We start from the raw sequence: 72,089 nt of genomic DNA, 5'->3' as shown, positions 1-72,089 counted from the left end.
AATTGAAGTAATTTAAGATAGCCTCTTGTGTTCAGCGTAATTTTGAAAAATAATTGTACCTAAATATCTGAAAATAAACTCAGGTAGGAAACGCCTTGAATAATTTTACTGCGTTCCCAATTCTTGTGGGAAATTCGTGGCCCTATATCGAATAAGATCTAAATAACAAACTCCCCCATGGCAATTGCTGAGTATTTGCGGGAGTACTCGAGATTAACTGTCCGGACATCGTGCTGCCTTAATAACATCAGCTTCATTAATTATACATGTCTGCACTTATTATTAATTAGAACGCTTTACAGATCACCCCTTAGACCTTATTCTTTTAACGGCCGCTTTGCACGCCATTATTTAACCGGTCCAACGTAACCGGTCGCTATTCCCTTCGTAAATATATAACTGAAAGGTTCGAAAAAACTTATAGAGCTACGTTTAATTTTACAACCTTTGCGGCAATTTGACACTTTGGTCCAATTGTGTCGATAATATATACGGACGCAGGAGATCGTATCGATCCTTGTAAAATGTTGATGCGCTGATAGTAGGCCTTATATTGACCCAAAAATTATCATTTTTAAATAAACCTGTCAAGTTGAACATGAAATGGTTTTAGACTAGTGTACATCTATTTAGAATGATTTATAAAATATCATATTGTATATACACAAAAAATATTATTTTAATTTTCTATTTTGTTATTAAATTTATTCATGGACTTTTATTGTGCAAATGCAAATACATATTTTTGAAACAAAAGCTATTTTAATGGTAAACAAAAAACTATGGCATATATAAACATTGTATTAAAAATCTATACGTTTTAAATGTAAAAACATCTTTTTTACAATTAAAATCTTTTGGTATAACTGCTGACAGACAGTAAAGTAGTCAGAAATATTTAAAACATTGTTCATTTTTAGAAGTATTTACCAATTAATTATTATCCTTCAGGAAAGTCTGTGATTATGAAATGGATTATTACATATATATATAGTCTACTATACCTATCTTGAGGATAAATCTGATTCCGAAATAGCTTGAGGGCCTTTATCAAGATTGTCATTTAATTACCTTAGAATATCTATCGGTATGTGACGTTAAACTGACAAATCCTCTCTGATTAATGGAAGTAGAAACTTAACGGCACCGAATTGTGGATTTATTAAATACTGCATGTCTGGCTCAAGCAGACTAATTAGTTTGTTATGTTTACAATGAAAGAGTACTGGATTTCGTAGACCAGTTAGGTAAATCTCTTTAATTTTCCAAATTAGTCTTTTAAATAGGCTTAATAAACTAACTCTTTAATCCAGTTTCTGATTAATTATCAACCAAGTGGCTGCCACTTTAGCACCCTTGACATAATTTTAACTAATTTGTCTATTTTTACTATAAGCAAACTATTTTCTACTTTATAAACTGGCCAGATGTTTAAGGGTTATAAACAACTCCACGTGTTTAATAATTTAGTTAGTAACAATGTATGTTATTTAAATGTTGGGTGAGCTAAGATTTTATAATGCTCTCAGCATTACTAAAAACTATTCTACTGATTATTGTCGTGATTTTAATTATTAAATTGAGTGAAAAGAATTCCTTGAATGTCTTTAGGACACTTTTTCAGTCAATCATCAATCAATAATTTGTTAGTAATTAATAAAATCAGCAATAAGGCATTGATGTAAACATCAATCTCAGTTAGTCAGAGATATTTTTATCGATTTTTACTATTTGCTGACAATTTTTATTATGGGTTAACCTATTGTCTATTTAGAGTTAATTGTACAATCGACAGAACTAAATTGTAGATTTAGACTTTTGTATTAATTTCTCTTTATCGTAGTCATCCAAATTTAATAAGTAATTTTCCTGTTCATTAGCTCCTAGTGGTAGTGACTTGTTAATTCGATCTGTTGTCTACAGGTGAATGAATCTGAATGTAATCCAATAATCGAACGTTTACGATATTTCCAACAATGGATCGTCTGGTTATTGTTTCATAATCGGTTATTCATCTGATGCGTAAAATACTAGTTATAATGCCATTTCCTCATATTGTGAAAGAATGGATTTTTAATTTAATTGACGACAAATTAATAACTTACATTTCCTACAGTTTTCATTAAAATATAATTAATTAATAATGATTGATTGAAGTAAAAGACTTCAGTTCAATTTTTATTTCATTAAGATTGTTCTAAGCCAACAACTTTTCTTTGTAATCGATATTCATTATCGTCGATGTTGTTGTCATGTTTTAATAAACAATTTTCCCGTTCATTAGATCATTTTGAACAATGATGACTTAATTTGAAAGGTTGTCCAGGTGGTTGGAGCACATCGGGAAGCGAATCGCTTATGGTATTTGAACAATGGATCGTTCGTTATCATTTTGGGACTGATGATTTGCTTGAATTCATTATAAGGGTTGTTATTAGTTTAAGGGATTGTCGTGCTGAATTAATATACCCATATTGATTGGTTGCGTCTGTCTGTTCAAATCTATAGTAACCGTTTTATTGAAACTATATTTTAACAAAAGACATGTCTGAATAGAGTAATTATTATAATTTGCGTTAGCATTTAATCACCTGTATCCAGCATGAGATGAATAAATAATAAGATCTATTACAGAGTAGCATTAAATTTGGTTAAAACAATTAGCTAACACCCCCAGCCACCATTTACCTCCTTCCATTAATGACTTACAATGATTATTTTTTTTTTAATTTATGAACAGCACGTTGCAACGTGCCTTTGGTTAAATTACTTTACTACTTCAGTATCCTTTTATGTTGTAGTTATTTAAATGCTTTTAAATGTATTATCTGAAATATAGGTGCTATGTCAGTTTTATGTTTGAATAAAAAGAGAACAAGCTAAAAATTATCAATATAATATGTTGACACATTAATAATTATTTAATAGTGACAATTAAAAAAATATATTATTAAAAGAAATATATTGGCTTTAATAAAAAATAAAAAACACAAAATTAAAAAGAAACTTGTTGAGAAATTTTAATGAAATTTTCAGAATAAGTACAACTTAGTAAGATATACAAAGGATTAAAATGTTAACAACAAAAAAACTACAACTTTTTTTTATTACATCTGTTTTTTTATTCTACCGAATATATAGGATTTTTGTTAGTTATAGTGTTAGGTATTAAGTAGACAACACGTTAAAAACACAGGGCGTTATGGTTTGGGATACAATAGCTATTGGGAGTAAATAACAATTTTCCTCCAAAATAATTTGCATTCAGCTTCCATCATAATACCATACCCTTAAGGTCTGAATAATTCAACATTCACCAGACAGTTCCTCCAAGAAGCCAATGTAGTGGTACTCCCATCGGTGGACAATTCGTTTCCTTACCCCATCTCATCGTTGGATGAGATAACGTAGGCGGAAATTGATCACCTTATTCAAATTATGCCTAACCGAATATGAGTTAGTTCGAAATGGAGGTGGAGCCACACATTATTAAATAAGTTAAACAATTTTCATTGTAATATAACCAAATTGTAATCATTTGAATATCTTGTACTTATTGTGAATATTTCATTAAAATTGCCTAATCAATTTTAAATGTTATTTTATATTAAAATTTGTATATATTTTGTGTTAAAAATAAATAATGCATTGATTATTAATTAATAGCTGTAATTTTTGAGATAAATTAAATATTAATAGAAATGTATTTAGTGTTAAAATTAAATAATGTACTTAACGTAAATTACTTTTAAATTTCCGAAGATTTAACGAGATTTAGTAGATCCAAATCCAAGATCCGCAGTTCCCGGATTTAATAAGCAATTTTCCGGTCGTTACTCGACCGCTGATCACCCACTTGTTAATTCGGACACTTACTAAGAGGATGGCCAAGTTATACCTTTCAATTGTAAGTAGTTTATCCACTAATTTTCTCGGTATGGTAAAATGTAATTATGAAAATAATCTGATTTTTCCTTAAACTAAAAAGCACTAATGTACAAAATCCGTTTTCCTATTAAATATTTATGTATATTATGTTGACAACGAGATATTGTCAGGTTTAGTGAAAATTATTATGTACCTATCAAACGAAATACCAAAATGTAGTATTGATGTGTTTCCCCTTCAACGAATACATACGACCATAAGGGGCTAAAACAAACAACGATCGAATTTAAAGAGAATTTTGTTTTATTGGGACTATGTGATTGTCAATAGATATATACAATATTTTGTTTGACGAGCCAATTAATGTCCAACAAAGTCCGTTACGTCGTATTGATTTGCTGTATCAATAGATGAATTTTAAACGTATATTTCAATTGGTTGTTTTTTTAAAAAGCTTTTGTGGCAGTTGTAGAATAGTTACTAAAAATGCAACTCAAAACAAATTGAATTTGTAAAAGGACAAGACCTTTGGCGAAGCAATTGCTATGACGAACAAATAAATATTATCGTAGACTTTTCCAGGCCCACAATAGAATTGAATTCCGTTTGAAATGTATACTTGTGTGCTAGGGTTCTCTAAAAATAATAAACGGCAAAAGTTCAATTCTGGTACAAGATGCAAAATTACGGGCTACTCATTCAATTCTTATAAGAAAATTTCTCTGTTTCACTTCAATAGAACTTTGAGCTCGGCTAAATGTTAATTCTAATATCTCTTTTTGTCAGCATTAACGTTTTCCATTGGTGCTTTTCATGAAAAAAATAAAATTTATTTCATTTAACGGGCAAGCAACATATTTTTAATTTTATATTCTATTTTGTATTATTACTTTTTGTTTACTTTAGTGTCGCTAAACGTGCATATTACGACGAAAAACTTTTATAAATATGAATTAAAATTTTCATGTTTTATTGCACGATAAAAGTTTAGAAAATTAGTTGAGTTTTGGGTTTAATCATCCGTTAAATCTGTACAACTCCATGCAACAAGTAACTTCTGGGCAAAGTTGAAAACTCCACGGTCCAATTAACTCAGGGCAAAAAATCAAAACAATCGTCAATGCGGCCAATAAACATTCATCTCTGTCGAAACATATTTGAGCCTTTGGCGATGCGTTCAAAAAGTTTTGTAAAATTACAGTCTAACGTCATTTTTAATAAATTACTAAGCAGACGAATAATTTAATACGGGAATATCACAAAATTAGTGTTACAGAAACTAATTTAACATAAATATCACATTTAATGAGAAGTAATAATGAATAATAAAAAAGTGTCGTGTTAATTTGGGGTCTCTGATTCAAGTTAATATATAACTTTAACAGTATAAGTATAACCCTTAAATTTTCTAAAGAACTATTTACAAAATATATGCTCGTAACTTTTCACTTGGCCTAGATAGATTGTGATGTATGTACACTTAATATTTATGACACGCGGGACCATAAAAAAGAGCGCGTATGACTTAACCATTCATCCGTCCTGAGGCAGAACGTCCGGGCCAAGCTTCCCTAGCGTACTCATCGATCTTGCGCCTGCTAGGCCCCTCGACTATATTTATAGCTGCATTCAAAGACCCTCAGCCACCACCTGTTTGCCCGCCGTAGGAGACTTGGACCTGTCGTTGTCTTGACTTGTGAGTGCCCATCGCTAGATAGTCGCAAGGATCTGCGGCCAAAATCGCTTAATTATTTAACACATACACATCTCTCCTAAATAATTTTGATCGTCTATCCAAAAACAAATATCTACATCTGTTCAATTTATATAACAGGGAATATTTATGTTTATAAAATATGGTGGATGCGTAATTGCATAATTTACATTAACATGATTTACCATCAAATCCTGTTTAATAATCTGTTATATTTAAATTAAAACATAACAGATTATTAAACAATATTATTATTGACTAATTTTCAGTGATAATCCTTTTCCAAAGCTTTTGTTATTTAAAACTATGTATTTAGTTCCAAATGGATTTTTGCTTTGATTAGAGATTTTGTTTCAATTCTGAGCTAAATAAATTTTGAGTAAACAAAAATAAACTTTAAGAATTTTACTAAATACAAAAAGTAGAAAAAATGTTTTTAATTCAAAAATATAAAAAAATAAAAAATTGAACCAATGTTTATTTTTTAATATACTTACTATTTATAAAAGCTATTTATTCATTGGATAAAATTGTATTACATATTATAACATTTTGTTTATTTTGAAAAAAGCTCTTACATGTTTATTTTAAATTTATTATAATATTAATTTAAATTAATTCATTGATATGTAAATATATATGTAAAAAGTTGCAAATATGTAAATTTAAATTAAATCAAAAATACTTTATTTTGATTTTGTATTTCACATATTCACAAATTCAATATCGATATATTTTTTTGTATTCATTCTAGACAAAAGTAAAAATTTAATTACGAAAAATGTATTTTTAATAAAAAGAAAAAACAAAAGTTTTAAATTTTTATTAATTTGACTAGTTCAATTATTATATTTTATTGTGTTTCAACAAAGTACTTACTTATTTAATTTAGACTTATTAAAATATTGATTTTAATTGTTTCATCAATATGTAAATATACATATCAAAGCTTATAAATATGTAAATTTAAATTTTCAACGCCGATTAAATTACATAATTGCATTTTAAAAATAATTTGTCCATGTTTCTATTTTACATATTCATAAATCCAATATCTTCATTTAGTTATGGTAATAAATAGCAAAACCTTTTGTTATTTAAAATTATGTATCCAATTCTAAACACATTTGTTTTATTTGGACATTTTGTTTCAATCCTGAGATACACGACATTTTGAGATAAAAGAATTTAGGTACAATAATAAAGACTTTAAATTCTCATGTACTCAACTATTGAAAAAATGCTTTTTAATTTAATTTATTCATTTGATAAAATTATATTGCATACTATTAAATTTTATTTTGATTATGTTGATTCAATAAAGTACTTAAATATTTAATTTGAAAGTATTAAAATTTAATAAATAAATTTTAATTATTTTATGAATATGTAAATATACATATCAAAGCTGCAAATATTTACATTTAAATTATCTATGTTGATTAAAATTAAAAATCCTCGATAAATTTTTGTATCTTAACTCAATTTGGTTGGGACGAGAAATTACGATTATTTAAAACTATGTAAATAATTCTAAATAAATTTTTGTTTTGGTTAGATATTTTTTTCAAACCTAAGGTAAAGGAAAATTTTGAGGAGCAAACCGAAGCTAAGAATCTAAGCACGAAAAATGTTTTAATGAAAACATATAAAATAATTTACTTTTTTAGAACATAATTTATTAGTTTCAGAAATTAACTAGTTAAAAAAGCCGTTTAATTTAATTTATTCATTCGAATACATTACATATTATTATATTTCATTTTGTTTCAATCAATCACACATTATTTATTTTAAATTTGAAATATTAATTTTAATTATTTCATTTATATGTAAAGATAAAAATCAAAAACTGAAAATGTGCAAATTTAGTTATTAGTACTGGTTAAAATTACATAATTGAAGTTTTAAATATAATTTATCTTGTTTGATGTTTTACTTATTCACAAATCCAATGACAAAATTTTTTGTATCATTTATTAAGGCGAGAAATTCCAAAAAGTCAATCCCCACACGCCACTGGTGCAACTTGTATATTAAAGCGGGCAGATAAGCGTTCTCTTCCTTCCAGCTGCGACTTGATGTGCATCATTACCGATTGGCACGCGAGCTCCGGAAAATGCGACTACCAATGAAAGAATGCAAAACGACACGAATCCGTCGGTTTTTTGTTCGACTAGACTTCCACACTATTGAAAATTCTTGCAAAGTGGCTTTGGAAGAGGTTACATTTTTTCTATGAGACGTCAATCGTAATTTTTGGTTATTATGATGTTGAAATTATTTAAGCAAATATGAACAAAAATTTGATTATATCAAATAAAATTTTAAGTTATAATTTATGTACTATATTTATATATTATTAGTTAATTTTGGCGGGTTGTTACTACTTACTTATCAAAAGAAATTGTCTGCATACACTTGCCATCAACATAACTAATGGAAAACTTTCCCGCATATAAATTTTTGTTTCTTTTAATTTTTTAGTACTTAAATAACTTCCTACGCAAACATTTCTCAGTAAACTCTTCAATAATCCGAATGTATGAAAAGTTTTCCAAATGTAGGTATTTACACGCCTGTCGTGAACCGAACCACTTTGCCGAATGGATTTTCGTTCGGAGAAAGTGGGAAAATTGAAGTGTACAATCGAAACACAGGAAATTAAAATTTAAATTGGAGATGCCTATGTTCTGAATTTATTGATATTCTTTCAGGCAATCATCAACAATAGAAACGTGGAAAATGGGTCAGTTTTAATCTGATTCAGTTATGTTCACTGTACGGGATGTAGACGAAAGGATTGCGCTTTGCAATATAAACAATTTAAAGTTTGTACACTGCAGAAATTTATCTTGGCTAATTTTTCTGAAATGTGTTTTCCATTAGTATTTATAAGTTGAAATGAACTGTATTCCCTATAGACGTTTAATCGTATTGTTGTGTGGAGTAACTTTTTAATGTTTTACAGGTTGTTTTCAATTTTATATATAGTTAAATTATTAATTAAAAATTAGGAAACTCAAATCACATACTTTCATAAATTATTTAAAACCGACTAGTGGAACCGAACGGATTTTCATTAGTACAAAGATTAATACCATTTACGTGGTAAATCCTGAAATTCTACAGACTAAGCAACGTCATTTTGTTCCATTTTCAACGTGTATACTTGTAATTAGTCCAATTTGACTACGAGTAATCCATGTTTCTGGAATGACATGGATTTAAATTTATATTTACACACCTGAAATGTTTCGCTTAATAAATTAGTGGAGAATTTAGAATTCTTATTTAATTTAAAGCAAATTATAATTTATTGCACCGACGCCTTTTACCCAGACATTCACTTGATTTATTTTATTTTACCTGTGGAAAATATATTGTTTTACCAGTGTTGTCAGTTTTCGTGTATCAGCTAGCAATTACAGTTGTTAGATAAGAGATAAATTGCGTACCGGTCCATTTTGACAAGGGTATATCTCAATATCGTTATATTGATTATTAGTTAAAAAGAATTGCATTGCCATGTTAACCCTAATAAGTGACTTGCGGGCTAGCAAGGAACACAAGCTTTACATTAAATTTATCGGTCGTGTGCACTTTTCACCGAAACGATGCTGAAAGTTCCAGATAAATATAATTATCGCCGTAGATACAACGAACTGTAAGTGCTTTGAATCGTTGTTATTGCACTATGCTTTATCAGTTTTTGATAGTTTGTTTTCTGATATTTATTTATGTAAATACAACTATTATACATGCATTTATATATTTTAATTGTCTTTATGTAATTTAATGTTTTAAGCGTTTTTAAATGGAATTTCTGAAATGTATTTATTTTCATTTACATATGAATATTATTGAGTTTTAGCAAATACGTAATTTTTTAAAATGGTCTCGTTGAATACGTTTAAATTCAATGTAATTGAAAAATAAATTGATATATCTATAAAAATTAATTTACCGATGCAATACTGATATTTATTTAATTAAATAATCTGATTACCTTACATTAAAGTTATTATTTAACAGTAATTTTAGGTTGGGTTAGTTTCATGTTGTTAAATTAATAAAAAGTATTTTATTTTAATTTATACAATTACAATTTATGAAACAGTTTCAGTTATATTGTCAATAAAAATAAAACCCCTATTTTTCTACAGTCTAATTGTAAGTCAGTTTTCTTGTTAATAAACCAAGATTAAATTCTATATTAAAACGCTCGCCAAAAATCCCTTTATTATCCGCCAGGTGAATATAAACGCTCCAATTTTAATTAGTTCCCTCTTAATTTCAGCAAATTTGGCGTGTTCGAGTAAACAACACAGAATTCCAGATACTTTCTCGTTTACGTTCGATATTAGATGTTCTGTAGTATTCGTCCATCTCGCATTATTCGCAATAAACTGTAATTACGTTCTTGACAAAGCTTAAACACTAAATCTTTTTAATGAAAATTGCGGGGGGTAACGATGCGGGTTGCGAACATAACAACCCCGTATACTATCTAACTTAACACGACAGGTGTTCTTCAAACTCTCTTTGCACACCCACGATTTAATTTTAATCTCGCATGGATCAAACGTTTTGGGGATAATATTTTACATCATCAAAGTAATATTTCTAGCAATCTTGATGATTTATTCATTAGAAACTGAAATATATGTATACATACACCCAGCTTAATTAATTACCTACCTTCAGCAGACACTTTGTTTAACGAAAGCTGTATTTTTGTACTTTGTTTATAAAGATTTGATATGATGTTTACACTAGTCATATTAGTCACTTTGACGAGCCCATTTAATATGCTTCATAATTGTTGTATGGTAGTGTCGATAAATCAATGCCGCCTGTTTTAAAGAAACCGTAAGTTGTATTTTTTGACTCATTTTCTACTAAAATTTAATTTATTAATTCATAACATTTTTTTTATCGGCGATAATAATTGATCAATGATTATCCCCTTTTGTTCGACTTGGTTAGTAACAGCGAACTTTCACAAGACAATAAATTTTAATTTTATTTCAGCTTCTGTAACAGTGATCCACCTTGATTTATCACCGAACAATGTGTTGAAATAGGCCTTAAACCTAACTGACAATAAATTTATACGTTTAAATAAAGGGGGACAATACTATGCTGTCGAGTAACCGTTTTATTAGGAATATAAAATCGTTGAAAACCTATTTAACGTGGGGCACGATGGTTTATTAGATCAGGGTGTTGGCTATAATTGGATGGATTTTCCAACATAATGGCTACGGAAATTACTGTTATGTAGCCGTCGATGTCAAATGCTCACCTAAACTTTAGACACAATAACAAAAGCGATTATGACGAGGTTGTTGTTGAGACAAGCAAAAATTTCTATTACGTTCAAGAAAATTTCGCGTTTTTGTAAATGGCTTTACGTCTTACACAGAATGTTCTAAAATCGATTTACGATTTACCGGTTGCAGTTTGCTGAATAACAAAGGAAAATTGTTTTTTTATAATAAATCCTTAGTTCGTTTATAATATAATTTCCAGCAATTTAGAACCAATTACAGACTTGAATTGTAATATTTGTGCAAATTTCTTTTATTTCTGGTGCAAATTATTTAATTTTTCCTTTCAAAATCCTCCCAAGTGATAAATATTGATTCAAGAAAACAGGAAGAAAACAAACAGGAAACAACAGGCGTAGACAAATAATATTTCAGATTATTTGAGTTTAACTTTGACAATTTGATAATTTTTATTGTTTTTTTTTTTTTTTTTTAATTTGGAAATGTGGTACAAGAAGAAATAATTTATGTTTGTGGTTTATAATAAAGCTAATATAATTTATAAACTAATAAATGCATTGAAAATGAACGTCAAAGTCGTCCTCACAGAAGTACCAACAGAAACCGACATGCTATGAATTTGTTTGTAAAAGTTGGTTAAATGAATTTCTTATAAATTAAATGAGAATAACAAAATTAGGTGTTTGATAATTGTTATTTCCTAGCACATAATGTACATGAGCCTCTTATTTATCGTACGAAAAACTAATTGAAAGACGTGCTCTTTTAGTCAATAAAAAAAGCTTTATCACGATGCGTTAAAGACTCAAACGAAGCTTCAAAAGCTACTTTATTTACCATATTGTTCAGATAATGTTACATTCCAGTATTATTAAAAACAGTTTAATTCTGAAGAAGAGAAGGTGTTTGTGAAATTAATGATGGTAAAAATTGTTGATTATTCAAACAACTTTTATTTACCAAAATAATTAAAGTTAAACCTTAAAAATGTAAATTACTTTTTCCAATATCTGATATTTATGTTTAGTAGTAGTATGAACGTTTTTTTTCTCCATCGGTTGCTCTAAAATCCGCATGCTTTGATCACGTGTAATCCAAAGATATGGGTATTATTTTCCGTACCTTGGAAAACGAAATTAGTTCAGAATCAATATGTTCTATTCATATGTATTCTGTTCACTTTGTTTCCCGTTAAATTCAATTCAACGTTTCTATGGCCTTTAGGTTGATGTACGTTTCCCCCTATGTCTACTTTTAGGATGTGAGGTTAGCGAGACTATCTAATCAGGGCAAAAGTGACTTGCACGAACTGGATCTCAACTTCCAAATAAGTTTATTAATTTCAGCGTCTCCGAAAGCACTGTCGCTTAAATAAATTTCAAACACACCTTTAATTATTTTCGGGCCAGAATTAAAAGCAAATTTTAGCTAAGCAATATTATGACGGTCGCTTCAAAGGGTTTGCAAGCTATTAGTTATTCTTTCAATTAAAATTGTTTTGACATAATGTTCTAATTTTGAAGCCAGACTTTTTTATTAAACCAATTAAGTCAGTTTACTTAATATTGAATTACAATATAAATCCATTTAAAACTTTTTTTAATTATGTACTGTTCAATAGTTACAGAGTATGATTTTTTACGTACGCGCAGCTTTATATTTAATTCGGAAACTTTTTAATCTTTGATTTATTTTGTTTTTAAGTTGGGGTTTACATAAAACAGGAAAGTTTTCTAATAAATCTGGGATGCCTACCTATATCGTTGACTATAAAACACGCTTCTTTTAGGTCTTTTGCATTTTTATTCTGTCCATATTCATTGAGATAATCAGAAAATAACTGGGGGAAAAGAGAAATGGAAGTTTAATTCATTCTCCGCGTTCCTTTGAAACAAGAAAAAATATCTTATGGCGAAAAATAAACAGTGAATTCGAGGGATATTAGAAATTTTTTCTCATATTACAGATTTTTTGCTTGTCTAACGATTTTCTTTCCTCTTGGGAGCTTTTATGAGTTATTAATTAGTTAATGACTTGGAAGGATAAAGAAGTAAAGTTGAAAAGAAAAATTGCTAATAATAAAAATAGTAGAAAACTAATGAAGCTTTATTTTCTTAATTAATACTTATGTGAAGGAATTTCAAATAGAATCTTGCCTTATTTTTGTTATTCATCTACGATGTACCGTACTCTTATTAAATGTATCAAAAGCCGTAAGACGGAAAGTAAAAAACAACTATGCGGAAAATATTGAATCTTTAAAAATAAAGAAATATAGTCCCAAAAGCTTTCGGTCCATTTTCCTAAAAGGTTCCCATTATTAAGAGAGGAGAAAAGAAAATACTGTTATATGCCGTGATAAAATTTTAGGAGGAAGGCAACAGGTTTCCAGCCCGTTCAACAAGTAACCTTGACAGGGGCATTCGCGGTCCCTTCTACATTTTACGGTCTCCAGATACCGCCTGAGACCATTATTTAAACTATTATGTTATACTCACGTTAAGTCTTTTATTTCTCGCCCGGATTTTACCTTATAAGGGTGAAAATCTTTTAAAATACCATAAATATTTAAGGCCCACGTAGTATTTTAGCAATCTGATTAATTTATGTTAATTATAATTGTTAGTTTAAATCATTAATGTTGTAACTTATATGAATATTATTTAATTTTATTTTTTACAGAATGTTGGGCGGTGTGGCCGGCAGGCACATGTCTAATAGGCGGCGTGGATCGTCGCCCGCAATCCGGGCGGGAGACGACGGAGCGCCGTCGGCAAGATACGCCCGTCGACGTCGTGCAGTCACCACCTCCGACCACAAGTCCTGCGCCCTCATCCAAACGAGACTTAAACTGGGCGACATTATGTAAGTTCCAAAAATCACCAGAAAATCCACAATTAATTTATTCTTAATACAATTATGTTATTTCGAGAAAATTGAATATTAAGGGGTAGATAAAATTTAATTTAAATGATGAGTCTTTATTTACATAAATATACATGATATTAAATAATAATTAATATCTTTGATTTAAAAATTTAATTTATTTTTTTTTTTAATTTTTAATTAATTACTATTTTTCTTAATAAGTACTTTGAATTAAAAATTTAATTTAATCATTACTGTTTTTCTTAATAAGTATTTTAATCAATAAAATACATATTGAAAAAAATAAATTATGATTTCATTAAACACTGATAATGTAATTTATTAATTAATTTTACTTCACTTTTATTTAATGACTTCAAACAAAAATAAATAATTAATTAATATATACTCTTAACATTTATAACAATATTTGATTTAATTATTGTGTCATATACAAGACAAACCTAAAAGTTGTACAAAAGTACGTCTCATAATTTAAACAAATTTTCAAAATATCAAGTTTTATACTCCTAGTAACACCGATCACAATACAAGATAAATGATCGCTACATCATAACACTTTGGATGACATATGATGTTATTACTGGTAAACATGGTCAATACGGTGGAAAATCTTTACGTGACTTTCGTAAAATATAATAAATCTCCCTTCTAAATCGCTCTTTCTAAAGTATTTTTAAAGAATGTAACTATCCAAGCGAAATATTAGTCAAAAACGAAGTCATTGCACATATTTAAATTAATATGTTTAAAATATATCAATAATTATAATATATATATATATATATATATATATATATATATATATATATATATATATATATATATATATATATATATATATATATATATATATATATAATATTTTTGTTACAATCTGAAATAAGATAAGTTCTTTTTACGAATTAAATTATTCACTTAATGACCCCTGATGTATAAACTTTGCGATTTTAATGATTTAGGGAGAATTACAATTTTAAAATTTATGACAATAGAGGGATGTCCAAAGGACAACTTGACATTTTAGGGAACGTGCTGAATATTGAAAAGTAAAGTATTGATTACAAATTTGCTGTATACTACAATGTTAAATAAAAACTAAAATATAAATATATGTATATCAAGTCATGTTATTTAAAATATACAAAAACAATAAATAAAGGATTTTATAATCGTAAAAAGAAATCTTTACATTATATGACCTATTCCATAAGAAGTAACTGCCAATAAAAGAGTAAAATAGCTTTCATATCAGTTGATCCTTCCACACTTAAACGAAGTTTTATAGACGCCGTGACATTTAGGCAAAAATATAAATAAACGTATTGAAAATACGTATTTTAAGTATATAAATAGGGTTATACATCTTAATTTTATGAAATGATTATATAATGAACTTCGCGTAATTTTACTTTAATGTTAAGAAATTATGCCCAAGTATTTGAACAGTTATTTAAGACGTATTTTCATATTAGTTTACTCATTATCTCAAGAACGTAAATTATTACTAAGTTTATAATGAATGTGTATGTGAATTGTTCTACTAGGGGCATTCCAAACTTAGTTACTTAGCGGTATATTACCTTAAATCATTTAAGTTTGACATTAAGCAAACACAACTGTATTAAATTATGATACTACAAAAATTTTAAAGTTTAAACTCACTCGATCACTAAATATATCACGCGACAATAAATTTAACCCTTTAATTGTAAGTAATAGGGGGAATGAGAATGTCTAACCAAATTTTTATTAGTTCGAGGTAATCACGCAACCGTTTTGATTTATTTGATGTGTAATCGATGCCTCGCTCACGCTAGGTGTATATTTTAAGTGGTCTGTTTTGATATTTCGAACACATCATTAACGGGTGATATGCTAATGCGTTTCTCCTGTTTTACATACAAGATTACTGAACGGAATTGTGCGTAATAAATCTTCTTTTTACTAGATAATATATTTTTGATATTGAGTTACTAATGTCTCCCTATTACTTCAAAAACAAATTACTTGATTATCAAAGTATATTGGGATGATTTAATTAAAACTCATGTTATTTTATAAATTTTTCCTGTATTATATTAATGGTTTTTATATTTAAATTTTAAAGATAATTATAGGAAATCCGCAGCACTAATTGAAATTTATTGTAAGCAATTAAGCTGAATTAAATTGGAACTGAAACATGCACTTCAACCTTAAATTATTCTGATTGGTGGTAGTTTCATGTGGTGAAAACTTATAATTGTCAACTTTGCATAAAAAGATATAGTGTTCAACCGGAATACAATATTATTACGGTTAAAATTTCCGTCTTCCGCAATAGAGTATTTTGAGCTTTGGCCAAGTGGGGCCAGTAATTCCATCGTATGCTTCCTGTAATAACGTGGGAAATATACATAAACAAATAAACCGTACAATTAAAGGCAAACATTTCGGCTCATCATAATTTCTCTACATGCTATTAATGTTTTAACAAGGTTGTGTAGATTTTCTTATGGTTTATTGTTTACTGAGAATACAAACTCGTAATCTTGTTCTACAGGGAATTAGATAGTGAAGAATTATATGTCTTACAATTACGTTCATACTTAAAATCAGGTGACAATAGGCACTTGAAATAATAATCTGTGTAACTAACAAGGTATATATTACAATATTTATACATAATATCACCATTACTCGTCTTCGTGTAATAATAAAAAAATAGAAGCTGAAGTTAATCTAGCACAGTATATCATCGTCTTATAGACATCAAAATGAAGAGTTTTGTATTCTATTGTACTTATAAAATTCATATCAGTGGTTGACTTTTCCTTAAAAATAAAATATATTCAATATTCGGAATACGCTGCAAAAGTTAAAAGAGAATTTTCTAGCAAAAAATGCAGTCTAAAATGCGAAATTATATAGGCATGACCTGCTGTGAATATATCATTCGGTTTCAATCAATTGTGGCTGTCAAATTCAAATTTTAAAGATATTCCTTGAACAGTTTTTTACAAGCCAGTAAGCAAACGAAAAACATATTTTACCTTTACGATAAATAATTCTTTCTTTAAAGAAGATTTAAAATTCAACTTTTTTAACTACTTAACGTCACAACTTATTTATATAAAATTAAACTCCGAAACATTTACATTAAAAGGCGTTGTTTTTACATAATATAGTATATTATTGAAAATAATAATTTTTCCTTTTTTTGTTGAAAATGCCATCATCTACAAATTTATAGAAAACACTGAAATACAAATATATATGATACTTGCTGAAACAGTATATACAGCGCCAACTGTCATCGGCTCACGGAACTACTAGTATCGATTTGCAGGATTTTCAGCAGGACTTTGTTCGTCCCAGAATTGGACACTAGAGTGAGCCACGAGTCATTTAGAATGACTGAAAATGGCGCCGAATACACGAATTATTTTTAGATATATATTAAGCTTCAGTTAAATAAAATTTGGGAATTTACTTTACCAAATATTTTATTTATTAAATATTAAAGTATTTCATATAATATATATCTATCAAATAATTTTCAGCGAATTTGAATTAGAGTCGTTTATAAAGATTTCCTTTTTAGACGTGCACAAATATTTTGTTTATTAAACATTAAATTATTTCATATAATATATATCAATCAAATAATTTTCTGCGAATTTGAATTAATATATACCGACTCGTTTATAAAGACTTTCTATTTATACGTGCAGAAATATAAACGCATCGTTTTATTTTTCAGAATTTAAAAAAGATTATTAAAAGTTCTGATACAATAAGAGAATCAGAATTATTTGTACTTTCAATACTTCTACATTTTCTTATTTCGACTGAAACTTGTTGTTTCGTAAACTTAAAGTTGAAAGCCACAAAAAACGATCTTGGGTAGAAGTTGTAGCACGATGTCTACCACAAGGTGGTCTTCTGGTGTGGTTATCAGTTTCAAGTAGGATTCTAATATTCAGGAGATGGCATATGGTATATACTTTTAGTTATACTACGGTAACTTTAATCTTCAAAATTGATAATTTATTTCTAACGAAATTAAAATAATTTAACTTGTTTTACTAGAATTGATATAATCGACTTAAAACATTAAAAAAATTAAATCCCTTGTAAAAGTCTCTTCACATGATTGTTTATTTTAAACATAATAGGAGGTGCGTTAATTTCTTGGAGCAGTGTATTATTGGCTATTTCAGTTTTCTATCATAATTCAAAATCAAGAAAATAAATATGGTATAATATTAAAAAAATATATTAATCTATAATCTATGATTTCATATGCTCATTTAAATGACTAAAATAATAAATAATGCATACAAATTAAAACAGCAAATTTGTATTTTTATAAGTTATTTCTGAGTTAAAAAATCAGTTTATTGTATTAATTTTACACCCTAAGAACGGCAAAAATAAATTCTGTAATTTTATTTATAAAAAAAGAAATAGTAAAACTTAGGTAGGCGTAAGTATTCGAAAACTCTCCTCTCCTCACAGAAGTTATACCTTGTCTATCATTCTATCCTTTCGAGTAAAGCGTAAATAAACGTTATAAATGATGAAATCTCCTAACCCTTTACCAACAGGACTATTGTCGAAAAAAACCTAAAAAGAACTACGCGGATTTTGTTCCGTATTTGATAAATTTTTAAAATTATTAATTTGGATGGTTTAATTATTTAACTACATGAGACATGAGAGAGTTTTTGATACTGAAGAATCCGCAATGATCGAGAATTTCGTTGATGTCGGTATTTAAAGTTATCTCATTGGTTAGAGGCACGCTTCAGCTCCCCTACCGTTGAAACAAGAGGCCGACCCTAAAGCGCATGCGCGAATGTTGGTTCCAAATAGATTTACGAATTGTCGAGAAGAGGCACATTTAAAAATGCCTTTGAAGAACATAATATCATTAAAATTTAATATAAAACTGGTATTGCTTGTTTAATTGTTGGTTTTACAAAATATTATCCTTTTATGTTTGTTTACATATTAATTTATATTCTATTTTAGGGAGTAAGAACATAAAAAATGTAATTATAATATTGTTTTGATATGTCAATCAAATCAATTTCATCTGAGTAGCCGCCATTGGTTACATTAATTATTATATATTATAAAATTATAACAAATTTTCATCTCTTATGAGGTAATCAATTAAGTTAACTCTGTTTCTGAAAGTTGGCCTTTACCATAACATTTAAATATTTAAATACAAAATTGTACTATTTTTTATGAGAAATATATAATAAATATAAATATTCTGATCGTATATACAGAAATTTGATCTAGTACATCACCGAAATTAAGATGGTATCGACCAGTCCCCAGTGGAAAACAAGATTATAAAATTGAAACGACAAACAAACCCATAAATAACGTCTTATTCAAGACACCAACTGGTAAACATACAAATCAATAAAGATGTGAGCAACTCCCGAGTATTTACATTTTCTTTGCCGTTTTAATTAATTTATTCGCTGTTTGCGCGTTCTATATGTGGCACACGAATTTTTTTTTACATGTCTAGGCGGTTAATAATCTGTTTGAACAATAATCAACTACGAAAAATGACACAAAATCAATGGAGTTACTCGAGCGCCCCCAGTGCCATATTCATCAAGGCCGCGTTTCGGGTTTCAGTCGCTAGAGGATGCGGCGCTCGGAAAATCTGTATTTCCGTTCTTCGTTTCACCGATAAAATATATTGCTCGATGAGGCTATCATATTTCCTGCGGCGTTTAACTTTCGGGATCTCGCGCTCGAGTTAAATGCTAGAAGCAGATTAGGACAACGAGTACATTATGTCGATTTATTATAAAGCAACCATTATCATAAAATTTATGATATTTTATATGGTTACAGCACTTTATAAAATTGAGGAAATTGTTATTTGAGATTGATATTATTAATTACATTATTAATTCATTATACAGAGATGCATGTCTTACTTAATTTCACTGAACTTCCATTTACTAACTATAAGTTAGTAATTATAAAATTGTTTATTTAATTATTGCTGAAAATTACGATATTACTTAGTGAGAAACTACTTGAACTACTTCTTACTTCGTCATAAATACATACCATATACATTTATATATTATGTACATTTATGTACATAAATATATAAATTGATATACTTATATAGTAAACAGTTGTTGATGGTAAATGTCTTAAACTGTTATATTATTTAAGCACTTAAACAGTTTATCATAAATTGCTTCTTTAGTTAGGGGGGATAGTTGTAAAGACATAAGTGAGTAGGTTTTAATATTATGGCTGCATCCAAGTAAGTTAAATAAAAAATAGTCTTACAAATCATTAATAACATACCTTAATGCCATATTTATTATTTGGAAGATATTTTTAATTTATGAGAATCCTTATTGACTCTATTATAAACACACCGTATACAAACATAATCAATATCACTTTTTATATATATTTTTTTAATATACCCTATGTCCACATAATAACAATCGGATTATAATTGATTCCCCATCAATTATTTATAAATTAAAATTCGTACAATTGTTAATACTACCTTTTATAAAAAAGTGTTCATATCCCCATTATCCTTATCTTGTTCAATTCAGGAAGTGTCCGAAATTAATTATTCGGGTAGTGTAAACAGTTCCGGATGTGTAGTGTTAAATTCAGTGGCCGTTATAATTGTGGATGATACTGGCGTGTACACCCCCAGTATAGAAGAACGGCGGAAAACACAAAAGGTGCGTTATTTATTTATCGGATGGTACTTGTGTGTTATACCCACGGTACAGAACATTAATCTCATCACGCTGGTAATGTACTAATAAATAAAATAGTGGATGAAATGTGTAGAGAGCTTTCAAGCAGTGGCGTAACTTGATGATAACTATGTTCTAGTATTACATTTTAGTTATTTAGTTAATTATTTTATTATTTATGTCTTACAAATTAGACTATTATTTTTTGAGAACATCGATTATGGTGGAATTTGATACTGGATATTTTACGGCCAAAGCAAATGTCTAATGTTTAATAATAAAGGTCAAAATGAAAGGTCACAGGTCGTATAAATATTTCTGAGACCCACATTTTCAATATTTTACCAAATATATATATATATATATATATATATATATATATATATATATTAATATAATAAATAAATATCTACTTCAACAATTTTCATAAAGTTTGTTGAAATGTGAATATTGAAGTTAAAACTCTGTTTAAATGTCGAAAGTTGAAAATGTGAAAAGTTCATTGTAAATTAGTTTATTCAATAAACCTTATCTTTATATAAATTCTCATTACTCGAAAAAATTTTAACATATCTGTATTCAACATAAAGCATCAACTAAAAATATTTTTAAATATAATTAAAATAATTTCATTTAATTTACACTATTACTTTTATTATATATTAAAATATAAGCACAATAATGTATATAAAACATTAGGGGTGTAATAATGGGTGGTTGCAGCCTTTGCTTGAAGCTTAAGTGTGTAGTTGTATACTTGTTGCTTGTATTACATGTTCAATAGATAGGTCCATTACTTTGAATTTGAAAGTTTCTCCTTAGACTTACCGTATATTAAATAAAATTCACAATTTTCTTGAACTTGCAATAGTAGTAAACCATTGCTATTTTTAATATATTCCACTATTGATATGAGACATTTTTAGGAATTATTCCTGTACTAATTAATTAACATTAATAATTTTCACAGTTAATTACAATCAACTAGATAGTTTATTAATTTTAAATAATGGTACGAGTTAAATATGTATTTTTAGTCGAGCTGTCTAATCGAAGCGTCCAGTTGTCTCATAAAAGCTGATTTTACTAGATACCCTGAGCTAATTTTAGCTCGCTTTATAGTTTTCTTTAGACAGCCAAATCAATATATTGGAAAATGACATGGGAATAAACGCGAAAAATCTCAGAAACAACATACTGCTCTATAAATGTGATTTGAATTTATCTGTTCTTAAATAAATGAAATTTATACCGATTTGTAAAATGTTTAGTATAATTTCATCTATATTTAATTACTTTTATAATCATGTTGTATTCTTTAAGGCAGACAAATATGCCATTAATCGATCTATTAAGTTTAATTCAAATCTTCACAATATTATTTTGTTGTATTTACATTTTTTAAACAAATACACCTTAATTAAAATACATAATTTTTTAATAATCTATGAAAAAGTTTCCTGTATAATAATTTTATTAAAAATGTCGGTTGTTAACATGTGATAAGTAGAAAATAATAATAAAAATTTTATATTTCCTTTTTGTACAAATTTTTTATCAAGGATCAAAGTTGTGTTTAAAATATTATTAAGTATTGGAGTAAATCGGGGATAGATGTAAAGTGCTCATTGGGAATTAAAAATTCAATATTTAACTTTATGTCTTGGTAAAATCCAACAAAAAATATCTCATATATTACAAAACAATTTGTACTTAAATAAACTTAAATAAAAATTAGTTCAAAATCACGAAATTAAATAATTTAATTTTTTAGCGAAGAAGTGTTGATTGCAGGTAATAGAAAAATTATCTTTTTTAGTCTGACTTCTTTTAACACTCAAAGTTTAAAAAACACCTACTTAAACCCAACTATATGTATTATTATTTGGAAATATAATGGAACACCTAAAGAGAAGTTCACTTACTGATTATATACGATGACTTTTTCGTCTTCTTACTTGATGCCCCACTTATCAATACATATTGTTGTTCAGAATATAAATCTGATACAAAAAAGAGATTTAAGAACATAGTTCAATTTCTTTAAACTTTTGATTGTCGCAAAGCAGACTTTTGATACCTTTTATACGAAAACTGGGATTTAACAAATTTACAATATAATATTTTATTTAATTTTTTGATACACGGTTAAATCTTTTTGCATGTACTTTTATGTAATACTATATATATCTCAAAAAATCTCATTAAGATTTTGCGAGAATATGAATAGAGAGATTGTGATGTAATAATAAATTATCATTAGTAAAGATATAAATAACAATATTTATGATAAATTTCGAGATAATTAATTTTGGACATAATTTATTTTAATTATTTTTGAAAACTAAATGTCTTTTAATTAAAGTGGCAAACATTTTTATTAACATTCGTTACGTTACGTTAATAGTAGTTTTTTCATATTTTATATTTATAATTAATTATTTATATAATTTTAATAAATATATTTCATAATACCATATTTGGTTGTTTTTACAGTGTCACTTACTTAAATATCTCGAAATTTACCTGAAATATCATTAATATTAATGTTTGCTAAAGATAATCTAATTTATAACTCAATTGTTTTCAGAAATATTGTTTTTCTCTGACATGTTAACGGCAAATATTATAGCCCATTTATGAAATCTTGAGGACATATTTTTATTATTCTATTATGTTAAATTTTTTGAGGCAAATATGGTTTGAAAAAAGCTATTGATTTCACTTTCCGAAATCTACCAAATGTCAGTTATCCTAGATATTTCAGAAGTTCAAAAAATTAAGCTTTGAACTCAGCTTTAAACGGTCAAAGTAAATATTTGTAATCATGTTGTGTAGTTCATGTTCAACTGGCATGTATGTTAGTAGTACCAGCTCAATTCAGCGCTCGATTTTAGATCGTGCGAAAGATATTATTTTGTAACAGTCACGTTATATGATGTACTAACAAAATACACCATAGTTTAAAATATTAATATACAAAAAGCAATTATATATTTAGACAAACTAACAACAACACGTATTAATAAAATGAGACAATTTTTAAAAGGAAACGTCCACAGAACAAACAAATGTAATTTTCTCAACTGGATTGATCCAGGAGTGTGTTTTGGATGAGCACGAATGCGAGGAAGATAGTATGAATGGAATCCGATCAACCGCGACGTTGCCACTTCGAATCTAGCACCGCATCGCGTTGCGCTATTTCAGTGAGGACACGTTGGCAGTTTTCCTGCAACGTGTACCTTGCCAATGTTTGTGTATTTCACAAATATGTCTTTCCTTGTGTTTGTAAATATCGAGTTTTCTAAAGTTTTACGTTTATAAGACTATTTAGACTATAAGACCTGCATCAGAATTTTATTTACTATTTATTATTAACTTAAACAAATTACAAAATGAAAAAAACTCACTAATACACAACTCCTTTGTTTAATAAGTCAGTAAATATAGAATTAAAATACTTTGATTTATTTATTTTTTTGCCATAATTGAATTTATACAGTTATTTTTATTTTGAATATTATTTAATATTATTTTTTATAACATTTTTAAAAAAGTTATAAGAAGTATGTATTAGTTTGTGATTTTAGTATTCTATATATGAATTTATACACCACTGTAAATGTATGTTTCGCAAATTTTAATCGTATTCTAGCTTATTGACTTGTTTAGTATTGGATTATGCACTGGTAGGGTTTGAACCAATTTTACACAGCTTGGGTTTCCTAAAGGTTCACTTCCTTGTATTTTAAAATTAAACGGAGTTAAAATTTAATAAATTTAACAGATTTAATAAATTTAACAAATTTAACAAAATTAACAAATTTAACAAATTTCACAAATTTAACAAATTTAACAATTTTTTTTACAATTTTGTCCATATATGTCGTTTTTTTTGTTTCACGCTAACATAAAATTGGTAAATTAAAAATTTTGGATATAAAATTGGCACACTCTAATATATCGAAAAAGTAGAAAATATCTAAACACCTAATTTTTTAATTATAATTCTATTAATTAATTATTTTATTATTTTAATTCTAATTCAATCTTATCAAAAATTATCACAGCACTGCTTATTTTCTTTGGTATACTGTTGTAAATATTGAAGATACAAAAATTGACAAATACGAATGTTTGACAATTACAAATGTTAATGTATAATAATGTTATATCTTAATATGAATAAGTTAAAAAAATTGTCAAGGTAATTATAATACTATAGTTTCATATAATAAAACATCGTAAAAAGTAAACTTTTTATTGTAGATCAGAAAGTTTAATTTTATTTAGTTAAGATTTCTTAATTACATTTTCAATAATTTTAACAAAATATATATTTGTTTTAATAAAAAAAATAAGTTGAAAATAATTTTATTAGGTTAATATCTGTGAAAGCAAAAACATAATCATTTTTAAATTAAAGGAAAACTGTATTCTACGAAGATTAAATACAAACAAATTAAAATAGAATAATGTACCTAGACTTGAAATAAAATTTATGATTGTAAAATACAGGTTAAGTAAATTATTTTTTATTCAATGTACATTTTTTATACAGATGAATAAATAATAAAGTTTGCCGCAAAAGCAGTGGGAATTCATAACAGATTCTAATAAATAAATCGGTTTTATCAACCATGGTTAGATACAATCTGTTGAATAATAGAAACAAACAATAATTATTGTAGCAAGTATAAAACACGACTGGAAATCGTGCAAGATTTTTAAGAAAAATACAACAATATGTGTACAATACATAGTATTTACATCTATATTTTCATTATTTCATAAAAAATATTATAGGAAAAACGAAAAGTTTGATTCAAAATAAGATTGCTGGAAGTGGTAGGATTATGACAAAACATATATAAAGATCGTGTATTTCCTTCTCTTGTCCGAACAACAGCTGTCATCCTTTGTGACATATTTTAAAGCAACCTAACTCTCCTGTCACATGTACTATATGTCCCAGCGAGTTTAAGTCAGGAGTCTTGTATGTCCACATTCAGCACCTGAATATCAACATCGTGAAGATACTGATGAATTAATAAAGAGGAGTGTGGTCGAGCATTAAAAGAAAATTTTCTCCTATAAACGTACCACTTTCTTATACAATCTGCCGGAGTTGGTATTACCTTTCCCAAATCATATAATAATAGTCGGACGAGCTTACAAAGAAATGTCTTCCCATCAAACTCTTAGGAGAAATAGAATTCTGGTTATATCACCTTTTAGATTGTTTAATGATATGACTTAAAGAGAATCCGGTAAGCTGGCATTGAATTGATTAGGGTATGTTTTAATATGTATAATTTTTAGGGACTGTAGAAATTGAAAATTTGTAATCTTAAATGTTGGATGTGTGTTAAACTATTACTGATTGATAACATTAAATATTGAGATAAATTATCATTTTGAATCATATCTATACATCAATGTTTTGCTGTTCCGACCATTGATGATAGTAAATACACAAAGACATCGATATCTTTGGATTATTATTAATGGTAGAATAAAAAATAGCTGAAAATCAAGAATTTTTTGTGCCAATCATAATAATCGATAAATTGAAATTTTAAAAATTGTTTTGTCATCCAACCAAATGGCCTTGTTGGGACAAATTGTGAAAGAAAATACTGCGTTTTAAAATAAATGAAATATATCGGCCATTAAAACTTCATTCATTGAACTTTAAAGCTTCCAACACATGATTCCTGCATAAATTCTGCAAGTGAACGTTCAGGATAATTGAGCGGAGCATAAGAAACGATGTTGATTAAGTAGTGCAGCGTCGACTTGGCAATGATGCCACAGTAAAAGAACACAGAGCACGGAGTCATGGGAGCGACGTTGTCGGCGGGTCCACCAGCAGGAGGCGGTAGAGGAGGCGGCGGAGCGCCGTGCGCAAGAGCCGGTCACGCCGGGATCAGACGGTCGCCTCCACTGCGTCGTTACCGCACGCATTCTCGTGCTCGAATAGAGCCGACAGCCGGCGAAAGCTTTCAACCCCAGAGTACGGGTGCGGACTGCTTACAAGAACCGTCGCGCTACAGGATAAATAACGTGAAAATGAGGTGTTGTGGCCCTTAGTTGGCGGTGTACCGGTAGTTGTTCAGTGGCACAGTGTCGTTTCTTTCGGCGATGATGAAGGCGGCAGGCGGACACTGCCCAGGCTCCTGCTGCTGCTCCCACGAAACCCTCCGCGCCCGCACACAGTAACACAAAATGGAGGCATGCTGCTGTAAGACCACTCTGATAAATCAGGTTAGTTGGCCGGACGCACATCGAACGACCTGCCGAACTCCGGAGAAACCCCCCGCGTTAATATTAAATGTCCGCCCGGAAATCAATGCGAGCCCATGCCACTGGGCTACGCTCACCGTGCTCTCTACGCCCGCTATCACATTTCGGCACCCCATGCCCGCTTATTCACATTGATCTTCGTGACCCATATTATTCACCCCATATAATAAGCACCCTCACTCTTTCAGTTAATGTTGTCTAGGGAATGGTGCCCCATGACAATCATCACGATTATAATGCCCTAAATACCTACCGACAGAACCTCACCCCGTTACGAGTTTTCGACTGGCGACGGTGGTTCTGTGGCGTATCACACGTCACATTTAATTTTGTCTTTTTATAATTTATATGAATCAATAATCATTAGATTATTCCATTTTAAAATCGATTATATACGATTCTGATTATATAAGGATCTTTAAAGTGCTACAAAAATGTCACTGAAATTAATGGTCTGAATAAAAACAACAAACTCATTTAGTAAGTTAGTACTTTTACATTTACTTATATTGTTTATTGAGCCTTTTTTATTTATAAGAAAACTTCTTAGAAAAACATTAACAAAGGTGCATGTTTCAGCAATATTTTATGGTAAAAAACCATTTGAATAATGGAAAGGGTAACATAATAAATAACTAATAGGAAACGATTGATCCGATCGGGCCTAAATTGTATGGGCTGGCCTAATTTCGAGTGTAGAGACCGTTTTTCGAAGCTATTTTATTGATGAGAAGTAAATTATATTTTAAGAACTACGGTTTTCCTTAAATTAACTTTATTTTGCAATTTGATTAGAAAACTGGTGGACGCGCAAATTTACAAATACGGTATAGTGAATCTTATTTTTAAAAATTTCTAAAATGCGTCTAGATTTCAGAAAATTGGCGTTCAATAATTAAGAAGATTGTTAAAACTCAGTTTTTTAAATAATAAAAAAATGAGATATATAATAGATAGATATTCCTTTAATTATTATTTATAAGTAATTGACATATTTGACAATTTATTTCAACAAAAAACTGAAATAAATATACCTGATAGATATATAATATAATATAATAATAATATTAAATTTTCATCTGAATTTTTTAAAAAAAATAAATCATACATACACAAATGTAATAAAATTGGGCGCATTCACCAATTTTTTAACAGGGAGTCAAAATTAGAATACTTTATAATAAGTAAATTAAAAATAAAATAACGATAACATATTTTATGAAAACATTTTTAAAATACAGTTTTAATAATGTCATGTAAAAATTATAAATTACATTAATTTATCTTGTACTTGTAATGAATATTACATTACAAGTACTATTTTGAAAGTAATTAAAGCACCTTTAAAAAAGTAAAGTTATTGTTACATTTTTATTATCAAATAGCGTTTTTATATTTAAATAGTATTTAGAATTTATTCAATTATATGTTAATATTTTAATTTTATAAACAAGGGTATTTGGGCACATTTTGACTGCAATCTAAATATTAGTTAGAAAAATTTAATTTTATATAATTATTGATCTAAACTGAAAAACATCATTTAAATTTCAATATTCTGTTTATTGATTAAAGTCTTAAATGGTTAATTCATTCTGGTTAAAATCTTGGTAGTAGACAGTGTCAAATCTTAAGTTAGATTGAAAAAAAAATGAGGTATTTTTAATCTTACTCTTCGTAATGAATTCATTATCACTAAATTCACAATATTCATAATATATAGAGCATTTTTGAATAAAAATTTACTATTATTGTGTATTTTTTGGTTTGTTTGCCAATCACTGTTTAAAATTCTTTTATTTTATATAAAATCGGTTCTTTGGGAGGATATAAAATATTTTTCTGATTTTTTATGATTTGATAATAAAATATTTTTAATTTATATACATATGTTATATATAAAATTACCTGACTTAAACATCATATTGGACAAACTTCTCTAAGGCGGGGTATGATAGACTACGTGCCTTATTTCGTTCACGGCAGCCTGTGAATTTTAGTTGAATATCCAATCCAAGGTAATATTTAGTAATTTGTTTGTGATTTTAGTGACCTACATTCTTCCCCCTCATCAAATTCGCTCATCCGAATAACTGACCCTTATAGCTGAGGCAGGCTGTTGCCCTTCATCACCACCCTAAACGATTATAACTAAACAAGTTTTAAATTATAACATTTGATCGTCTTTATTTCACAAAATGAATTACGACGTGTGAAATGGAGCATGCAATTAATTAACCAACAACGTTCCGAGCCTACGATACATCATTTTGAAAAAACACAACGTCCCACCGAATCGATGAAATACACATGCTTTATTCCAACGGGAAAAAATAATTCTACAGGGAAGTCACAGATACAATCTCACACGCAAAATGTATTCACACGTATATTTTTAACTTTTACTTTCAATTGACATAAATTAAACTATGGTAGACTGAATAAGTGATAACGCATTCTAACAGGGAGTGTACAACCTTATCTTAATAGTTATACAGAGTTTTTAATGAATATTGTATAAATATAGCTTGTTCAACACTTTTCATGCGCCCCATTTCTTTTAATTTAATTAAAACGTACGCATATTTCTTGCACTTTGCAGGCATGTTTGTTAGTGATGCGGAGTACATGATATTTCTAGATTCATTGTATATGATTGTAGCTACTTTCATTTATAGAATATTGTGACATATATTTTTTTAATATAATTTTATTGAATATTTTATGTCCCACTGTAAAAACAATAGTTGTAAAAAACACCTGACGTAGCATACATATAAAATTATGCTATAATGAACATCTTGCATGCGTGAACATTTAAATTTTTCCAGTCAACACAACGTGTAATAATTTTTTAGCCAGTTTTTTTGTAGTCTAAATATTAATTTATATTGACTGCTATAGTTATTTGATTTTACATTTAAAAACTTATTCAAATAACCGTAGAGTATTATTAAACAAAATATTTTTCACGTTTGGAGTTGAAAAATTGTAATGTTCAAAGTTAATATTTTTGTTCAATATTACTGTCGTAAAGTTATATTAACTTTTCGATTTGATTACTATTGGTAATCACTATTGTAGTCAAACAATCAATCACTTAGGGTCATGGAATAAAAATATATTGAGTTGCGGCCAAAGCAATATAAAAAGTAATCAATAGACACGTATTTAATTGCTTGGCTTAATTCCACATTTCTTTTAAATTACATATTATCTTGACCTTAAAAACTCTGATTTCATTTATTTAATAGTATATGTAGTTTATTTGAAAGATATGACAATCAATTTTAATATTGGTATTATAATGTGTAAATATTATTTTGTCCTACCATGCTAACTTGGTAAAAATATACGACCATTAAATCCTGGACAATTAAAACACGACGTTCACATTTATTTTGGTGCAACATAAGTATGCAAATTTATGAAATTTCTTTGTGAATAATTTTACGTTCATTTCTATGAATACCATGCTGGGCAGTTTTATTAAAGGCACACAAACCGAATAATTTAGATAGCAAAATGTTAAATGAATTGTATAAATATGTCAAAATAATTTATGTGAATATTTCACCTGTTGCGTATGAACAACATTTGTTTCATGTCAAAGGCGTATAAAAAAAAAGAATTATACAAATGCAAATATATTGGGAGTAAGTTATTCGTACTAAAAACATCACATTATATACGTGAATGGTAATAGATTATTAAAAATGAAAAAATAATGTGCATTCACCATTATTTAAAAAGGTAGGAACATTTTGAAATAACAGTTGTAATATTATAAATATAATATATACAATATATTAAAATATATTATGTTTTAATAAGTATATAAATATATAAAAAGTGCTGCAAGTAAAAGAATATTTTGATATATTAGTGATTCTTATCAAATGTTCATCGATTTCTGTCAATGTAAAGCGCATTCGCCATAAATGTAATTTTTCTGTTTTTCTTGCAAAGTAATTTTATTATTTGGATCCTTTTCCAATAATTGATAAAGTGTCTTTATGACTAAACCTGAACAGATTGGGTAGAAATTTTGCTGAAATTGTCAATCTTTCTGTCGAATAGATTTCTCAACATGTGGTAATTATGTTCATATTGACGCCCAAGTCCATTAGAGCAAGTCGGTGAACATCCATTAAATAGACATAATGGAATCACCTTAACTGCATTATCCTGTTCCATCTCCTTCTAAAACCGGCGACCTACCAGCCCGTCAATTAACTCATCATGGCGTAAATGTTAACATATAATAATATTGTTTACTTCAATTTTATTTAAATTCATCACATGTTTCGTGTAAAATAACTAACTAAATAAAAAACAAAACATATATATTAAATATAGCAGTATAAATCAGCTTATATTGATTGTGGCAGAAATAAATGTAAATTATTGTACGATGTTTTATAATTAATGTAACATATAAAAAAGTGATTTGTACAGTAATATATTTTTGTTTAATACAATTGTTTTATAATTTATTCCAAGGATTTAACAATAGTGATTTTCATATTAACTCATATAAGATTAATATAATAATTATATAATAATTATTCAACTGTAGCAATAAATCCATTTTTATATATTAAAATTAAAAATAAATCATTCTTCTTTTGTCTATTTGTGATGGTTTCAAAGTTATAATTCATTAGATATGGCTGCTATTAATTATTTCACATTAAATTTTTAATACAGAAATGAATAATACATATTTAAATTTACATACATTATACTTATAATGAGTTTGATTAATTTAAATTGGAGGTATTTCTTATTTATAATATAATAATATTTATCGGAAATAATAAGTACTTCTAAATTAAAATTACTGGAAATAATTATGTTAATTTTTAATTATAAAAAAATATATTATTTGTTAAATTTAACAGGAAATAGTTAAAATTTTCAAAATTTGATAATTATTTAAAATGTATTGTCCAATTTTTATGAGTTGAATTAAATTATCTTCTATAATGAACTTAATTCTTAGTATATTCTTACTTTTACAAGTAATTGATATAAAAAAAAACAAAAAATATCAATTAAGATTTATAAACTTGGTTATGTTAAAACAATTAACATAATTTAGCTCAATAAACTTTTTTATTCATTAAGTTGTATTAACACATAATAATTGACTAAATTTCTTTGTTTGAATAACTTGTTTTAATATTCTTAAGCCGTTTGTTTGAGAACATTTTTATTTCTTGAAGTAAGTAATATGTAGAAAACTAAAAAATCAGCAATTCATAAACTATATCAAAAACAAATAAGACAATTTAAAATCTAATTCGCTAAATAAACTTCTTTTGTTTATGTTTATTAATTTATTTATCACATTATAAAAAATGTTTTTTAATATCTTATTATAACAAAATTAATTATTTCAGTACATTAAGATAAACAATTGTTTCAAGGGGCTCTTCAATTGATTTCAACTGTTAAAAAGAGAAGTAATTTAAAACACTTGAACATCTCGTACAGTTCTTGTCGACGATCCGGTCCTTGTGGTCCCATGTGCGGCGGCGAGCTTTCTCTCCTGGCCAGCCTCAGAGCACTGCAGTTAGGTATCGATCCTGCGCGGCTGACGTCACGCGTCAACATGGCGTTCGTGACGTCACTTTGCAGCTCACTGCGTCATCCGGGACACGTGTTTTATACACTCCCCAGGACCTTTCACTGTCGGCAGGAATTTTATTAATTGACAGTTGGACGTCCGTGCAACCATCTCCTCACGACGGAACCGATCCGATCGAGATTTCGACGGAGGATCATTGTCGATTTCGGGTGGCGAGGACTGGGAACTCCACATGGGAGAGCTACGTCTGGAACATGAATGATTAAATGAAACATCTATTTGTTCATTCTATATATATATATATATACAGTCATCCATGACATATAAACTTTGAGTTAGGAAAATATTTTAAAATAAGTGTGAATGAAGTTCCAACTAATATCCTTACAATTATCAAAAATATGAGTTATCGTATTAGTTATAGTTCGACTATAATTATAATTAAACTATTATTATATTCTTTTGTCGGGTTATTAATACATGTTCTATTATTAATTTTTTAAAATTGTATACTAAAGTAACTAAACTATAATTTATGAAATAAATCATCTATTAAAAAGAAAAATTATGCACATATATTTTTATAACAAAATCCAACTCATTCAATACTATCACAACTTCAAAATTGGCATTGGAAATTGGCAACATTATTTCAAAATTAAATGGAATATTGCAGGGGACAATATAATAAAATCGTAAATTTATTTATAAATCGAATAATAAAGTTGTCTTTAGCTGCCTCGATATGACTGTATACATCTTCATTGACCCGGTTTCTCCGTCGTCAGCCAGTCTCGACAACATCACGATTCCGCCGCTTTCGAGCATGACGACACACACAGGCAGACTAGTTTGGTTTTTATCGGTCGAAAATAAGCCCTTCATGGTAGATGTAATACTTAATGAATGACCGTGGGCGGATTGGCTTGGAGCCTCTAACCCACATAACGTTGGCTCTGGCTCCGCGACCGTCGCGGCGGCGGCGTCTGTCGAGATGCCGGGCGCCGTCTGGACAATACACTTGCCAATTGAGCGCCGATCCTTGTAACCGGATCCGTGAAACATATCCTCGCTAATCCAGGATTGATTTAATTGGTCTCCCGGCAGGATGCACGACATAAATGCACTGGTTATTTTTAGTGACGGATTTTGATAGGTTTTCCGACGAGTCACTATGTAATTTTATGCGACTTGCGTGGTTTTAGTGGCCATATATATGGGACCGTTGAGAATCCACATTATACTGACTAATTGACGAAAACGACAGAAATTTGTTTTTATAAATGTTACTATTAAATTTAGTTTTGCTATCTTTATATAAACTTAATTCTGCTGCGTGCTTTTTAAGTTTTTGGTCAAAAGCACAATCCCGTTGGATTTTAACGGCCTCTTTATTCTTAAAGATTTTTTCTTGTTCATAGAATTATGCAGCAAGTTAGACAAATGGTAATCTGAGGGTGAAAGACCTGGTAAATATGGAGTAAGGGAGAAAATATTCCAGCTAAGCATTTTGTGCGAATGGAAGAATTCAATTTCGTTAATTGGGGATATAACACATAATAATACATTTGAATTTCGAATCGACATAACTGATAGTAATGGTTGGTAATAGTTGATTCCCTTAAAATCAAGTCAGACTTTTTTTAAGATGAAATCTCCACAACTACCTTTTTCGCATTAATGGATTCATAGGTAATCAATTATTTCTCATCGCCAGTCACCATCTACCCAAATCAATGGTAAAATGATGTCTCGGTAATTATTCAAACATTATGAGAATGATTGAAAAACTCCGAAAATATTAATATTTTCAAGTTATTACTTTGTTATATTTTTAACTTAAACTTAATAAAAAATTCAGCTCCAATTTCCAGTCATTGACCAGCACGCACATTTATATTTTAGAAAATATTGATATATTGATAATTGTCATCTTACAGGGTATTAAAGTATTACTTGTTTCTTAATTTTGAGGATATATTATAGGTTTTTATTAGTATTACATTTACATATGTATTGAGATTTTAAAAAATAGTATTCCGAGTGGGGATAAGGTTTAGTTTGGACCTCCATTGTCTTTACAAATTTTTATGGAAACGACATTTCGGTTAAGGACTATCTTTAATCGTTATCAGGCTAAGTAATGAAGTATTGGGAAAACATTGAAATAAAAGGAAATTTCTTGAAACAGTCTTAATAAAAATATCCATTTTGTTTCACTCAACGAAATCATCTTCTGATAATTATTTTATTCAAAAGGAGAGTACCCTGCAAATAATAAAAAAATTGGCGTTGTACGAAAGTAGTAAGTCTAATTTTTAGAATATGTATTTGATATTTTTTATTGTATATGTAATTTATTTTTCCGCAGGGAGCGTAAATTGTCAAATCAAGTTATTACGGAAAATTTTCATCATTAAATTAAGTATGACTTTAATTTAATACTGGGAATACACTCCCATTTGATTTAATTGGTCTCGAAACCAAATGCATTTACTGCCTAATTTAGTATGACATTAAGGATTTTCATAGATTTTCTGGCGACAAAAACATGTTTACTCATAGTATATTGAATACTATTATTAGAGTTAACTTTAATCCTGTTAATTTACTATGTCTGTATAGTATTTTTAATTGGTCAGAGCAGAAATATATTTTTAATTTATGGAATCTAGGAATTAATAAATTATATTAATTTTCATAATAAATAATTTATAACTGATTTTTGACAGTGCTAAAATAAATTATTAATTATTAAATTACATTGAATTTTTTTTCTAGCATTTTGTTCAAAAATCTAAATACTCGTATAGTAATAACGAAAAAATCATATGTATGTTATTTTTGTATACGTATATCTTTCTGAATACATAAAATTGTTCGGCTAAGAAAAAAAAAACCTTTTCTGCAGGTGACATTATATTGCCATTTTTTGATTTTAATTTTTTATAACTAATTATATATTTTTAACAACTTTTCGTGTGTACAATATTACCATTTTATTATTTTAAATCATAACAATTTTAATATTATTTGAATAATTTTAATAAAAAATATACAATTATATAAAAAGGGCTAATAATCTACATAAATGTTTAAATTGTAAATGAAGTAGTGAACATTGTATTCCAATAAATCAAACGTCTCCGAACAAACCAAACATGTGTCTGTTATTTTCCCATTACCAACAAACCATTCTACATTGTCCAACACAGTTTCAAAATAGTACAATCACATGTTGAGGTTTATTTACCGGATCGCAGCATTGAGGGAACGTGCAATGAGTATGTGTTTTGTGTTGCAGGTTGGCCGCAGCGCAGGAAGCGGCGGCTCAGGCGGTACAGCAGCAGCAGGCGGGGGCGGGCGCAGCTGATAGAATGGGGGGCGCCAGCGCGGCAGGAGGACAGGGGCCATCCTCGTTGTTCCTGTTCTCCGAGGAGAACCCCATCCGTAGATACACGCGCTTCATCATCGAGTGGCCATATCCTTTTTATACTTACCTAACAATCAAATAAATGAATTTATTTAACACTTTACCAATGAATAGAATGTTTTCACTAAAGGCAATTTAAAATGTCCTAACAAAAAAGACTAGGTACAATGAGACGTATATATACATTCTGAAATTTAAATTCATGTTAATCAAATTTTCCTACTTATAAATTAATTATATTTTTCTAAATTAGACAAATCTTGTAAGTAACATGTAATTTTAAATAATGATGTATATTGACGGGGATAAAGTTTTATATGTTATAAACGTTTTAATTTCTAAACGAATATCTAAATTGCAGTCAGGTATCTACTTAAAATTGTTCAAAAACCTTTGAGTATCAATTACTTATTTATGGGTCAACAATTCTTAAATAGGAGAGCGAATGATGTAGATGAAAAAGTAAAATGTTTGTGCAGGAATTCTTTAGAAATAAGAGTAGGAAGAAAATCCCCAGTTCCAGGTCAAGTCGCTTCGGGCATATGTACACGTGGTTTCCAGGAAATCCAGGAAATGCATAAACCGATTTTCAAGGCTTTGAGATCATATTAAATCTTGTACAATTCTCTCGGGTCATATGTAGGAAGAAGGTTCACTAAAGACCACGTTCTAGATGGTACACGTGCATAGAAATGAAAAATACCTTATTAAAGTACATTTTTGATAGTTTGTATTTCTTATACCATTTTAAAGCATTTTTATATTGTGCAGTGTAGTGTATTAATCCAAAAATTAAATTTAAATGCAGTTAAAAGCTTTCGTTTGGTGTCCAATAAACGCATAACAAGATTATAATCAATATACTAAACAGAACTTAATAGAGTTATACACAATTTCATTATTATATTCAAAATTTTGTTACAAAATAAATTTATCCATTAACAATATGGCAATTATGCCTTCAATACCTCGATTCAATTAAAATTTTATCGGTGCCCGGCATTTAGGTCGAAATACAATTTCAGGCATTTAATCGATACCACTCGAATAACTCCCTGGGTATGCTGATGATTTAGGAAATAAAAAAAAAACATAAATACGAATGAGGACTTTAAATAACCACATCGAACTGGGGGATGAATGAATCAGAAACAAGTGAATTCGACTTTGTATACCTCAATTTACTAAATTTAACTCATTACTTAAGTTGCGAAATAATAGTCGAGTTAAATGTTTTTGAAATTTTACTTTATTGCTTTTTGAAGCTCATTGTCATGCTAACGATAATCTAGAGAGAATAACAACTTTAAAACATTAGAATATTTACCCTAATGGCAAAAAAATGTTTTCCCATAATGCAATTATCTGATAAATACATAATGACTTGCCTGCAACCAGAATAGAAAAGTATTTTTAACCGTGAATATTAGGAATAAAGGGAACTTGACCCCTTTGTCAACGTATGTGTGAAATTAGTTGTCAGCACAAAACGGACTATTGATTTGCATACTTCAGAGCATAATCAAGTTCAAAAGTACTTAGTCGAGCCCGGGAGACATTTGGTTTACGTAGTGATGACTCGGCAAGTCTAATTAAATGATAAAATTTTAGCATACATCACAATTTTTGAGCCGACCCTTATGGAGAATCTTTTTTAATTAGTTTTAGTGGCTTAACGATGTTTTTTTAGAGATTCAGAATATTTAAATTACGTGTAAAGAAATGTAAAACTTTAGCTTTATTTTCCTTAACACAAGCTTACTCCGTTCGAATATGCCGTGCTTTTGACAATCATAGCCAACTGTATTGTGCTGGCGCTGGAGGAGCACCTGCCCAATCACGACAAGACTTCACTAGCACAAAAACTAGTAAGTGCCGTCAATTTTGTTATTGTACATTTTTTGTAATATATAATTTAGTTTCAGGATTTTGTTAGTTTTCTGACTGTTACTAATGCGTTTTCTTTTTTACAGGAGAAAACTGAAGTTTACTTTCTAGGAATCTTTTGTGTTGAAGCTTCTCTAAAAATTTTAGCCTTAGGTTTTGTTTTACATAGAGGATCATATCTTAGAAACATTTGGAACATTATGGATTTCTTTGTCGTGTTAACAGGGTGAGTCTCGTCTTCCATTCTTGTAGTCACTAACGTAGTAATGCGGAAGGAGATAACATCTAAAAATACATAAATGTACTTTTTTATTCACAATAAGTTATTTAATACTATGTAAAGATATTTTATCAGTGAAATAATAGTTAATAACACACCATGTTTTCTGCAAGTCGAGTGTTGATTGTGACCAAAGACCGTATTGTGTCACGCCATTGTACAAATGCATTTGAGTAGTTTTCTATTGAAAAAGTACTTACGTATGTCGGGGTGAAACGTATTTAAACTTTCCTGGAATTAGTAGTTATGCAAATTCGTTTACACACGAATAATTCTCTATATAGCTAACTCTACTTATCTACTAACAGATTTTAGAAAATATATTTGATTATTAAATTTCAAGAATATATTTAAGTTGTACAAATCAACCAAAAGTATATGTAGATGTTGTCTTGCTTCGCGGGTAAAAATATTAGAGATTTCAGGCGATTTATCAGTCGAACAGAGAGATTCGTCTAAGTGTTTGTGTATGTGATCTTGTCAGGTCTATGACAGTTTTTGCCGAAGCGAACGTTGACGTTGATCTGCGGATGCTAAGGTCATTCCGCGTCTTGCGGCCCCTGAAGTTGGTGTCCCGGATCCCAAGTAAGGGCCCTCAGACCCGCCACAATATATATCTTTATATTATATCAGTCACTACTCTATATTATAATTGTCTAGTTCCGGCCCGATGTAGAGCAAAACAGAACAACTAGACTTAGACGGTGTTAGACCATAGATATGTTTCATCTAGTTAGTCACAAAACTAATGCAGCGCCGGTGCGTGTCATGCATAGTGATTGGCTCCATTAATATTTATTGATTGGAAGTACTAAAGTTGTTGTATTGTTTTAATGATTACAAATAAGTCATACAAACATATATCAATTATTTTATCAATACACACCTTAACAAACAATGGAAAATATATGGTTACTTATAAATTCTCAAATTATAGGATAAACACCAACAAATATGTTTAGTCTATAGTTTCTAATTTTTTTCTTTGATAAATATATTTTATCTCAAAATCATAAGATAAACAACAACATAAATATTTAGACTATAATTTCCAATTTTTTTCCTTGATAAATATACTTAATATGGTAATATTTTTTACTACTTATTTGAAGAACTAAATAACTGAACGGGTTTTTAATATATTTTCTTCTTTTTTACTATTCAAATAAAAAACATGCTTAAGCGAACAGAACTTTTTCATATTTTAATTAAACTTGAATATACTATATTTCATAAGGACTCTAGTATTATATAGGAATTTAAAAAAAAAATTGGTAATTCCGATCAGTAAACAGTGTTTTCTTTCACGTGTGATATCGACCGGCGGAGCTGCGTACCAGTTTATATTTTTTGGGCACTGTGGGTGTCTAAAGTTATGTTCTTCAGCAATATTCTACTGATTGCGCCAATGAAGTGCATGTCTGTTTCGTAGGTAGACAGTGCTCGATTTTGCCCGACATTCCATTTATTATTACATATTTGTAGACTATCTAGTTACAGTTACAATGGTACTGGCAGATACACTTGTAAGGATAGATTAAACTTAGCACTAAACTTTAGTAACTAGTTCTTTTCAGTTTTGTGTGTTAGATGTATTGTTTATTTATTTAATTTTTGCTTATTCATATTACTTATTACTTCTAGGCAACCAATAACAAATATTATAACATTTTTTTGTTGTTATTATTATGATTTTTATAATAAACACAATCTATAAGTTACTCATTCACCATAAACATATTGCAAACCAAAATCAGGCTACATACATACATTTTAAAGTTAGCGATACTTTTATTTAGACACGGGATAATTGGCGTAAAAGTTTCGAAATCCTTACATTTGAAAGTCAGTACCTTCAGAATGTATCTAAATGTTTGTACATAACACGCAGACTTACTGGATGTACATTTGATTATTTCGAGCATTGTTTATCAATTTGTAGCGGACTGGATTTCAACTATATTTTTGACAATAACAGACCATAATTATATAGCCAAATCTATACATGGACTCTCGGTTGGCTAATTTTTTTTATTAATTTTGCTGTGTGGTGTTATGTTTTTATTTTCAGGTCGCATTGATTAGAACAGTTTAAATTGGATTAGTCACAAGGGCCGCCAGATCTAATTCGATATTAGTAATTTGAATTTTGGTCGAAATTTTGGGAAATGTTTGATACACATAAATATTTCTCAATATTTTGAACAAATGAACTCCCCAAGTAAATTTGACTGATGTAATACTCCTTTCAACTTTTATTTGGTTTTATCTTACTAATTATTTATATTTTATAATTATAATAAATATAATTAATAAATCTGTAAGTTTAAAGGAAGATTTACATAATTATAAATTACAATTAAGTTTAAAAACTAAATCTATGTGTTAAACAACTATTATAGAACAAACAATAAGATGAAATATGTCGTTAATTAAGTTAAACGAAATTATAAAATATAGATATTTAGAGTACATTCTTTAAATAGAAATTTCGAAATGTCGCATTTTCTTGGCGAATAATGGATACAAATATCGAATAACTCTGCAAAGGTCTTTAATTAGTTAAATTAGTATTTACATAGTGTATAGTCGTATTGTTGGGGTAGACAGCTAGAGGCTAGTATTTTGCAGGTTTCTGACGTTGTTCCCTCAGGAGATCATAGCAGTGGACCTGCGCACGTTGCGGGCTATTCGAGTGCTAAGACCTCTCAAGCTAGTCTCTGGCATCCCTAGTAAGTAGATGAAATGTAGTCGTACCCTCTCCCCGATTAAAATGATACCCGTACTGAATGCAACACAAGACCATGAGGTTATATATCACTTTTTTAGTGTTTTGTTAGTATACTGGGGTTTAGAAGTTAAAAATGATCTTCAAGAGGGTAGGTTCCATATAATTTGATATTTATAGTGTTTATAAGTAGTAAAATATTTTGTGGTGTAGCATCAACAAAAGTAAACAATTAAAGTATTTATAATATATACTTTCTTTTATTATTTATGTTTGTTCATAATTATTTTGTACTGTTGTTGACAGTATTACAATAATAATTAAACTTAATGAAACCTTGATCAAAGTCTTGTGTTGCGTTAGAGTAGATAATTGTGATTAGGGATAATGCAAGATAGTTCTGCAAATAGATTAGAAAAGCTTATATTTCTTATTGCTTTTTTACTTCTACTGTCTCTTCTTTACTGTTAAATTGTACTACTTTCTTATTTAAAAGTGAAGTGCATTAGTTTCGGACACAAACAACACGACACAGGGAAAGGAAAAAATCCATGTGGAATTGATTTTATATTTATTCTACTACTTTATACAACTTTTTATTATTTAATATGTTGTTAATGGAAGTTTGTTTATGATAAAATCCATTAAATACCTATTTGATAAAATATAAAATGTTAATAAAATCTACTTATATTTTGGTACAAAAGTACTTAAGTAAGGTTTTATAATTTTCTGAAAGTAAAACGTATAAAATTTATTTTAATTAGAATAATTATTAAATTTCCTGATACTTCTATATCATTTGATATTGACTTACGATAATTGCCATAAAACAAAATCCCATCAGCAACAGTATAAATTTTATCTTCTCCACGTGGACCTATCCGAATAAATAAAAAACTACCCATTGATCCCGATATCCCCTAACCCGCTAACCGTGCATTGTTTGTGTGTTCAGGCCTGCAGGTCGTGCTGAAGTCCATAATAAAGGCCATGGCCCCGTTGCTGCAAATTGGACTGTTGGTGCTGTTCGCCATCGTGATATTCGCTATCATCGGCTTGGAGTTTTACTCGGGAGCATTGCATCGGACGTGCTATAGCCTTTACGATATAGGTAAGTAGGCCGTTGCGGGTTTTATTGTTCAGTCGCTTTGTGGAGAGAATTTGTGCAATGATCGTTTGTTCCGGGTGAAATTCAGTTTACTTGTGCACTCGATGGTTTTCCCCCAGGATATTGGATGTTTCCTTTGCAAACTTCGAAATGAACTGAATGATTAATTTATGTGATGCTCCGAACTAAATGCAGTTTGATTAACTAACTAACCTATTTTTAATTACTTAGATAATTATTCACAAATAAACAACATTACCGAATTTCTCAGATCAATATGAGGAAATACCATGCATTTAATAACATACGCAATACTTTAATCATGCTATTAATATTATAGATGAAATAGTGAAAGAAGGAGATGAGGAAGTACCTTGCAATACGGATAATGAAACACAAGCAAAATCGCAAGGTAGCAACTGGTGTCGAGATGGTAATTCCGTGTGCTTGGAAAGATGGCAAGGACCCAACAACGGCATCACGTCCTTCGATAACATCGGTTTTGCTATGCTCACGGTATTCCAATGCATCACTATGGAGGGGTGGACGTCTATACTCTACTGGGTAATTACAAAAATTATTTTGAAAGAACAAATAATTTTTTATGTTAACCTAATGTTTTGCTATTACAGATGAATGATGCAGTTGGGAGTTATTTTAACTGGATGTATTTCGTTCCACTTATCGTTTTGGGTTCTTTTTTCATGTTAAATCTTGTTCTTGGTGTCCTCAGCGGGTAAGTTATTCTCTATTTTATTAGTTGCACGTTATCTATGATCTGTCCTGCATGTTTCTACAGTGAATTTTCCAACGAACGTCTTAGGGTTGAACGTAGATCACTATTTTTTAAGAATCGGACAAAAAAGATAATGGTTGAAAGTCTGAAAAGATATCTTGACTGGATCACTGAAGCAGGTGATTCACCAAGAGTATTGCTAAATGTATTGCTAAAATTGTTGTTTTAATGTATTTATTGCACATTATATTAATCGCTAGAATTAATTAACGCATTTTATTTAGCGAATTTGCGAAAGAAAGAGAAAAAGTAGAAAATCGGCAAGAATTTTTAAAGCTAAGAAGGGCAGCACAGCTAGAAAGAGAGTTAAATGGCTATGTGCAGTGGATATGTAAAGCAGGTATGCTATAACTCCTTAATACTTTTTGTCGACTTTTTAATCAAATTATTTACAACAATTTTCAAATATTTCTACAGAGGAAGTTATATTGGCGGAGGAACGAACAACAGAAGAAGAAAAGCTCCATATTATGGAGGCAAGAAGAAGAGCTGCAAAGAAAAAGAAATTGAAGAAAATGGGGAAAAGTAAAAGTACAGACACTGAAGAGGAAGAACAAGAGGAAGACGTGGGAGATGATGGTAAGAAGCTTTTTTTCCAATAAAACTGCATTTGTCTTTTTTGAATGATTCAACTTTTCAAGATAGGATTAGTCTTTTCCAGATTAATTGATATATAGTTATTTATACTATTTTAGAGAAGTTTTGCCTGTAATCAAGTACTAAAATAGATAATATCTGAAATTCATATCTTTGTGTGAAGAGTACTTAGATCCCTAAAATATTGTTGTTGCACTTTCTTAATTTATATAATAAACATTTGTGGTATTTTCAGTAACCCCTAATGGAAATTTTTGATTTATTATAAAAGTTAAGAAATTATTTCCTACTTTGTAGCCCTCATTGATCTTTTACTGATACCATGTTTTAATCCACAGTATTTCTTACAGAGTCTAAGCAAAAGCTAAAAGGTATGCGGAAATGGTGGACATCATTATTATGTAAAATGAGACATTAGACTTGTGTTAGTTTATATTTGAGGTCTCTGTAGTGCCTAAACTGCGGACTTTTTATTCTTATGAGGGGCAAACTATTGCTTTCTCAAATGAAGAAAGCTTAGAAGTTTTATTGTTTTATTTTAAGCATTAGAATTTATTTTGTTTTTTAAGTAATTATTATCAAATTTAATTTTGTATTATTTATATTAATTTAATTATATCAATTTATTCAGTTTTGATTACAAAAGTTGATATTAATTACTTACATCGAAAATCATCATTATTGGCAAAATTTATTTGTTTAGAATTAGATTTACTAGAAGCTGCTTAGAAAATAAATAATTGAATCAAAGATTATTTGTATCGAAATATACAAATAGAATAAAAATTAAATTTATATCAATGTAAATGGATATCATGAGTAGCAATAGTGTAAATTTATGATAGTATAATTTAAAAAACTAAATGTTCAATAGATTTATTTTTCGTCCTTAGTGAAATCCATTGCTGAACCAGTAACTTAGTATTTCTGTATAATATATAGTTTACCCCTCTTCTTAACTTCTTAGACCTGTGTAGCTCTTTTTGTTTTCTTCAATCCATCTTTGAATTCTTATATTTTAGGTGCCGCATCGCCATTAAAAACATGGGAAGACGTACAACTTTCATGCAAATATTTACAAGGTGAAACAGTTTGTTATGTGAATAAAAATATCCTTTGTTAAACCTAGATTTTCCAGCAGATTTCCAGAGAATTCCAAGAGTTATCCTTTTTATATTAGAAATGTTTACCTTGCGTATCGTCTTGATGTCTCCAAAGACAAACTGATTCACCTTATTAAAAGTATTCATAGAAGCTTCACAGGTCAGCTTTGGCTGAAACCATATTATAGATAAAATCGCATCATTCCCCAATAGAATTTCTACATTTTGCATATAACCCCCATTTAGGTATTTTTAGATTCGTTACGAAGTTTATTCCAACTTTACCTTTGGGATTGACATATTCAGTTTAACATTCAAAGCATACAAAGAAAGTTACTTCACTTTGAATTATTATTTTACTTAGTAAAATGTATTAAATTGCTCGTATTTCAATTCTATTTTCTTTGTGTGTATAGTATGCAGTAGACTTTTCTTAGGACTGTAAAGTACTATAGTTTGTAGTTTCACGTAATTTTATTACAAAACATGTTCATAAAATTATTGACTAAAGAAACAGATTTTATTACTCATTTCGTTTTGCACGTTATTTCACAAAATTTACAATACAAAATATTGTTTTGTTATATGGAAATGATAATATTTTAATAATATTTTTGAAAGTTAATTATGGAAGTTGTCTTCAGTGAATTGAATTTAAACCAATTTGTATTTCAATTTTTGCATATTATTTTTAAATACTGAAAACAGTTTCTAAACTAAATATTTTTTAACTAAATTTTCGAAACCCCGTGTATAAATTGCCAACGATGCCGAACCAAAATTCGACAAAATCCAATGTTGAAGTTGAAGTGTTGTTGGCAGGTTTTGGAAGGACATCGTACCTGAAATCTCGCGTCAAAGGACAAGGAGGATGTGCACGTTTCTGGCGTGCCGAGAAAAGATTCCGTTTTTCCATCAGACACATGGTCAAAACCCAGTGGTTCTACTGGTCAGTCATCATGCTTGTCTTTTTCAACACATTTTGTGTTGCCGTCGAGTACCACGGCCAGCCGCAGTGGTTGAGCGATTTTCTTTGTAAGCATCACCAACCCATTCAAATGTTTTTTAATTTAATTGTTAATTTTTTCCAGATTATGCTGAGTATGTTTTCTTGGGCTTGTTTATGTCAGAGATGTTCATAAAAATGTACGCTCTGGGCCCAAGAATATATTTTGAATCAGCCTTCAACCGTTTCGACTGTGTTGTAATATCAGGGTCCATTTTCGAGGTCATCTGGTCTGAGGTGAAGGGTGGCTCTTTTGGTCTTTCAGTACTGAGAGCTCTCAGACTGCTCAGGATATTTAAGGTAATATATTGTTGATGTAAACTCTGAACTCTACTTCTAAACTTTTATCATTGTAGGTTACGAAGTATTGGTCCTCGCTACGAAACCTCGTCATCTCTCTGCTCAACTCGATGCGATCCATCATTTCTCTGTTGTTTCTTCTCTTCTTGTTCATTCTTATATTCGCGCTGCTCGGAATGCAGCTATTCGGTGGTCAGTTTAACTTTGAAAACGGCACTCCTCCGGCGAACTTTAACACTTTTCCGATAGCACTCTTAACAGTATTTCAAGTAAGTTTTTTGATATTAAATGGCGATTTATACTAAACTAAAACTGTTTAGATATTAACCGGTGAAGACTGGAACGAAGTAATGTATAATGGCATCGACGCGTCAGGAGGACCAAATAGGGGAGGAATGGTCTACTCGCTCTATTTCATTATACTTATGCTCTTCGGTAATTACACTCTGCTCAACGTGTTCTTGGCTATCGCCGTCGATAATTTGGCGAACGCTCAGGAACTAACTGCGGCTGAGGAAGAACAAGCCGAAGAGAACAAAGAAAAACAAGCATTGGAACTGGAGAAAGAGATGGAATCGTTGACCATGGAGGGATCAAACCCCCGTGTCGAGGTCTGTCCTCCCAGTCCAATCAGGTCGAGGAAGAAGAAAGAAGAAAAGCCTCCTGAGGAGGAAGAAGAGATTGTTGGCCCGAAACCTATGCTGCCATATACTAGCATGTTTATACTCTCATCTACAAATCCGTAAGCAGCTAAACTATTTTTTGTTTATTTTTAGCGACTTGCCATATTATAATAATTTCATAATTTACAGTGTAAGAAGATGTGCACATTGGATAGTGAATCTGAGATATTTCGATTTCTTTATTATGGTTGTCATCTGCCTTAGTTCGATGGCATTGGCCGCTGAAGATCCAGTGGATGAGAAGTCATTTCGTAATAGTATATTAGATAAATTCGATTACGCCTTCACGGGAGTATTCGCCGTGGAGATGTTCCTGAAGATTGTCGATCTTGGTGTCATACTACATCCGGGCTCGTATCTTAGGGAGTTTTGGAACATCATGGACGCCGTCGTGGTGATCTGTGCTTTAGTCTCCATGGGATTTGATTTTGCGTAAGATATACAAATTGTATTACTTCCTTGATATAAAACGAGCCCTAAATTTTGAAAACGATATTAACTGGATTATTCATATTAGATTTGTTTAAAAATTTAAGGCCGTTTTAACACTAGCACACTAACACTTTTTCCTTACTTGTACCCCCCTTACTGTTCTGAAATCTACACACGACGGTATTTCAGAAACGAATTTGATGTTATGCCCAAATCAAGGTAAACCCACACCACAAGATACTAATATTACAACATTCATTGATTATATACTAAATAATCTTTTTGTTTACTTATAGGCAAAGTTCTGCGGGTGCCAACTTGTCCACCATCAAATCTCTGCGAGTGCTTCGGGTGTTAAGACCTTTAAAAACAATTAAACGAGTGCCCAAATTAAAAGCAGTGTTCGACTGTTTAGTGAACTCATTAAAAAATGTGATAAACATTCTTATAGTGTATATATTATTCCACTTTATATTTGCTGTGATCGCCGTTCAGTTGTTCAACGGAAAATTTTTTCATTGTACTGATGCTAGTAAATTTACGGAATCCACGTGCCAGTAAGTATTATTTTTATTTATTTAATAACTCGTTCTCAGTACCGAATAATTTAACTTATTATTTTATTACAGGGGTCAGTATTTTGTATATGAAGAAGACAGTGATGTGCCTCGTGTAGAACCTCGAGTGTGGAGTGTACAAAAGTTCCATTACGATGATGTAGCAATGGCTATGTTGACTCTATTTGCTGTGCAAACGGGGGAAGGCTGGCCGACGTGAGTGTTATTCATAAATTGTACTAGCAGGAATAAATTTTGGAAACCTACATTTTTTAGGGTTCTTCAAAATTCAATGGCTGCCACTTATGAAGATCAAGGCCCTATACAAAATTTTCGTATAGAAATGTCCATTTTCTACATTGTATATTTTGTAGTGTTTCCTTTTTTCTTTGTAAATATATTCGTAGCCTTGATCATTATAACCTTTCAAGAACAGGGTGAAGCTGAACTACAAAGTGGTGAAATTGATAAAAATCAAGTGAGTGATTTTCTTGAGCATTACACAATGCAAAAAAATAGTTCCAGTCCCAATATTTCTATATATTTATTTTTCAGAAATCTTGTATCGATTTTACAATACAAGCACGTCCATTAGAAAGATACATGCCAAATAAAAGAAATAGCTTCAAATATAAAATTTGGAGGATAGTTGTTTCTACGCCATTCGAATATCTCATCATGATGTTAATTGTTTTTAATACGTTATTGCTTATGATGAAGGTAAGTTTATCTGTTTACCAATCCAAATTTGCACAAAGACTCATGTTTAAAATTTATTCAGAGTACAAATATGTACATTTCTTTAAGACATTTTATAATATATATATATATATATATATATATATATATATATATATATAAATATATGAATTAAAAAAAGTCGGCAGCCTAGCAAAGTAGAATATATGAGCACAGGACTGGGACACAAAAACAAGAACAACAACACACACCGAATGCCCAAATGCAATGTGCACAAGACTCGAATGCATATTCAATAAGCAAAATATCATCTAGCGTATCTATCAGTAAAACATTCGTCATTTTTCATTTCAATTGCTTTGTAACCAACAGTTCTTACGTGAAATTTGTTAGGAAATTAGGAAAAAGTCGAGTTGTTGGTAGAAATTAATACGTAACGTGGTGGAAATAGTTCTCAGATGTGGATTTTCTTATAATTTAATGAATACTTTGTACAAAATAAATATATGGTTAAAAATAAATATAACGTCATTTTTTGTAAAGATACCTGTATTTAAATTTTGTACCTAGTCTTCATTAAAGTTAGATAATGCAAAACTGAGAACTATGATCGGTTAGAATTATTTTTTAGCTAGAAAGTTTAATTATTAACATTTTAGTTTAGTTATGTGTTAATAACAGACTAATTGGCGTAAAATCATCATTTTTGGTGTCATGTTTAAGAAATTAATAGCATGTTTGTGAACGTATTTGCTTCGAGTTCCAATACAAAATTTTTACGGTCATGTTTACTTGCATTCGATTGAATACTTAAGACTTTCGGGCAATGTGGAGATATTTACGAAATCTTAAAATAAACTAAGCAGTTGTAACTATTCTTATTACTAAAATTAATAATAACCTTGATACTGGAATCTTTTAAAATTATGTGATGAATACAACTGATTAATAATATAGATTACATAATAATACTTTGAGAGTGCTTGCAATGTAAATATCTCCACATTTCTGTATTTCACTTGAAAACTACAAGAAAACCTATCTTTTTCTCGTTACTATTGATTGAAGTTCACTAGCGTATCGAGATCTGTAAGAACAGTGCATACACGTTAGCATGTTTCTATGTGTAAATGTAAATTCAGTGACAAGGAAGCTGCACCATTGTGAATGTCTTGGTGTCTCGGCTGTCTTGGCCAAAACGTGGACCAATTTCAACATTTGTTTTGCATTGCTCTGGCTGCAGTGCACAATCGAATTCACACCTCCTTAGTAGTTTATAGATGTAATTTTTCCAGTACAGACCTACCTCCTCCCACTTAAATGTCTTCAGGATGACACCTATAACACCCTTACTTTTTACTGAAACACAAGTCAATTAATTATTATTTTTTGACTAGTTAGTGTATTTAATTAACGTTTACCCAACATTCACAAGTGTATTATGTGTTGTGATAATTTGTATAGTCACTCAGTGTTTCTAATTTATAATATTGATGTTGTGTTATGTAATTATGTGCTTTTAATATTTTGGGTACATCTTTACACTGCATATATACAAAAATATAATTATCAAACAAAATTTTTCAAAATCTAAAGAAATTTACTGATTTCGCAATTCAAACTTTATTCTAATAACTTGTACATGAATCTAGAAAATAGTATTAGTATATTTCTTAGGGTTTTGAGTTTGCAAATTTTGTATAAAGCTTCGATGAAAGGGTGTTGTATGGAGTAATCCTGTGAATTTGTCGTTTTTTTGTTAAATGTCAATGATGAAACTAAAAGCATTTCTTTAGTTATGTGACATAGTTGGAACTAGCAAGACATTTAGGTGTAATTTTATGAAAAAAGAAATTAGATGTAGTTGTTTTTTATTTAATTTTGATTTACTGGGAGAGTCTGGCCACGATATGTGTGTGTGTTAACAGTATGACAAGCAAGGCGATACCTACACCTATACGCTTAAGTACCTCAACTGGGGCTTTACGGGCATGTTCACAGTGGAGTGCCTCCTCAAGATCCTTGCCTTCGGCGTGCGGGTAAGACTACAAGTAGATTTTTTTATTGTCAATTCTAAATTTCCGAAAAAATCGAGACAAAATTCACAGTTAAATATCCCAATTGTGTAAAAAATCTGAATTAAGAAAAAATAGTAATAATTAAAATTAAGACTACAATTATATTTTGGTTTACTAGCAGACTAATAAATTAATAATTGTAATGTTTATTAATTTTAAATATATTAGTTCAATTAATTTATTTCTTAATGAAGCCCTTATTCTCTTATTTTATTTTTGTATATAAAAAATATTTCTTACTTTTTTTTGTATATTGGGAGTTTTAGTCTAATTTTATTTGATGTGATTAATTTGTCCGTTTTTTTCGAAGATTATGGCTTTTCCAGATACGCCATACTTATCAGATAAAAACAAATTTTATATCTACTAAATAAGAAGTATTATAAAAAATAAATCTCAAGAAAAAAGAACAGACGAAATTATCGTGAGGATGTATCAACTAACAAGTCGCATGAGTACTATTGAATTATTTCGTGAATCTATTGATTGATATCTTGATGACACTATTGCATTGAAAATTTGAAAGTGATACCTGTTCCTATTTATACTGAACCCTCCCCTGTATTTAATTACATTCAGGAGCTCGTTCACTTGTGCTTGCTAATTGTTTGCATGGCGTTGGTATTCTTAAATCTTAATTGCATGCTGCCACATTGAGACACAAAACACACTGAACAGCGGGCCCATTCCAGAGCCCTGTGGAACGTCTAATGTCAACTGTACATAATTTGTTGTTTTTGTGTAATTGTACATAATTAGGGAACTGTTGCAAATTTCATTAAATATATCAGAGGGTAAGGCATAACATAGAGAAATGCAATGGTCTAATGTAAGTAAATCTTTAAATTAATTTATAACTTATAATATAGAATTTTCATAGTTTAGTATGATCAGAATTATATTGAATATTTAAAGTTTTGCTTGTAGGCCCATTTTCTCTATTTAAAACATGTAAATATAGTCCTGCCGACTTTTCCTGTAATACTGTTTATAAATCAGGTAGGCGATATTGCTTGTAGAGTAGTTGCTACATTTGTAAGTTGTTGTAGTACCACGAGTCTCCGCCCTTGTTGTCCGACATCCTGGCGGCAATGAATATACTCTTTACTTTTCTCTTCCTATGTGAGACAGTCCTCAAGTTGATCGCCTTTGGTATTAAGGTAATTTGTGATAACTCTTTAGTTGAAGTATTATTTTATCTAGTCAAATTCATAAGCCCACAAGAATATTTATATCTAGTACTAATTAACGATTGGTACTGAGGGTCGACAGCAGCAAATTAAATTCTTGAATTGCGTATAAGATATTAAAATGTAAATATTGGCATCTTATTTTCTTCTAACTAGGCTTTTAGATTAATAGTAATGAATTGTAATTTTATGATTATCCTGATGTATCTCTTTAGTGCTGTTTATAAATTATACCTTAAATGTGACGTGCGCTTTTTGTGCAATGTGAACAGAGCGATTTATGACTCTTTATAGACTATACAAACATATTGGTACCTTAATTTAATTATTGAACTTCAATATAGAATTATCATGAAGGGTTCTATGTATTTGACGACACTGTAATATAGTAGCTAAAGTATATTAATCCTTCATAATAAGTTAATTAGTGTGTACAATATCACTAACTCATTAAGTTTTAGATATATATTTAGAAGACGTATTTTTATTTGTGAGTCGCCCTAGAGTAGCACGTTACGTAGTATCATATCATTTTTTATACTTTGGCACACTTACTGAATATATTTTAGTCACGATTTTAAACCAGAGTAGATTAGTAGTCCAATAGCATTTTTTATATCGTGTGACTGCTCCTGATGGACTGGAAATCAGTCACGAAGCGTACCATAGTCGCATGATTCCTAATCCCATCCAATTTAATGAAGGAGTAAATTATAATTGAACGATTAAAGTTATTAAATTTGTTTAATTGGAAATAAAATGTGATATAGATCTGTGTGACCTTAGACTAATTACTATACAATATTTTAGATGTAGGAAATTATTGGGAACGCCACTTATACTCTTGTAATAATAAACTTAAATGGCGTCTTCAATATAGATACCTTTCAAAACATACAATATATCTTAATCATTTGGTAGATTTAGCTAATTCAAACTTGTACCCTAGTATCCTTTTAAAATCTCATTTGATAACTGTACTAATATTCTTTGTATTTTGCCAGAATTTCTTCAAAGATCCATGGAATACATTTGACTTCGTGACAGTTGTGGGGAGTATAGTTGATGCAATGGTGGTGGAATTTGGTGTAAGTATAACATCTCGAGGTAAATCATTACGAACTGCATAAACACAAACAGATTGAAACACACCCAAACACACTTATATTTAAAGATATTTTTCCTAGGAAGGTTTTAGTATGAGGCACTTCTTTCTTAACTTTTTGCATCTGTTTCTTTATGCACTTGTATTATTTTACTAATGTGTACTAAAATGCTGTTTTCAATTCAAGGAGAGGGCTGCCAAAATGGCCAAAGAAAGGGTACGTTTATATTGGTTTTGTTCTTTATTTCAGAAATACTGTCTAGAAATACCGTGAATACTAGATAAATTTAGAATGTCTTGATATTTGTTAATGTAAAAGTATTCAATATCAGACAATCTGTGATAGTGTTATCTCATATAAAACTATTAGAGATTGTAAATTTGTTTAAATTTTAATGTGGTTATTAACAAAATAATTACTTTGTTAACATAGTACGCACTATTGAGAAATCAAAGCAATTATTGTTTGATAACCTATTTAAAAAATTGTTATTTCTGCTAGAAATAGTATAAATAATTAAATTTAGTCGAAGATAGCCGATCTTAGCCATAAGACTTTTTATACGAATAAAAAGGTTAGTTTATTGCATGTCTAGTTTAAACTACTGTTGTTATCACTTTATCTGAACTTTCAATATGTATGTTTTTATAGACTCGGGAGCTAGATCTTCCTGCAATTATAGGAAAATGGATGCAGGTATGTATTCTAAGTTCCGAAGCAAGCTCAATTTGTAATTAATAACTTGCTATCAAAGCAAAAAGTTGTTACAAATTTACTATTACATTAATGAAATTACAAAATTTACTTTTCTGTTATCTTAAATTCCTCAAATCAAAACTGAAAAGTAAATAATCGCAATAAAATGCTTCCGGCGAAGAGCTTGTTAATCTTAGAATACATGATTGTAATATTTTTGCATGACATAAAGAATGCATGTTGGGAGCATCATTTTGAATAGATAATTTTTCAATTCAGTGTTGGTAAGTATTGTTACAGTACAACACAAAAACTACACCACAACTGTACACATAATGATATTTTCAACAATGCATTGTAGACAGATATTTGTTAGATAACTACTTACCTACATAGTTACAGTTTACATAGAATACAATTACATAGATGCAATAGTTTATTTATCTTCGCTTTCGAAAATGAATTATTTACAGTATTGTAGTCATTTTAGTTTTTATTAAAATATGTTGAGTATATGTTGAGTTATATAATTCAATGTCTGAAAAATTTATTAACAATATATTATTCTTGGCTCCTGTAGCTAAATTTTACAGTTATTCTTTACAATATGGTGTAACTATGATTATATTGAATAGATAAATGTCTATTTAAATATTTTTTCAGACATTGATTTTTATGTTTATTTCTGTTTTATGACGAAATTGTTTTTTAAACACCCCCTAATTTAATGTGTTTGATTTTTAGGAAAATTTCATCAACGTTGGTTTCCTGCGGTTATTTCGTGCCGCTCGTTTAATAAAACTTTTACGCCAAGGATATACAATAAGAATTTTGCTTTGGACTTTTGTTCAAAGCTTTAAAGCTCTTCCATACGTCTGTCTTCTTATTGCCATGCTGTTTTTCATCTATGCTATAATAGGAATGCAGGTAAAATATATTAAATAATCTGAATTTAAAATGTTTATTTAAGAATGTTATTAATATTTTTATAATTCTCTAGGTGTTTGGAAACATTGCGGAATTGCCAAATGAATCTATCACCCGCCATAATAATTTTCGAAATTTCATTCAGGGACTAATGTTATTATTTAGGTATTTTGATTTCTTCATGTTTTATTACCAAAACTTAAATTACCTCTTTTAGGTGCGCCACTGGCGAGAACTGGCCGAGTATTATGTTGTCTTGTATTAAAAATCAGCCATGTGATCCAAATTCAGGAAAAGAACCAAATAGTTGTGGTTCAAATTTAGCGTATATGTATTTTGTATCTTTTATATTTTTTTGTTCGTTTTTGGTACGTAAATGAAACCAGAAAATTGAGTTATTAATTACTATTTGTTGCTCTTTTCAGATGTTAAATTTATTCGTTGCCGTCATTATGGATAATTTTGATTATTTAACAAGGGATTCGTCTATATTAGGCGCGCATCACTTAGATGAGTTCGTCAGGATATGGGCGGAGTATGATCCCAATGCAACGTTAGTATTTCTCAATTTCTTACGCCATTACCAAACCTTCACAAAATTTTATTCTAGTGGGAAAATTCATTACTCTGAAATGTATGATATGTTAAAAAACATGGATCCCCCACTGGGATTTGGAAACAAGTGCCCAAATAGATTAGCATATAAAAAATTAATTAGAATGAATATGCCAGTAGATAATGAAGGAAAAGTTAATTTTACCACAACTTTATTTGCTCTTATTCGTGAAAATCTTAATATTAAGATGCGAGCAGGTACGTTCACTTATATCGATTGTTTAAGCAAATTAATTTTGCACTCGTCCACGTTTGCAGCTGAAGAAATGGACCAAGCTGATGCTGAATTAAAAGAGACAATCAAAAACATCTGGCCACTTCAAGCCAAAAATATGGTGGATTTGCTAGTTCCCCCAAACGACCAATTAAATGCGGGAAAACTAACTGTCGGTAAAATATACGGGGGTCTCTTAATTTTGGAAAGCTGGAGATGTACCAGATTCGGCCAGGTGGAGGCCCCAGGACTGCCGGTATGATTTATAATAAAGTCATACACTGATACCAAGATAGAGATAACAATATTTTTAATATTTAAATATTGTTTTTCTATCTGACCTCACATTACATATTTAACCAACATACCAGTAACATACAGACTACGGTTCAAATTTGCCGAACAGTGTAATAAATACACTTGGTTAGACTAAATTTTAACCCCTTGTGGCCAAGAACGATTGTTAAGTGTGTATGTAAGTGTTGTACAAAACCTGTCATCTAGATCTGTGTGTCCTTTTTCTGGATTTCATGCAATTAATCCCTTACCCCGTTTTACTAGTACTAAATGAAGAATATGGATTTGGCCAATTTATTCTTATAAAATTATATTTCATTGTTATATATCCAAAATAATAAAATTAAAAATAGATATAAAGAAATTTAGTAAAAAATATTTATTAAAATTTAATTATAAAACCTATTCGTTTAGTAGCACGCGGCGACTATTTATTTTTAAGAAGATATCTGAACAACTATTTCCAATAAAATGATGTGATCACCGTTCCAAACGTAGTAACTTGTATTACAAATCGTGTTACTAGCATGTGAAGATAGAAAATTGCATTTATCCGGATAAGGGAGTGAATAGTTTAGTAACTCTCAGGTGTTTAGTTCGTGTTGTACCAAATAGACACTGACTGTTGTAGTTTATTAAATGGACCCCCACTCACAAACAACATAAGTAGACATTCCTTGATACTTTTTTAAGTTTCCGTATTATAAATGAGAAGGCACGTTACACAGACAGAACTAGTCCACAAGAATAGTGCCCTATAACTTTTGTATATTTATTTCAGGGTTTTGGAAATAGTCCTTCAACAAATCACGCGGTAGTATATCATTATCCCATTTTCATATAATTTTTTCTTAGAATTTTTACAGTTTTTATAAATTCTCATTCATAGTACAGTCCTGTAGTAGCAAGTTACTAATTTTCTTATGCCTGTTTTACACAATTCAAGTTGTCCAGTTTAACAATTGCATTTTGTCTGTTCTGCAAGTTTTAATATGTCTGTATTCTGTCTATTAATATGTACTTTTACTATGCATGATTTTACTTCTTTCGGTAGTAACGTATTTACTAACAATAAAACTCCTCTACTCACAAAACATTCTCTTTCAGAAATTATTTGGCAATTTTATTGTTGGTACTATTATATCCCTTAATATTTCATATTTTATATCACATTTTTATCAAATTTTGCCACTTTATCTCAATTAACACTTAAATTTCGCATCAATGTAGTGTGTATTTAGTAGACCAGGCCAATATTTAGTCTTTATTGTTTTATTAGACACCGACTATAAATTTTGATGCAAGTTTATTGTGTTAATTTTACTACTAATTGGCACGAATTATAATAAAAGTGTAAGCAAACATTCGTTTTCACTTTTATTAAAAAAGGGTAACTAATAAAATAAAGAAATATAAATACATGCATATAAAGTTTTCATTGGCAATACGTAATTCTAGAACAGTTAATGGATATAACATAACATAACATTATAATTTAGATTGTTGTTTAGTGCCTACTAGAAGTAGTAGCTGAAAGAAAATTGTATAAGTATGTATGTTATAGCATGTTTTAATTAACATAGTTTGATAATCAGGTAAATTTGTGAGCGTTCCTTTTTAGATCTCAATGTTACATATGTTGTTGCATGTAATTTACTGCATCAGTGCAATTTTACTTAGTCAGTTGTAATATAATATTTTTCTTCTGGCCACATACTATTTGATCAAACAATAGATATTTTTGCAATATAAAAGCACTAGTAAGCTAGCTTTTTGAAATTTTTCCAACGATAAAAGTTTCAAAAATTAAAATAAATTAGGACTGTTTGTGGTTTTTGTGATAAAAAGGAACCGTCCGATTTGCTAGATTAGAAATTGGTTTAAGTGAAAGTTTGTTGAATGACAGAAGTCGACGTTTTTTGACTGCCTCATGGATATGGCGGGTCATTTGGGCGGTGGTAGCCGAACGGGGTCCCTGAGCTTAGAGGGCGCCCCCTTAATGGGGGCCCATGAACATACCGATCACCCGCACGAGGAAAGTTCCCTTGCGAGTTTGGCTCGAAGAAGTACAAAAAGAAATCGATCAGTGAGGTACGTTATTTAATTCATTTTGCCTCAGGATATTGTTTTAATTGTATCTTTTCTGTTTTAGGAATAAAAAGGTGAAAATGAGTCATATGGTGGTAACTAATTGTTAGCCTAGTGGTGTTTAGAGTTAAAGGATAGGATGTCGAAAAACTATAATTGTTGAATGTTCATTTACAGATGCAGATAATGATGTTATAGTTATAAGATAGAGACAACTAGAAGGTATTTTAGTCAAATTTAGAAAACTACCAAATAGAAAATGTCCAATAGAGATTAGAAAATATCTTTTATCCATCTGCATGGAAAGAATAATAAAAATGAATTAATGTGGGTTATGTATGTATCAGGGGGAACTAATGCATTATAAAAATATGTTTACTAACACCTAAATGTTATTATTTCACTTTTGGCATTACTCATTCAATTAGTTTTGTCTCATTTTATATCTTGATTATAATTAATTATTAAATATTATTAAAATAGTAAGAAACATTTTTTAATTATCATATATTTTAAAAAAGTAAAAAAAAATATCAAATTTATTATATGACAAACAAATGAGACATTACTTCTTATATGTAGAACATAATTAACCTACACATACATAGGACATTCTCTTCCCTAATTTAAGGAACAAATAACACCCACACTTATTAACATGTATTAATGTATTAACAAATAAAATAATGTAAAGCAAAAATTGCAAAAATATATTACATATAGAAGTAGAAGAGCTGCATCTAATATAGTTTAGATTTTTTCTATTATTTACTTGCAAATGTTGTATATAGAAAATAAGCAGGTGAAAAGTTATGCGGTTAACAAATTTTTAGCACATTGTTTAATCTCAATGTTGTGCACACTTCTGCATGTCGTACTTAAAACTTTTCTGCATGCTTTCTTTAATCTGTTTCTGAGTAACAGGACCTGTTATGAATGGGACTGTTAGTTTTTAGAGTCTATAACATTTCTAGATCTATGGACAATGAACATTGCAAGTTTTATATACTATAAATAAGATTTCTATTTACATATCCATATAAATCCTTTGTACTTACGTGCTTGTGTATTCAGGTGATGGAATTTCAAGATGTGCTTGGTTCACGAAGACCTTCCTGTGATAGCGTAGGTGACCAGCAACATCTTCATCCAGGATTTGGAAATTCACATCGTAGATCTCCCAGTCTAAGGTAGTATAAATAAAAATAATTTATACCAAAGTTAAATTTATTCTTTACTTTTAGACGTGGAAATTCTCCGTCCCTTCAAAGAAGCCCATCTCCGCGTAGAAGATACCAACCTTTGCACCACGACATTGGTTTCTCTGATACCGTCTCAAATGTAGTAGAAATTGTAAAGCACGAGCATCAGCGGCATCAACGAAGATTCGTCAGAGGTAAGATTTATGTACACCATATAATAAGTTTATATTTTCTAGATTTTACCTTACCAATTTTTTTTATCTTAAATGTGTATACAACTTGTAGGAATATTAGTGTGAATGTTTAGAATAGATTTTCTTTTAATACTTATTTCCAAATTATATGCCCGCACACAAGCGCGAGTCACAGCTAAAGTTGTTTTTAAGAATTTTCGGCGCTAGGTTCCTGGTCGGCGTCTACAAGCCCCGCCCGATCGCCTTCGCCTAGCGGCGGCGCTGGCCGCCACAACTCCCGGTACGGCCCTATGCGAACGTCGACGCGACGCCACTACGGAACCACTAGTCTTTGTCAGCGGTCCAGGTCGCCTAGTCCGACACACCCTTTACCCCAACCCCAAGGACCTCCCGCTATAGGTAAGTTTGATGTAGCGACTTCTCCACTGACAAATCGAGTTTAGCAAAAGAACGCTAAACTCCATTTGATTATGTGGCGTCCACAGTCGCCCTAAATGTGTCAGTTCTCGGTGAATAAGCAAATCGTAGATGTGTTCACAGCGGGCGCAGTGGTGGGCATCCCAATGCCGCAGAGTGCCGCCCACCAGGGAAGCGTGCAGCACAGCCACCCGCTGTTGGGTGGGCGCCGCGGCCAAGGCCGACGCCTGCCTCCCACACCGTGCAAGCCTTCCACTCTCCAGCTTCGACCGGGTACTATTAACTTCCCCAAATTGAATGCCTCCCCCACGCATGTAAGTACAAATTTACCAGTTTTGAAAGCGTTTACTGGTGACTTAAAAACATGATTAGCAGCTGCAAACCCAGTCGGCCCACGCAACTCCGCACACCATGCCGCACAACTTCCACCGCGAGAGGGAGCCGCTGCGCGAGATCGTGCCGGCATCCGTCACTGCACCCCCACCCCTTACGGCGGCGAACACTCAGCCGGGCGCCGCTCCTCCGCGGGACTCAAACCAGACGCCGCTCAGCTTCGAGCAGGCGGTGGCACTAGGTCGAGGTGGTAGGATGCTGCCCAGTCCAGTGCCGAACGGTTACAAACCGAAACCTACCAGGTCGCGGCATTCTGATTCCGATGACGACGACTGGTGCTAGCACAGGGAGAACGCCCGCGACTGAGTCGGAACAGAGGCGGGCGCACTTAGGATGGGAACGATGTTGACCTTGGAGGGGAATTGTCGGAGCCGCGTTGAGTTTGAGTTGAGTGCAAGCGCGCGAAACCGTTTCATGGGAACGGGCCTTAAAATGTTGTTAAAGAGGGTTTTTGTCTTTATCGTTATTTGTTGCTATTAGAGACGAAAAATCTAACCAAATGTACAGACTGAGTCGCAGTTATTGTTCGACACCATTTATTTCCTAAACCACAAGCGAAGCTGTTTAACAATAATTTCATTAAAATTACATTCAGCTATTAATAATTTTTATGTTGCAGTCACTATTTAATACATTTTCTATATAATTTGAATTCTATTATTACATTTTACTATAATTATTACTTATTCGCTCAAATTTCTGAGTTTATTTAGTAGTAAATTTAACGTTAATCCAAATGTTTCTTCTATAAATAATTTTTAGTAAATATCGATGAGATTTTATGTATTCATATTGGACTACAAATAAGGTGAGAAGGTTAAACTTGCAGTGGGGATTAGGAATTGTGTTAATAGTGACTGCATATTTAAAATGTGAGATAACATTTTTGTAATTAATAACAAATATTATGTTAACATGGTTTAGTGAAACTGAGTGGCTACAGAATAATAATTTTCTCAAGTCAGCTCAATTTCGTCGAATTTCTCCACTTATAATATCGTTTTTGACCATGTGCGACACGAGCGCAGGACTTGGCGTTCTCGTTCACGATTGTGCGACAAATTTAAAGACAGTTTCACATGTTATTAAACAAAAGTTAACTGGCCTTTCAGGAATTGAATATTTAAAACTGAGACATTAAAATAATGTGTGTTGTCGTTTGCGCGACCACTGATGGACACATAGAACTCGTACGTTTGGACATTTTAATTAAATTTTGTAACTACTGCCAATAATTATATTTACTACCATAACCTTTGTGTTACCCTTTAAGGTGATGTGCGAGCTGCTGATTCGTATACATGTAAATAACTAATAATGATTGGTAGTTTTGAATTTTACATAAATGTTATTTATACCAAACCATATTATTCTGATAAAATAATTATAATTCTTCCCTAAAGTGCTTTAAATCACTAAATTTACGAAACATACTTGTTACATCAATTGTAATTTGAATTGTTGTCTTAATTTTTGGGTGATGACTTAGGGCACTTCTAACATAAAAGTAAAAATAATAAAAATTAAGATTTTACTTAAATAAAACTTAAAATTTTATTTCAATTTATATATTTAGTTTCATTGACTAACTTTAAAAAATGTTTATAAATTTTAAATAAAATTATTATTTATTAATTTTTTAATTATTATATCTTCAAAATAGACGTTTGTAAAATATTTTTATATTAGAGTTGCCTTTTGCCACATCCTAATTTTAATGTTATTAGTTGTAACATTATTTCTGTGATATGAGCACTGTCGTGTTGTCGTGGGGCAGTTAATCTCACGTCTCCTGCGTTCGAGTTTATATGTTTTTGTTCGAACATACCATCTTAAACTAATGTACACTACATCTTTAGACTTTTAACAATTTTGATGGGGTCACCCTTCTCATCTAGTTTATTAAAAAGGATGCCTTATAACTTTAAAACAAAAGTCTACGCAGACATATTAATTTGTGAAAATTGTGTAGCTGACCTGTATTAAACATTTTTAAAATAATTTTGTGGCAACAAAACTTAACCTTCCCAATGGACGTATTCTTTCATTAAATTCAATGGTCGGAAATATAGTACCGTATTATTACAATAAAGAGTGTCTTAACTTTAAAATTGTACTGCATATGAAACTCGGTTTTAATCAAATTTCAGTTGAGGGTCTTCCAATTTATTTTATCATTTCCCAGACTCCAAGATTTATTTTTGCGACAGTGTGTACATAAACTCTAAGCGAATGTAACAAAAATTAGATCTAGTGTAAGAAGATTCACAAAATCAAAAACATACAAAGACACTCAGGGTATCATTTCTGCTACGTTTGTCATTGAATTTTATGTAGAATACACCTTACCATCATCTAAAATCAAAGACTCGTTACTGGAATATAAATCAACAATTCTTCCAAAGAATTCCATTTCCGCCCGTGGAGAAATGTCTGAAGGTTAAATTTGGTTTGTATGACATCAATGTAAAACTTTTATATGCTAATTTAGGCTAATGTGGATATTATTTCGAACGTAAATGTACTTTGTCTAGTTGATTCTACTTACATGGTTAAACTGTTTTTAATATAAAAAGTTTATGTATAAAATATATCTATTTAAAGCATTTTAAAGAATACGCTAGACGAGTACTTTACATTGATTTATTCTATATATAATGATTATATAACGTGGTTATCACATAACATCAAGTATTGTCATTGAAGACAAACCTACCCTTGGAGGCCGATTCCTTAAGAAGAAAAGGAGGCAAGATTGAAATACTAACCTGTGTTAGTGTGGTAAATATAAAAAATATATATTTACAGTCTCTTTAAATTTTGTGTTTTCTTAGTTGGTATATTGAAAGCCAAAAAAATACTGCCATAGCAAAATTTATGTTTGAATATGTTAAGGGCGGTTCAAAGTAACAATTATGATTTCAATTTACTTGTTTTTGTATAATAAGACCCAAAATCCATGTTCCGGGTTATATAGTTATCAAGTTATCGTAAATACGTAGAAGCTAACTTTTGTAGGACCAAATAATATAACCCCAATGTAACCACCGTGGTTGACCTTGCCTCGTTTTCTTCCCGTTGTTTTTATTATTAACATTAATTGATATTTCTGCCAATTCTACAAAAATGCGGGTCTCGTATTAATAAAATAATTCTGTAGTTTAGGTCATAGCTTAGATATGAGAATGTGCGTGCGAAGTTCATATACATGTGTGTTGTTCGAACGAGTGAATGATTGTTTAAAAAACGGTATGCTTGAGTGACAGTTTGGACATCGAGAGACATTTCTTGAATTATTGTTTTAATGAAATTGTTTGTATAAATAGCTACAGTCCAAATTTTATATTTAAACTTATATAAAGTCCATATATAAATTGAGATGTCTTTTGCTGTTCGCTGAGCCGAAGTTATTTCAGAGGTGGTGCTATTAAAAACTGTTAATAAAGTAAATAAAGTATTATCTTGTTATATACATACCTAGGAGCATAATTTATCTCTAGATAGTAAGAAATTGTCGGCATCACCTTTGAAATTGGTTAATGTACATATAAATTTATACATCTTTTTCGTAATTATGTTATTGAACGTTTATGTATTTATCCATCAGTTAGACTTTGCATTAGTGTTAATAATAATCGCTTTAAAGCCCATTTTTTAATGAAAATTGTGAATAAATAATAATATGCTACATTCGTCTTATTTCTTTTATTTGCCAAAGTTTTTAAAATAAAACAGATGTACATAATATAATATAATTATCCAAAATATTGGAGATACTATAAAGTAACGTTAGGTAGACATTTTTACAAAATTGTCATCAAATATTTAAATATAAATAAATATTTTTGTTTTAATGTTAGTGTTTTTATAGTTTATTGAAATATTCAATTTCTGACTTGTTTTAATAGTTTAGAATTTTATATTGCACTGAAAATAAACACACGTTTTTTATATTCAAAATTAAATTATGTATTATAGAACCATATTATTATTTTATCTAGTTATTAGGATATGATTTTAGTTAATATTTGTCATTTATAAACTATTGTTCCATATTAAAAATTAAGCAATATCAATTTTTTTTAATCACTTATCCCTTCATAAATTCTAAAGTATCCAAATATTTCTAGTATCCAAGAGATTCTACCATTAGAATTGTAATTTTGAATATTTAAAAATTGAAACAAGTTAAATTTCTGTCATGAGTTATGAAACTAAATTCTGATAAGTTTTGGAAATGTTGGATTACAAAAAATCAAGGAGAAAAAATAAATTCAATTTGTTTTAAATCACTAAATTGATAAAAGATATATGCATGTCAGTAAACTTTTCAATAAAATATTCTATAATACATATTTAGACTGTAAGTTGCAGACAATATTTGTCAATTTCTTGGAATAATAGCAATATTTTTCTGATTTAAAAGGTAAAGAAACTAACATAATACAGATAATTAAATTACAAAAATATTGAACACTAAGTACGCAGAACTTTATATATATTGTTAAGTAAATTTCCGCTAGATGCCACAAGCATTCAGACTTATAAAACGAATAACCTTAATTATCAAAAAGCCACTTAATTTTGATAGTTGATATATATCCTTATTTTTTAATGTCATATCAATGTAATATTATTATGTAATACTATTTATTGATAAGTTCGCAATCAAACGACTTATTGTGAATTTTGAGTTATATTGTAGATATAATAATACAACAAATACATCGGTATAATCTAGTTATTAAATTAATCTCCATTTCTTCCATTTTTTAAAACTTTTTACTAACACATTTTTATTTTTAATATATTTTTTTGTTAAACTTGCAGTTATAAATAACGTACAACTGCAATGCAGGACTGCGGAAAATTTTTAAAACGGTGGGTATGTACCCTGGAATATAGAAGTGAACACGTCTATACAAATGAAAATTTAGTGAATTTTCATACATAATGTATCCCGACTTCATTACAAAAGGTTTAGTTGAACATTTAAAGAGTGCCTTTCTGAAATTTCGTTAGGGTAACTGTGAAAAATGTAAATGGAAATTGGAACGAAATTTTTATCATGAAATTATAGGTGTAATCTATATATCTATGTATCTATATACTTAGTGTCTCCGAAAGAATTTTACCACCAATTTTCTACATGAAAATAAATTGACTTGTCTAAACTTACCTTACTATAAAAGTTGAAATTTACGGACATACAAGAGGTCAAAGTTAATAATTTTTCAATACTTTTCATTTATAGATATAGAGGGCACCACGTACAGCGCATAGAGTATTTGCAGATCGTTCTAACTATTTATTCTTCTACGTATTGTATTTAAAACAGATATACCCAGTTAATGTCACTAAAAGAAATTATTTGACAAAAAATGTTAATGCCCGCAACAAAATAAAGCTGAAACAATGTGATTTTTATTAATTATACAAAAACACTAAGTACTTATTTATAGATAGTGTTTAACCGCTTGTTCGAAGTTAACACAGTTTTCATTTATACAGAGATATACCAAAATTAATTTGTACACTATGCATTAATTCCACATCTCGCTTTAAAATGTTAATTGTATTTTGAATACTTTAACATAATTCCTCTTCGATATTTATCAGTCTGGAATAAATCATTGATTTTACAAAATCCTAAAAAAATATTGATTAATAATAATTATTAATTTTGAAGCCCTGTATGTTTGTAATTGTCAACGTTTCTATTAAGGTAAGATAAGGTAAATCAATTTATTTTTATCTTGAAAAGTTGTTTTAGAATTCTGTATAGATGTTTCGAAAAAACTCTGTATTTGTATTTAAATTGTGCTATATTATCATGTTGCGATGATTATAAATAAAAAAAAACTTTATCAAGAATGGTATCATCAGAAAACAGAATGTGAATAACTAAATTGATACAATACATACAATTATATAGTATAACATTCATTTAATGAAATAAACTTGCATTATATTTGCAAGGTAAATATAATATTTTTACAAAAGTTGAGTCTCCGCTAACAGGTCTATTTAATAAAACTTCCTTTAAAGTGATTGTTTAATTTTCACTGTAAACTTGTAGGTAAAGTAGCATAATGAACTTGCCAACGTTTGTCTTTGATATTTAATTCAAGAGCACAGAGTGTCCACTTTATGCTATTAACGTCTCGTTTGACAGTGTATAAAACAAAGGTAAACAATTTTGTATAATTTTTGCTTCATTGGCTGGGTAAAATTTAAATTATGCTAGGATTACAAGAGTTTCCGTAATGCACTCTTTTCCATTTATCGCGTTATGGATTAAATATCCCTACAATTATCATGTGTTGTTTCAAATTTTTATTATATTCTGCATTTTGTTTATATATTGTGTGACTAACTAAAATATCTATATTATCTTATAAAAAAGAGTATTAAATTGGGTAATTTTCAGCTTAATATTCCTTTTAATTTCTAATGAATCAGTTAAAAGAATCACCCTGTGAATATTGACTGAATAAAATTAAAATTTTAATTAATTTTAAATGTTTCTAGAAGTAAATTATGAAATGGTTTCTATATATTCTAAATTATAATATGTTGCCCCAGTTTATATTTAAAATTATTTTTAAGAAATTTAAAAAAGTTGTAAAAAGTTTCTACGAGATAAACTTTACAAAATTAAACATATGATATTTATTACAAAAATGAATAGAGCGGCCCAGTCCAAAGAGAATCCGGCACAAACCGAGACTTCATTTAAATAACAAAATTTAAGATGCATATTTCACGTGGTCTTAAAAAACTTTTATTAGTATTTTAACAAGAAATTTCTTTGCATTTCTAAAATTCGTTTTGTCTTGTTTTCCGAACCTAATTACGAAAACAAAGGTAGAAACGAATACAATAGCCACTTTTGTACGTTTCACTTTGCTCTTTGTAAGCTCTTCTTTTATTCATTATTTATGTTACTTTTAATTCGGTTGTATGCGGATTCTTTTAAATACTACTTTTTGAATTTTAAATATGCCGGTTCAACTAATACGCAGGTTTATTCATATTTTTTACTTGATTTATGATTAAAGATTAAATGAAATAAAAATGAATCACTTAACTGTCAACAAAGTTCTTTGATCCTGTTTCTGGCAATAATTTAATGCATGCAGTATTTAACTTAAATTACATATCGTTTCTTGTTTGCCAAAAAGTTTTGTCATGATCATAAATAACTATGAAACTGCATACCTGGTACACAAATAAATCACAATAAACAAATATGTTACCCGTTTCAATGTTAAAAGTTTTCGAATTTTCAAATATAAAGTTTATATAAAATGTTCGTCGATTCTGTGTCTAGTGAATATGTGCTATCCCATTTGTTTGTTACTACAACGTATGAGATATTAAAATGAAAGTACAATTTCTCTGAAGAATTATTTATGAAATATTGTTACAAATTTACATTACAAAATATTAAATAAATGTTGGTCACAGAAATAGTTTCATAAATAAAATTATTAGCTCGTAAATATTATATGGTGATGAAATCGACAATTTTCCTGTTGGAATCCATTCACTTTAGGGTAAAGTGACTCCGTCCAGGCTTTTTGTAAACATCCCTTCAAGAAAGTTGATATCATGATTCTGCGGGCTTATACCTCGAACTGCGCAAACAGAATGGAATGTCGTCCCCCTTCTATTCATGGGCAACAGAAACAGATCGCCTCCGAAGTGAAGTTGATGCGAATAAAGAGAAGTCCTCGATCCCCGCCTTGCTCTTTTGATTGCTCATGATACATTCCGTGCACGAAACATAAACAAGAAACTCATTGCGATGAGCTTCGCCAATTTAATATACACATGCACATGTCTCAATTTACTAACAAAATAATAAAATTTCTAATTAACAGCTCTTTGTCTTATTTTATTTAATTGCATAGTAGCATACAAATTATAATGAAATTGTTTTTCGTCTTTTTTATTCTACCTAACAGATGACAAGGACACTAAAAAGACAAAAGGAGTTCCTGGAGTTCAACATTAAATAAATTATGTTGAAAATGTTTTTTCATAGAAATGGCGAGAGACGACGAAAATCAGGAGGTTCCGCCTGTTCATAATAAAATTCTAATAAAAGCAAATATGTCTTAGATCAAATAATTTAAACTTTATTAAAAATATAATTTACAATGGAATCCTACGGAATAATAATGAAACTCGAGGGGAACTTATTAAAGCTGAAGAACACTACGAAATGTTCTTGTTTTAGATTCTAATTTTAAATTGGAGTACTTGCATTTGTATTATTAAATACGAAAGATAGACCCGACTTGCAAATAAGTGCAAGCGGAACTCTTGTTTTATATTGCCCCCTTAAATTTTTTTAATACCTTTTATTAAATGTAATTATTTTTACTGTAGTCAAGTTTTATAACAGAAATTTGTAGTTTAATGTTTAGTCATTTCATTGTCCATAATGAAAACTTTTGTTTAGAAAACGAGATTATCAAAAAAAACTGTTTCATGCACATTTTTTTTATTTCATTTTGTACTGGTGGAGCTGTTAACAAAACCCATATTTTATGTTGCCGATTTGTCCTCGTAACAATACAGATTGTATTTAAAATACGAGTACAAAAATGTCCCGAAAAAGCGACACGGTGTTAAGGTCAACAACATAAAATTCCAGGAAATATTCGAAAAGTTTGATTTCAATTACTGCGTGTACAGATAGCCCTAATAAAAAAAAAAGAACCGGAGAGGACCATAGCATTGCGACTCTGGCAGCAACGAGTTGTTTTGTTTCTTTATGCTTGAGATAACGTCACAAGTTGGGAAACCCTTGCGAATTATGAAAATCCAATACTGGAGATGGCAGTTATTGTTTTGCGGAAATTATTTACGAGGCTTTGGGGCTCGTCGAATCCATTCGAGGACTGCAACACAGCGTACCAGATACAGTTACACCTCCTCTTACTTAGAATTCATTGATTTGTGTTTCTGGATAATATACTACATAATTATCCAAAACTTTCTTACTTACAATGCTTGAGTAATTACAATAATAAAAACAGAATTTTAATTAAAGATAAAGCAGTCATTGTGACAAAGGTATGTTGTTTCATAACTTCCAGTTGTTGTTCGTATATTATCTCAAAACATCATCACGACACATGTATAAAGTGAATTGAGTTTTAAGGTGCACATTCGTAGATCCTTTTGTTGCATGGGTAAATACTAAGGATATTCAAACGTGCCATGGAAATTGTTAACGTAACCGCATTGCATTCTAATTAATATACAGTTGTGTTTATAATTATGTTAATTCGATCTCTTATTGTAATTGAACCTTGCATGGAGGAGAAGTTAAGTTATGCAGGGCAGTGTGCCACGTTCTCATTGCAAATAATGGATTGAAACTGTAATCGTTCTGAAGAATAATACAGGTATAATCATGCTTCATTATCAAAATCATTTAATATTTTATTTGACATGTATATGAATATTTTAGATTGATATGGGAAGGAAATGCAATTCAATTTTAAATAGAATAGAAGAGAAACTCAGTTAATTGAATTTTACTAATTAAGTCAGGCTTTTGTTTTTTAACATACTTATTTTTGAAAGAAATATATAACTATTTTAAAGCAGGGAAGTATTTATAAACTTTATATATTTTATACGAGAACCCTTGTTAAAAGTAGTCTAGCAAAACTTATTGAAACTACTTGATACATTTTGCTCACTTTAAAAAAAAAACTCTCAGAAAATAAGTTTCGGCATTTTCTTCAAAACTACGTTGCCATTTTATGGACAAGTATAAAAGTTCCTTATATAATAACATTAAATGATGTTGTTTATACAATTACGATAATATATCTTATATAATTAAGTTTGGTTATAACCTTCTTTAAGATATTGTAATTTAAAGTTTGTATGCACGTATACGTTATGACGAAAATTTTGTTTGTCTCAGTAATTATGCCTTGTAATTACGAGCTTTGTTAAACATGTTTAGTATAAAAATTATTTTTATATCTCTTGACGTAGTTTCATTATTGTACGAAGCTTGATTAGAAAGGTTTTATGCGACATAAAGTTATTTATTTAAATTTAGAATTTTGCAAAAAGAGTTAAAAAGTTTTCCTTAATAAAATAATTAATTGTACATTAATTAATAACTTTAGGTTTAAGTATAATGGCGAACTATTTGAATGTAAACATTTGAAATTGTAAAAGTATATTGAATTGCATTATGTATAATTAATAAGATAAATGTACTGGTTTTTAAACATTTTTTTTTGTTTTAATATGATTCTACTGTCTACTATAATATATAAATTAAAATTACCCACTCTATAACTACATAATAAGGTTAATAACTCTGTATAACGTATTTAATTTAATATATATCATGATAATGGATAAATTGAAAATAATTTTATTAACCTTGTGGATAAAATTAATAAACATTATACCTATATTTTAATTAATTTGTTGTGAAAACCTATTCAAGCTATAGTTATTGTTAATCTCAATGCACAATAAGAGTAAATGTGGCGTAGCATTCATTCAGGATTTGTTAAAATTGAATTTCCAACAGCTTCACTCGGCGACGACCAATAACTTTGTTTATTTTTTAGATCGAACTAGATAAAATCCTCCTTATCCTTGAATGCATGTCTCCCTCAGCTTACAATTTTCGATTTCCCAAGTAGGTGAAAATGGTACAATATGTGCTCAATATCAGATAGTAGGCGACAAATGTTTATTTACAACAGCTACGTGTTCAGTCTCCACTGTATAGTTTACTGTTTCATTTAATCAAGAGGCTTTTCCGATAAATTTATAGAACTTGCATTCAACAATCGACAAAGGGAAATCCGCAGGAATGAAAACTCCAAATCGATTCCAATTCAAACAACTAGTATTTACCGGTTTAGTATTTACATGTATTACAGCTTTACTTCGTATTTTTGCAATTAATTTGGTAAATAACCGCTTATCAAAACAATACGTATTGACTAAAAACAGTTGGTCCCATTGTTAAAAATGTTTGAGTGATGTTTTGAAAAAAGAAAAATAATTACATGGACGTATTTTTCGCTTTTATCGCATAGTATTTCTTCAAAGGATATGTAATTATAGGGCTCTTAAAAAAGCGGCAGTTTCTGCTATAAAATCACAACCCGTAAGCTATTTACGCATTACGTCTGGTTATAAACATACTTTACTGCCTTTCCGTTCGTAAAAAATGGAAAGTAAGGGTTGACAATAAAAAGAAGCTGTTCGGAGTTTTCGGTAACAGCTGTCTACCTCACCAAAACTTACATATTGGAAAATTATCTATTATAGAAACGCGCGTCCCTCAAAGTTCCAACACTTGTTCCTCCTTTAATTTTCTATGGGTCCAATTCCTTAATACAGATATTGTGTTCAATTTTTCATTTCAGTTTTACTTTTGCCATGTAGTTTTCTCTCGGCTTTTCTTTCACAGACACTCTCCTAAGTTATGACTTGTGTTTCATTATTACAAACATCTGCGATATAAAATATTTCATATCCCGAAACGGGTTGGGTTTCTTAGCACCATTTAATTTGTAATATAAGTGTAATTTATTAATAAATATGTTGGGAAACCAAAACCATAAAAACTCTTCAAATATTTATTAGAAATTAATTGCTGACTAAACTTCATACGATTATTGCAGATTGATTAACTTTTCAATAAATAGAAATACACCAATGTATAATTGTTAATTTCTAAAATCTATGCTAAATTAATTTTGCGCTTCTACTAATGTCCGAAATCGGGCCACATTCAATGGAGTCCATAAACTCTTGTTTTAATGGAGGTTCCCGCTGATAATTTATTAATATTTGAGTGCATTATTTGGTTTTGTCGAAGTACGAAATAATTAACATGCATATATCACAGTTGGATTATATAATAAACCGAAGCAGTGCTTAACAAAATTCGCACATATTGTTTTACTGCCTCTTATGTGTTATTATAATTTAAATAAATCCATACACATCACAGCGACACAGAATTGCTTTTGTTGGATAAGAAGTTATAGATCTTAAATTATTCTATCCCTTTGCCACGAAAGTCATCGCATCAAAAATGGCGGCAGTTTGTATCGTGAAATCTGCTCTTGTCACCGAGTACTTTAGTAGTTTTTGATTTATGTCGCATGTGTGGTCGAGTGTTGTAGCTTAACAGAAAGTGTTCAGCTGAACTTGTAAGTTGGACTGCTAATATCATATAACGGTCTTGCTGCACACATATTTCAGTAAATATTGGCACGAGTTTTTACACGGAAACATCACGAACAGATACTTTACTTTGAACTTTCTGATATATGTAGCCACGGTGTGAAATAATACTTCAAATACTGATTTTATTACCATTCAAGTAGAAGTTACGTACACTTTCTAAAATATAATTCAACTCATTAACCAATATTAATATTTGAACCGAAGATCCAAATTTGTGTTTTTATATTTATAAGTTTTATATTAATTATTTACTTACGTAGTTTGTGTCGATGTTGACAATTAAAATTGTTATTTAATATCACATTCAGCATTTTTGTGTATAACAACATAATATACAAATATTAAAATTTTAATGTT

The 72,089-nt window shown here is 29.6% G+C and overlaps 1 protein-coding gene across 2 annotated transcripts; it reads left to right on the top strand.

The window, feature by feature from the left end:
* Positions 1 to 20,325: 20,325 nt before the first annotated feature.
* LOC109596221 (voltage-dependent calcium channel type A subunit alpha-1) lies at positions 20,326 to 63,162 on the top strand. Of its 2 annotated transcripts, none has more exons than XM_049964346.1 (35): positions 20,326 to 20,525; positions 35,750 to 35,926; positions 37,641 to 37,746; positions 37,852 to 37,991; positions 40,677 to 40,777; positions 41,732 to 41,887; positions 42,225 to 42,448; positions 42,517 to 42,620; positions 42,905 to 43,020; positions 43,098 to 43,259; positions 43,628 to 43,648; positions 45,203 to 45,415; positions 45,472 to 45,686; positions 45,743 to 45,955; positions 46,007 to 46,428; positions 46,499 to 46,801; positions 47,098 to 47,358; positions 47,431 to 47,574; positions 47,635 to 47,836; positions 47,914 to 48,078; positions 51,185 to 51,295; positions 52,330 to 52,413; positions 52,618 to 52,647; positions 53,872 to 54,054; positions 54,128 to 54,219; positions 54,272 to 54,422; positions 54,480 to 54,607; positions 54,665 to 54,867; positions 54,928 to 55,139; positions 55,962 to 55,994; positions 58,343 to 58,458; positions 58,513 to 58,664; positions 58,857 to 59,063; positions 59,193 to 59,395; positions 59,454 to 63,162. In XM_049964346.1, exons 2-35 carry the CDS (start codon positions 35,823 to 35,825, stop codon positions 59,754 to 59,756), a joined length of 5,580 nt encoding a protein of 1,859 aa, XP_049820303.1. In that variant the 5' UTR covers positions 20,326 to 20,525; positions 35,750 to 35,822; the 3' UTR covers positions 59,757 to 63,162. The 2 variants fall into 2 exon arrangements, with proteins under 2 accessions (XP_049820303.1, XP_049820302.1); XM_049964345.1 differs by lacking the exon at positions 20,326 to 20,525 and adding an exon at positions 20,561 to 20,597 and having other exon boundaries at positions 43,616 to 43,648; positions 45,191 to 45,415.
* Positions 63,163 to 72,089: the final 8,927 nt, after the last annotated feature.

Source organism: Aethina tumida, chromosome 3, assembly GCF_024364675.1.
Source record: "Aethina tumida isolate Nest 87 chromosome 3, icAetTumi1.1, whole genome shotgun sequence".
Taxonomy (NCBI): Eukaryota; Metazoa; Arthropoda; class Insecta; order Coleoptera; family Nitidulidae; genus Aethina; species Aethina tumida.
The sequence above is the reverse complement of the archived record's forward strand: the minus strand, read 5'-3'. Positions and strand labels throughout refer to the sequence as shown.

Coding starts and splice junctions, on each gene's coding strand:
- LOC109596221 (XM_049964345.1), top strand. CDS start 35,823: ATGGGGGGCGCCAGCGCGGCAGGAGGACAGGGGCCATCCTCGTTGTTC. Junction 45,687..45,742: donor GACTGCTCAGGATATTTAAG/GTAATATATTGT, acceptor TTATCATTGTAG/GTTACGAAGTATTGGTCCTC. Junction 45,956..46,006: donor CACTCTTAACAGTATTTCAA/GTAAGTTTTTTG, acceptor AAAACTGTTTAG/ATATTAACCGGTGAAGACTG.